At 54.4% G+C, this 70,179-nt stretch overlaps 2 protein-coding genes across 2 annotated transcripts in view; both read right to left on the bottom strand.

The window, feature by feature from the left end:
• Positions 1–27,436: 27,436 nt before the first annotated feature.
• On the bottom strand, positions 27,437–32,533 carry LOC141478922 (elongin-A-like). The gene is made up of 10 exons (XM_074167861.1): positions 32,366–32,533; positions 31,015–31,118; positions 30,222–30,633; positions 29,845–29,959; positions 29,322–29,471; positions 28,997–29,091; positions 28,539–28,713; positions 28,220–28,331; positions 27,783–27,931; positions 27,437–27,498 (listed from the first exon to the last, which is right to left on the bottom strand). The coding sequence occupies exons 1-10, from the start codon at positions 32,531–32,533 to the stop codon at positions 27,437–27,439; spliced, it is 1,542 nt and encodes a 513-aa protein (XP_074023962.1).
• Positions 32,534–68,868: 36,335 nt separating this feature from the next.
• The window catches only part of LOC141478923 (elongin-A-like), a gene marked incomplete at its 5' end in the record, with an annotated part of 5,116 nt that continues 3,805 nt past the window's right edge, over positions 68,869–70,179 (bottom strand). Inside the window, 4 exons of the mRNA XM_074167862.1 lie at positions 68,869–68,930; positions 69,215–69,363; positions 69,652–69,763; positions 69,971–70,145. Coding sequence (XP_074023963.1) covers positions 68,869–68,930; positions 69,215–69,363; positions 69,652–69,763; positions 69,971–70,145 — 498 coding nt within the window. The remainder of the gene's footprint in view (positions 68,931–69,214; positions 69,364–69,651; positions 69,764–69,970; positions 70,146–70,179) is intronic.

The raw sequence follows: 70,179 nt of genomic DNA on the forward strand, positions 1-70,179 counted from the left end.
AGGGGAAACCTGAGGCTTTTGCACAAGGAGGGGCCGCTCTGAACCTCACGGCTCCAGGGAAGGTCTCCCCGACTCCAAAAAGAATGTTGGGGGTTGAAAGTCAAATAAAACCACCAAGAGGCACCTGGGCAAGGGCAATCCTCCAGCTGCCCTTCCCTTCTGCCCCCGCCCCGCCCCCCACCCCCCCTCCCCAGGGTGCTTTTCTGAACCCAAAGGAGGCATTTGGGGAAGAAAAAGGGAGGGCTGACCTTCCGCGCTCACCTCAGGGCAAGTCCCAGCACAGGGAGGTCCCGGCATCCCCGGAGGAGCCGCAGGCGCTGTGGGGCTGCGGGTGGTGACGCCCCGGCGTGGGCTTGTCTTTGGGGGTCGCACGTGGCCTCTTCTTCTGGGGGCAGACGGCCTGCAAACCAGGGACAAAATAACTTGAAATGGCTCAAAAAGGCAGAAAAATAAGATTTTTTGGCCATGGATTTCACGCGGTTTATCAGCCCAGGTAAAGTCTAAACAGCCAAAAAACCAATGGGAAAACAGGGTGCAAAGCCACAACGGGGTGCAAGAAAAACTGTATTATTTCCACTGTCCCAAGCGGAAAAGCACTTTCCTCCACCAAATCTATCAAAGGGGCTGAAAAGGTGCAATTCCCACGCACTGAAGCCACACAGCCACCCCCTTCCCCCGCCCACCAAAAATTAAAATAATATCTATTTCCGTGAAGCAAAACCCTCTTTCCTGGCAAGGAACGTTTGAGCAGATGGATTCGTCGAGGAAACAAACCCCCCCAGCAGCTTTTTTACCTCGCCTTTGGCTTTTTCCACCTCATCCCGGACTCTCTTGACCCTTTTCTCCAGCAGGCGAGGTCAGGTGCTGCCAAATCGGATCTTTTTCTTCCATGTATAATAGTATTCCACACACTGGGCCACGGTCTTAGTCTGTATCTAAGGGGAGAAATGCAGGGATATTAAATACTCCCTTGTCATTACAAATGAGGGCAAATGATGTCTTGTCCCGATGGGTTTTTAGCAGGAAGAAGGGTCCTAAGGACAGGATTCCAACGGGGGATTGAAAATAGGACTTCCTGGGTTAAAAGCGTCCCCGCTAACGAGCTCCGCCCCCGTCCAACGGCTTTACCTCCTTCTGGATGAGGCGAAAATTCTTCTTGTGAACATAACAGGCCTCTTTAAATAACTGCTGTTCCACTGGGGTCCAAGTGTCCGAGCCTTGGGATAAACAGCCACAGGCAAATTATTACAAGAGGCATTTCCCTGCCTCAAAAAGCCCCACAAATGGATTAAAACTATTATTTTCCCCACCGAAAACCAACATTTTAAAGAATAATTCCAATATAAAAGGGATCTGTTCTCATCCCATTTTCCTGCGTAATGGTAATCAGCCAAGGGGTGGCATTCGGATCTCCGGGGGGGCCCAGAGCACAGCATTTCCAGAGCTTCCTGCCAGATTTAATGGGAAAAAAGGACTCCAGTTCCTCCGGCAGAGGAGGAAAAGGGGCAATTCTCGCTCCTCGTAGAGAGGGGCAGGCACCCAGTGGTGTTCAATCAAAGAAGAGGGAGCAAATCAGAGCCGCTCGGGGCTTCAGCGAGGGCAGATCTGGGGTTTTCTCTCAGAGTCCCTCAGTCACAGGAGAAATCCCATTCTCCCAACTGTCCCAGAATCCAAACAAGCTCCAATGGATGCACCGGGACGGGCTCTGTCACCCCACCAGACCTTAACGCCGCCACGGGCAGCACCCGGCGCCTTGAGCAAAGAGATTCCGGCCCCTGGAAGAGCCAACTCAGAGCAACTCCCAGCTCAAACCAGTCACAAAGCGGGTTCTTCAGGGGGAAGCGCTGCTCCCTACCGCAACGTTGCCCCGAGCCTCGTGCAGGCAATGCAGAGCCAGCTCCGCGTTCAGCCCTGCCCCGGCTCTGCCGCTGGAAGAGGCCATCTTCAGCAGCTTTGAAACTACAAAGGCAAGAAAAAACACCAACGGGTCAGGTTTTCCTCAAAGAAGGAGAAAAGATGCCACAGGAGATGGATGGGAAATGGAGGAAGGGCAGAAAACAGACCGGAAACCAGAAAAGTCCCAGAAAAAAGGCCCATATTCCAACTATTGCCACAGGAAGAGCAGCTTTTGGAGCGGGATCTCCAGAGAGAAACTCCTCCCTGGCTGCAGATGAGCTGGGACCGCCAAAACCCCCCCTTTCTCATGGAAGATGCTCCCGAGAGCACCATCGGCTCTTATCTAGCCACTTTCCTCCCAAAAACGAGCCATCTCCTTCCCTCCAACGCTACGGGGCCAAGACAAGACGGGAGAGAACCCAAACACCCTAGCAAGTAACTCTGAAAAGGGGGAATTTGCCCCTTTCCCACAAGAAAAGCCTGAAGAGAAACCTTTCTCCTGCGGCTCGGGCTTGCTTTCCATGTCACCCCAGGGCTTCCAAACCAGGGAGGCTCCTTCCTCCTCCTCTTCCAAGAGGCATCTGTCCCGCAGGGCAGGCAGCTCCGCCTGCAACTGCTCCCCGACATTGATGCGGCTGAAAGGGGGAGGAAGAGGAGGGGGAGGAAGGCACGTCAGGAATGGATACGGCGCAACAAACGCTAAAAAAGAGGGAAAACGTGGTGAGGTGGGGCAAAACCGGTCCCTATTGCCCAGCAAAACATCACTCAGTCTTCCGCCACCAACTTCCAACGCCCCTTCCCACCCCCAGCGTTACCCTTCGGCCACTGGAGGCTTTTTGGGCCCCATCGGGCAGGACAATTTGGGGGTTTCCCCAAAAAAACAATCCAACTGCTGAATGTCACTCTCCACAGCGGTAGGAAGCTGCCACAGCCACGGCCAGCGAGCGACCGCCGCCTCGGAATGTTGTGTGGAACGCGGGAGGCCGGCAACGGCCTGTGACGTCAGCAAAACCAGTGCTTTACTGGGACAGCAACTGGGCCTTTGGGGGGGTTTCTGGCCCATATGGGGGACCCTCCACCCAAAAACACACTGTGGAGAAGGGGCCGAGCGACACCCACCCCCACCCCCAGTTCCCTCCTCCCGTTTTCCCAGGGGTCGCCCTCATTCCCACGGCTCAACGTGGATTTTTGCCTCATCCTCCATCAAAAGAACCCCAAAATCCTGGAGGTTCTGCCCAAAAAATCTGACAAAACCACGCTGGGGATAAAAATCTTTCCGCCAAGACCCTCCTTTAGCCTTTCTTGCCCTCCTCCTCCTCACACACCACTCCATCCCCCACAAAATTTCCCCCTTCTCAGGGAAATCAGGGCTCTGGAGATGGACCCTCCGGCTACCACTTCACCCCTGCGGCTGCCCCGGGCCAGAAGGCGGGGATTGAGCCATTTGGGCCTTTTCTAGAAGCAAAAGGAGCAAAGCGAAACCCCGGGAGCCCTTTCCATCCCCCAATCCCCTAGTCCATGGGCTGCAGTCATCATGCTCTAGTGCACTTCACTCTCTTATAAAGTTGGAAGCCCACGAGAAGCACAGTTAGGACGCCACATTTTAAGAAAGCAAACTTCCAGCTCTTCAAGGAGTTAGGAAATAGGACCCCGTGGGAAACTGCCCTTAGGGACAAGGGAGCAGAACAAAGGAAAAAGGGATTTGTAAGTCCTTCCTCTAGAAATCCATTAGACCCAGCTTCATAGAAACGACACCGGTCTGGATGCTGGTGGTTAAAGAGGATGGATTTTGGGGGGGGTTAAATTAGGAGAATTAATTGGGCGATCACTTCAAATGAGGTCAAATTAAAACTGGAGGCATTTTGCTGGCTGTGAGGGACTGGAGTGTGCAAGCCTCGGGCCACAAAACTCAATGGAACTTGAGTTTGTCCTGGGCAAAAAGGGGAAACCTGAGGCTTTTGCACAAGGAGGGGCCGCTCTGAACCTCACGGCTCCGGGGAAGGTCTCCCCGACTCCAAAAAGACAGAACGTTGGGGGTTGAAAGTCAAATAAAACCACCAAGAGGCACCTGGGCAAGGGCAATCCTCCAGCTGCCCTTCCCTTCTCCCCCCCACCCCCCCCAGGGTGCTTTTCTGAACCCAAAGGAGGCATTTGGGGAAGAAAAAGGGAGGGCTGACCTTCCGCGCTCACCTCAGGGCAAGTCCCAGCACAGGGAGGTCCCGGCATCCCCGGAGGAGCCGCAGGCGCTGTGGGGCTGCGGGTGGTGACGCCCCGGCGTGGGCTTGTCTTTGGGGGTCGCACGTGGCCTCTTCTTCTGGGGGCAGACGGCCTGCAAACCAGGGACAAAATAACTTGAAATGGCTCAAAAAGGCAGAAAAATAAGATTTTTTGGCCATGGATTTCACGCGGTTTATCAGCCCAGGTAAAGTCTAAACAGCCAAAAAACCAATGGGAAAACAGGGTGCAAAGCCACAACGGGGTGCAAGAAAAACTGTATTATTTCCACTGTCCCAAGCGGAAAAGCACTTTCCTCCACAAAATCTATCAAAGGGGCTGAAAAGGTGCAATTCCCACGCACTGAAGCCACACAGCCACCCCGTTCCCCCGCCCACCAAAAATTCAAATAATATCTATTTCCGTGAAGCAAATCCCTCTTTCCTGGCAAGGAACGTTTGAGCAGATGGATTCGTCCAGGAAACAAACCCCCCCAGCAGCTTTTTTACCTCGCCTTTGGCTTTTTCCACCTCATCCTGGACTCTCTTGACCCTTTTCTCCAGCAGGCGAGGTCAGGTGCTGCCAAATCGGATCTTTTTCTTCCATGTATAATAGTATTCCACACACTGGGCCACGGTCTTAGTCTGTATCTAAGGGGAGAAATGCAGGGATATTAAATACTCCCTTGTCATTACAAATGAGGGCAAATGATGTCTTGTCCCGATGGGTTTTTAGCAGGAAGAAGGGTCCTAAGGACAGGATTCCAACGGGGGATTGAAAATAGGACTTCCTGGGTTAAAAGCGTCCCCGCTAACGAGCTCCGCCCCCGTCCAACGGCTTTACCTCCTTCTGGATGAGGCGAAAATTCTTCTTGTGAACATAACAGGCCTCTTTAAATAACTGCTGTTCCACTGGGGTCCAAGTGTCCGAGCCTTGGGATAAACAGCCACAGGCAAATTATTACAAGAGGCATTTCCCTGCCTCAAAAAGCCCCACAAATGGATTAAAACTATTATTTTCCCCACCGAAAACCAACATTTTAAAGAATAATTCCAATATAAAAGGGATCTGTTCTCATCCCATTTTCCTGCGTAATGGTAATCAGCCAAGGGGTGGCATTCGGATCTCCGGGGGGGCCCAGAGCACAGCATTTCCAGAGCTTCCTGCCAGATTTAATGGGAAAAAAGGACTCCAGTTCCTCCGGCAGAGGAGGAAAAGGGGCAATTCTCGCTCCTCGTAGAGAGGGGCAGGCACCCAGTGGTGTTCAATCAAAGAAGAGGGAGCAAATCAGAGCCGCTCGGGGCTTCAGCGAGGGCAGATCTGGGGTTTTCTCTCAGAGTCCCTCAGTCACAGGAGAAATCCCATTCTCCCAACTGTCCCAGAATCCAAACAAGCTCCAATGGATGCACCGGGACGGGCTCTGTCACCCCACCAGACCTTAACGCCGCCACGGGCAGCACCCGGCGCCTTGAGCAAAGAGATTCCGGCCCCTGGAAGAGCCAACTCAGAGCAACTCCCAGCTCAAACCAGTCACAAAGCGGGTTCTTCAGGGGGAAGCGCTGCTCCCTACCGCAACGTTGCCCCGAGCCTCGTGCAGGCAATGCAGAGCCAGCTCCGCGTTCAGCCCTGCCCCGGCTCTGCCGCTGGAAGAGGCCATCTTCAGCAGCTTTGAAACTACAAAGGCAAGAAAAAACACCAACGAGTCAGGTTTTCCTCAAAGAAGGAGAAAAGATGCCACAGGAGATGGATGGGAAATGGAGGAAGGGCAGAAAACAGACCGGAAACCAGAAAAGTCCCAGAAAAAAGACCCATATTCCAACTATTGCCACAGGAAGAGCAGCTTTTGGAGCGGGATCTCCAGAGAGAAACTCCTCCCTGGCTGCAGATGAGCTGGGACCGCCAAAACCCCCCCTTTCTCATGGAAGATGCTCCCGAGAGCACCATCGGCTCTTATTTAGCCACTTTCCTCCCAAAAACGAGCCATCTCCTTCACTCCAACGCTACGGGGCCAAGACAAGACGGGAGAGAACCCAAACGCCCTAGCAAGTAACTCTGAAAAGGTGGAATTTGCCCCTTTCCCACAAGAAAAGCCTGAAGAGAAACCTTTCTCCTGCGGCTCGGGCTTGCTTTCCACGTCACCCCAGGGCTTCCAAACCAGGGAGGCTCCTTCCTCCTCCTCTTCCAAGAGGGATCTGTCCCGCAGGGCAGGCAGCTCTGCCTGGAACTGCTCCCCGACACTGATGCGGCTGAAAGGGGGAGGAAGAGGAGGGGGAGGAAGGCACGTCGGGAATGGATACGGCGCAACAAACGCTAAAAAAGAGGGAAAACGTGGTGAGGTGGGGCAAAACCGGTCCCTATTGCCCAGCAAAACATCACTCAGTCTTCTGCCACCAACTTCCACCGCCCCTTCCCACCCCCAGCGTTACCCTTCGGCCACTGGAGGCTTTTTGGGCCCCATCGGGCAGGACAATTTGGGGGTTTCCCCAAAAAAACAATCCAACTGCTGAATGTCACTCTCCACAGCGGTAGGAAGCTGCCACAGCCACGGCCAGCGAGCGACCGCCGCCTCGGAATGTTGTGTGGAACGCGGGAGGCCGGCAACGGCCTGTGACGTCAGCAAAACCAGTGCTTTACTGGGACAGCACTGGGCGTTTGGGGGGGTTTCTGGCCCATATGGGGGACCCTCCACCCAAAAACACGCTGTGGAGAAGGGGCCGAGCGACACCCACCCCCACCCCCAGTTCCCTCCTCCCGTTTTCCCAGGGGTCGCCCTCATTCCCACGGCTCAACGTGGATTTTTGCCTCATCCTCCATCAAAAGAACCCCAAAATCCTGGATGTTCTGCCCAAAAATTCTATGACATCACAATCTCCGATGATGTCACAACCCCCTCTATGACGTCACAATCCCACTCTATGACGTCACAACCCGACTCTGTGACATCACAAACCCCACTATGACGTCACAACCGCACTCTATGATGTCACAACCCCCTCTATGATATAACCCCCATCTATGACATCACAATCCCCGATGAGGTCACAACTCCCATGACATCACAACCCCACCCTATGACATCACAACCCTACCTCTATGACATCATAGCCCCCTATGACATCACAACCCCATTCTATGACATCACAACCGCACTCTATGACGTCACAACCCCCTCTATGACGTCACAACCCCACTGTATGACATGATAACCTCCTCTATGACATCACAACCCCACTCTATGACATCAGAAACCACTCTGTGACATCACAAACCCCACTATGACGTCACAACCCAACTCTGTGAAATCACAACGCCCCTCTATGAAGTCACAACCCTACCTCTATGATGTCACAACCCTACCTCTATGACATCACAACCCCTCTATGACATCACAATCCCACTCTATGATGTCACAACCCGACTCTGTGACATCACAAACCCCACTATGATGTCACAACTGCACTCTATGACATCACAACCCCACTCTATGATGTCACAACCCTACTCTATGATGTCACAACCCCACTATGATGTCACAACCCAACTCTGTGAAATCACAACGCCCTTCTAAGACGTCACAACCCTACCTCTATGACATCACAACCCTCCCTCTATGGCATCACAATCCCCCACTATGACATCACAACGCGGTTCTGTGACATCACAAACCCCACTGTGACATCACAACCCGACTCTGTGACATCACAACCGCACTCTATGACGTTACAACCCCACTCTATGAAATCACAACCCGACTCTGTGACATCACAAACACACTCTATGAAATCACAAACCCCACTATGGCATCACAACCCCACTCTATGACATAATAACCCCTCTATGACGTCACAACCCCACTCTATGACGTCACAACGCTACTTCTATGACGTCACAACCCCACTCTGTGACATCAGAAACCACTTAGTGACATCACAAACCCCACTATGACGTCACAACCCAACTCTGTGAAATCACAATGCCCCTCTATGACGTCACAACCCTACCTCTATGACATCACAACCCGACTCTATGACATCATAACCCCTCTATGATGTCACAACCCCACTCTATGACATCACAAACCACTCTGTGACATCACAAACCCCACTATCACGTCACAATCCCAATCTATGACATAATAACCTGACTCTGTGACATCACAACCACACTCTATGACGTCACAACCACACTCTATGACATCACAAACACACTCTATGACATCACAAACCCCACTATGATGTCACAACCCAACTCTGTGAAATCACAACGCCCTTCTATGACGTCACAACCCTACCTCTATGACATCACAACCCCACTCTATGACATCAGAAACCCCTCTATGATGCCACAACTGCACTCTATGACATCCCAATCCCCGATGACGTCACAACCCTCCCTCTATGAAATCACAACCCCCCTCTATGACATCACAAACCCCACTATGACGTCACAACCACACTCTGTGTAATCACAACGCCCTTCTAAGACGTCACAACCCTACCTCTATGACATCACAACCCTCTGTCTATGACATCACAACCCGACTCTGTGACATCACAACCCCACTCTATGACATCACAACCATACTCTATGACATCACAACCACACTCTATGACATCACAAACCACTCTGTGACATCACAAACCACTCTGTGACATCACAACCCAACTCTGTGAAATCACAACCCCTTCTATGACGTCATAACCCCACTCTATGAAATCATAACGCCCTCTATGACATTGTAACCCCACTCTATGACTTCTCTATGAAGAGCTTTTGGAGCGGGATCTCCAGAGAGAAACTCCTCCCTGGCTGCAGATGAGCTGGGACCGCCAAAACCCCCCCCTTTCTCATGGAAGATGCTCCCCAGAGCACCATCGGCTCTTATCTAGCCACTTTCCTCCCAAAAACGAGCCATCTCCTTCCCTGCAACGCTACGGGGCCAAGACAAGACGGGAGAGAACCCAAACGCCCTATCAAGTAACTCTGAAAAGGTGGAATTTGCCCCTTTCCCACAAGAAAAGCCTGAAGAGAAACCTTGCTCCTGCGGCTCGGGCTTGCTTTCCACGTCACCCCAGGGCTTCCAAACCAGGGAGGCTCCTTCGTCCTCCTCTTCCAAGAGGGATCTGTCCCGCAGGGCAGGCAGCTCCGCCTGCAACTGCTCCCCGACATTGATGCGGCTGAAAGGGGGAGGAAGAGGAGGGGGAGGAAGGCACGTCGGGAATGGATACGGCGCAACAAACACTAAAAAAGAGGGAAAACGTGGTGAGGTGGGGCAAAACCGGTCCCTATTGCCCAGCAAAACATCACTCAGTCTTCCGCCACCAACTTCCAACGCCCCTTCCCACCCCCAGCGTTACCCTTCAGCCACTGGAGGCTTTTTGGGCCCCATCGGGAAGGAAAATTTGGAGTTTTCCCCCAAAAGACAGTCCAACTGGTGAGTATCACTCTCCACAGCGGTAGGAAGCTGCCAGAGCCACGGCCAGCGAGTGACCACCGCGTCGGAATGTTGTGTGGAACGCGGGAGGCCGGCAATGGCCTGTGACGTCAGCAAAACCAGTGCTTTACTGGGACAGCACTGGGCGTTTGGGGGCGTTTCTGGCCAATATGGGGGACCCTCCACCCAAAAACACGCTGTGGAGAAGGGGCCGAGCGACACCCACCCCCAACCCGGGTTCCCTCCTCCTGTTTTCCCAGCGTTTGCCCTCATTCCCACGGCTCAACGTGGATTTTTGCCTCATCCTCCATCAAAAAAATCCAAAATCCTGGATGTTCTGCCCAAAAAATATAACAAAACCACACTGGGGATAAAACTCATTCTACAGACCGTCCTTTAACCTTCCTTGCCCTCCTCCTCCTCACACACCACTCCATCCCCCACAAAATTTCCCTCTTCTCAGGGAAATCATGGCTCTGGAGATGGACCCTCCGGCTACCACTTCACCCCTGCGGCTGCCCCGGGGCAGAAGGCGGGGATTGAGCCATTTGGGGCTTTTCTAGAAGCAAAAGGAGCAAAGCGAAACCCTGAGGGCCGTTTCCATCCCTCCTCCCCCAATCCCCAGGGAAAAATCCCCTCCTTTTTACTCTTTCCAGCTTTTTTGGGAGGCAAAAGCAAAGCCGGGGCCTGTGGGCTCAATTCCTCGGCTCCAGGTGTCAAAACCAGTAAGCAGAAGCCGAGCCCAGTAGGGAAACTGGGATGAGTGGGCGGCTGCGCCCCGGACACGCCGGTTTGGGTCCAACCACCACCTCTTTTTAATGATTGGATTCAGTTTTGAACCTCAAACTCGTACCATAAAAACCAGGCGGTGGCTTTAGGAGGAGCTCCAACTGCTCCGTGTCAACACCCGGGTTTCCACCGCAGTCATTGATCCCCCAGGAAGGGGGAGAATGTTTGAATTTAGGAATTCTCTGGCAGAAAATGGCTCCAAATGGGTGGAGTTGCTGGATTTAATGACAGCTGGTTGGATTCCTTTCCAGTTCTCCTGAGAACAAGAGCTGGGGAGAAGAAACCCCCCCGCCAGCTTTTGTGTGGCCAGAGACAGAGCTCAAAGGAATAAAAGTCATTTCCCAAATCGTCTTGAAATCCTTCAAATCTCCTCCTCAAAGCCCAACGATTTCCCCAGCTTTCCCATCCCCCTTGACACTTCCCACCTCCCCTTTTCTTTTCCTGCAGCTCCAGGTGATTAACGGGGGACGTATTTCCAATCAATTCCTCCCACGGACCCTGCAACCTTTGCCAAAGTCTCACCAAAACAAAGGCCTTTTGCCTAAATACACTCAAAGCACAAAAAATTGCCACCCACCTGCTTCCCGGCTGCTGTCGTCACCGGGACCAAGACGGGACCCACCTTCATCTCCTCCCAAAAGCATCTCAGGCTTTTGAGGGACAATTTCCATCTCCTGCTGCCTCCAGCCACAGTTTCTGGGCACAAACAAGGGCAGGGGGGGGGTTTCTGCCATCAGCCAAGTCAAAGACATCCAAACTTTGCTGGTCCATGGGGGCTGCCCAGCCAAGGAGATGTCCCTTAATTATATCGACTGGCAACTTCTATTATCATCAGAAGGTTGATCAGACTCGGTCCATAGACCCCAGCTCCAGCGTCACCACCCCAACGGGCTCCAGTCTGTGAGACTCGCACAGGCTCAGCTGAGAAAATGATGGCTCCAAAGGAAATGTAGCTCCAGGAGACAGAGCTCCACGGCCTGAGCGCAGCACTAACCAGAAGCTTTACTGACTCAACCGCTGCTTTTCTACCCAAACGCTGCTCATCTCCAGGGAGAGAAAGCTGCTTTAGCCACTTCTCCTCCAAAGCCCTCACAGGGCTAAAGCCACACAGTCAGGAGCACCCCTCTGCACAGAGACACAGCCAGCAGAAAGGCAATCCTTTGGGAAATCCATCAGGACACCCATTCCAGCAGAAAAGAGAATCCTTACCAGGCTGGTGGCAAAACTCCCCACGTCTCTGGGCCAGGGGGACGTCACCAACGCGTCCACACCTCTGAGGTTTGGGGTCCACCACGAGGCTGGTTTCCATTCTGTCCTCACATTCACATCTGTCATTCACATCCTCGGAGCTAAAACTGTCGGCAGGAGCTGCCTCATCCGGGGACTCGGAACCACCCGGGCACCTGACCTGCAGAACACAAGTACCTCTCAAGAGACCTTGATGTCCTGCATTAACACACCAGCCCGCTCTTGAGATCACACAACCACACAATGGTCACAGTTGGAAGGCACCTTAAAGCCACTCCAGTGCCACCCCCTGCCCTGGGCAGGGACACCTCCCACCACACCAGGCTGCTCCAAGACCCCTCCAACCCGGCCTGGAACCCCTCCAGGGATGGGGCAGCCACAGCTTCTCGGGGCAACCTGGGCCAGGCTCTCACCACCCCCCCAGCAAACCATTTCCTCCCCACATCTCATCTCAATCTCCTCTCTTCCAGTGGCAAATCCTTCCCCCTCCTCCCACGGCTCCCCTCCCTCATCCAGAGTCCCTCCCCAGCTTTCCTGGAGCCCCTTTAGGGACTGGAATGGGCTCCAAGGTCTCCCCGGAGCCTTCCCTTCTCCAGGCTGAACCCCCAACTCTCTTAGCCTTTCCTCACAGCAGAGGGGCTCCAGCCCTCCCAGCATCTCCATGGCCTCCTCTGGCCCACACTCCACATTGTTGGCTCCTGTGGAGCTTCTCACCCACCAACACCCCCACGTCCTTCTCCTCAGGGCTGCTCTCCAGCCATTCTCCACCCAGCCTGGATTTGTACCTTGCACCTTGCACTTGGCCTGGTGGAACTTCAGGAGGGTCACAGGAGCCACCTCCATCCTGCCCATGTCCCTCTGGCTCTGGGCAGAGGGTGGAGAAGCAGGACAACTGGCGGACTCATCACACAGGACTGCGGGAGAGCTGATCCCACCTCGCTGAGGAGCTGCTGGGACCGTCCCAGAGGCAAAAGGGGCTGAGTCTCTCCTGCATCTTCAGGGATAACGTTCCTCAAAGCCCAGGAAGAAACAGGGCCTGACCAGCGCGGGGGAAAGGAGACCCCACGGGGCAGGGGACGGGGGGACAACGACAGGACAAACACAGTCATTCCTCGGAACAGAGCGCCTTCCTCGGCACTCTTGCTCAGAAACGTGGTTTCTGGAGGAACTGGGTGTTTCACGGAAGGTTTTTACCCTCTTCCACCACCAGCACCTCCCGGCGGGACTCTCTCGGTGACAGGAGGTCGAGGTGACAGGGACAGTCCAGCGCAGGGAGCGCTTTGGGGCCCTGAGCTCTGTGCAAAACCCCAAAACTCGCTTTTTGAAGGTTGTTGGCCCTGCTGTGAGGGAAAGTTTGAAAATATTTTTTAAAAATGAAGCCACAAGAAATAGAACGAAAGACGTCGAGTGAAGGAAACGTCTCCTGGCGACATTAAGCTGCAAACAGCGTTGGTGGTTTCATCCTCCTGGCTTGGTTTCCTCTTGGCAACTTCATCCTCAAAACCACCTTTTCTTCCTCAAAACCACCTTTCTCCCTCTCCCCAGGGCCAGGCTCAAAAGGAGCACCCAAGGGCCGCAGTACCCAAGGGCCGGAGATTGCTCCCACACCCAAGGGGACAGGTTTTCACAGCACAGGGGGGGTGGCACTGCTTTGGGGGTGCTCACAGCAAAGGGGGGGGTGGCACTGCTTTGGGGGTGCTCACAGCAAAGGGGGCGGGGGGGCATCGATGACCCCCTTTTTCCCCCCATCCAGGTTCTCTGCGTGGAATCCATCTGCGTCGACCCCGCCAGCATCGAAGGGAACATCAAGGTGAGACCCTGGGGGGGCAGAAGCGACACCGAGGTGAGAACCTTGAGGTGGGGCGTCCCCCAAAATTCGTGCCCACCCCCCCAAAAAAACCCGTGCAGACACCCTCCCCCCAGCAAGTGAAGCTCAACCCGCATCGAGGGGGACACGGGGGTCTCCCCTCGGGGACAGCGGGGGGGGCAGGACATGTCTGTGAGCTGGGACCAAGCAGGGACAGGCTGGGGGGGGGGAAAGGGAGGGGAGTGGGAGGAGTGCGGCCAGGGGTGGGGCTGAGGCCACACCCAGCTGGCAGGTCAGGAAGGGGTGGGGCTAAAGAAAGGGGTGGGGCTAAGAAAGGAGGCCACACCCACCAGAGGCACCCCAGGGAAGGGCAGGGCTAGGGGGAAGGGAGTGGGGCTCTGGCAGGCCACGCCCACAGACTCAGGGAGGAGGTGGAGCTAAAGGACAAGGCCACGCCCACCAGTGGGAGTTACCCCTAGAAGGGTGAGGGTGGGAAAAGTGGGTGGGGCCAAGGGAGGCCACACCTACCACTCATACAAGGGAGTGGCTGGGCTATGGGCAGGGGCGGAGCCACAGGGAAGGGGTGGGGCCAAGGGAGGTCACACCCACAGGGAACACCCTGGGGGGCGGTGCTAAGGGAACAAGCCACACCCCCAAGGGCTACTACAGGCAGGGACAGAGGGGCGTGGCTAAGGGAGAAGGGGTGGAGCTGAAGGGAAGGGGCGTGGCTAAGGGAGGAAGCCACACCCCCAGGTGAGACAGGGACACAAAGGGGTGGAGCCAGGGAAAACAAGCCACGCCCACAGGGCCTCCTGCAAGAGGCAGGGCTAAGGCAGTGAACCCCACCCACAAGAGCTGGAAGGCCACACCCACAAAGGGGTGGGGCTAAATGAGAAGACCACACCCACAAAGGGGTGGGGCTAACTGGGCCAAGCCACAGCCCCAGCAGCCCCCATCATTCCAAGGGAGGGCGTGGCCAGGGGTTGCCCCACCCCATGGCAGTGCCCACCCTGTCTGCCCCCAAAAAAGGGGACAACCTCCCCAAAAAGGGGACTGTCCCCTCCCCGGGTGTGCCCCCCAAAACAGGGACAACACCCCCAAAAAGGGGGCTGCCCCCCCCCAAACGCTGTTGTCTCCCGAGGAACCAGGGTACGAGGGGGAGGCAGTGAACACCCACCGCGAGCGGCCACAGGTAAGGGAGGAGCCCCCCAAAAAACCCCCAAAAGAGGGGACAGATCTCATTAAACACCCCTGAAATTGGGGGGGTGGTAGATTTTGGGGAACCTCCCCCAGAACCCCATTTTGCCCCGTAGAATGTTGACATCAGCCGCCCCCCTCGCCAAAGCCCTGGTCACTGTCCCCAAGCATTATTGGGGGTGGGGGGCATTAATTTTGGGGGCTTCCAGGGGGGTCCATCAGGGTGATGGGGGTGATCTCCAGGTACCTACGAGGGGGATGAGGAGGGTGTGTGTGTGAGGTGGTGACCCGCTACCCTCCAGCACCTTTTGGGGGGTACCTGCACCCCCTGGGCCCATGACAGACCCCTCCATTCACTTGGTTTGGGTGTGTGGGGGTGGGGGTGTGAGTGTGTGTGTGTGTGTGTGGGGGGGAGGTGTGTTTGTCAGTGGTTTTCAGGTGTTTTTTCTCTGCAGTGCAGTATAAACGGCCCGGAGGGGGCGGGTGCTGCTCTGTGTGCACCGGGAATGGGAAGGGGGGGGGGGCACCACAAAAACACCCATTTTCCCAACCCCCTCACCCCAAAAACCACTAATTCTCTCACCCCCCACCCCAAAACACACTTCCTCACCCAAAAAGACCCCTCTCCCAACTCCTCCATCCCCCAAAAAACCCTCTCCCACCCCAAACTCCCCTCTCTCCCAACCCAGACAGCCCAAAACCCCCCACATTCTCCCAACCCCACCAAAAAAATCTCTCCCAAACCCCCCCACCCCCAAAGAACACCCCTCCTCCCAAACCTGCACCCCCAAAACCCCTCCCATCCCAAACTCCCCTTACCAGCTCAAAAAACCCAACCCCAAACCCCCACTCTCCCAAACCCCCCCAAACCCACCCTCAACACCCCCCATCCCAAAAGACCCTCTCCCACCCCAAACCCCAGCTCACTTCTGCCTCACAAGCTCTTCCCTCGTTCATCACCAGCTTCTTGATAGCCCCAAAAACCTCCTGTCACTCCCTGGAAGGGAAGGGCTCTGGTGGTGCCTTGCGAGGGGCGGGGTCAGCACAGGTGCTTTAAATCTCTTCTTTTGGTAAAACTGGCTATTTGGGGGAGTTTTTATCTTGTTTCTAATGGTTCAAGCCAAGCGGTGCGGCCCTTTTGTGGCCCTGAGGGGAAAGGGGGCAGGGGCGCCTTTCCCGCCTTTTTCACCACCTGAGGGGAGCCCTCGCAGGAGAGAGGGGGCGGGGCGAGTGCAGCCACTGGCCCAATGGCGGCTTGAAGAGGAGGCGGTGGGCGGGATGAGAGCGTTGGGCGGGCCAATGGGCAGCGGTGTTTTCCAGGGTGGGCGGTGCCGCCACGAGCGCATGGGCAGAAGGGGAGGGCGCACAGGCGGCTCCCTAAGGGCAGCTGGTGTGGGCGGTGCTGCCGGGGGGTTTTAAGGGGTCCCGGGGGGGTTTGTGGCCTCTGTAGAAGAGGGGAAAAGGGAGGAAGGGATGTGGGAGAGGGCAATGGGGATGATCTCGTCGTGGTTTGAGCTCGCCGGGTGCTTCTTTTTCCTCAGAAGGGCTGTGAGAAATGTCCCCGAGGAAGCGCTGCAGAGTGTCAGGTGTCTCTCAGGTGAGGGGCTGTCCCCCCTCTGTATCCTCTCTCCCCTTTCTCACCCTTTTCATTCTGCATTTTCCCCATAGGAGCCACCACTTCCCCCCTTCCCCAAGCTTATTGCCCCGATATCCAGGCAATTCCCTCCCCTTTTTCCCCATAGATATCTTGAAGGAAGTCATTTGGGAATACAGAGATGCCTACTGGGAGATGGTCAGGCGGGTGGGCAGGACCCTGCAGCAGGTGAGGGGGGAGGCAAAGAGGGGCGTGTGGGGGGTATTTTCTGGGGTTTAAGGCCCCCTGTTAGATTAACCCTTTGTGCCTTACAGGTCTTTTGGCTGCAGCTGGTGGAGATGGACACCAAACACCACATTGACATCCTCACCAGTGACCTGTCCCCCACCAAAGGGGTGATCCTGTGCTAGTGTGGGTCTTTTTTCCCTGGGAGGGGGTGGAATTTTGGGAGGCAAGCAGACCCCGTTAGAGCTTCCCCTTCCCTGTTCAGGGGGACTCCTCTGCTGTTCCCCCTCAAGCCCCAGGGACACCCAGACGGCCAAGCTGGGGCTCCTCATGGTCATCCTCAGCTTCATCTTCATGAAGGGCAACTTGCCCGAAGATGGTGAGGCCTCCCCCCAAATCCCCCCAGCCATATCCTGCTTCCCACTGGTGCCCCTCCCCCCTCTTGACACCACCTTTTTTCCAGGGGCTGTCTGGAAATTTCTTTGCTGGCTCTGGCTGCAGACAGGATAGAACATAATGGGGGATGGGGCTCGTTAGTGCTGCTCCTCGTTAATCCTGTTGTTCCCAGGGAGTGACAGGAGGTTTTTGGGGATATCAAGAAGCTGGTGATGAACGAGGGAAGAGCTTGTGCAGCAGAAGTGAGTTGGGGTTTGGGGTGGGAGAGGGTCTTTTGGGATGGGGGGTGTTGAGGGTGGTTTTGGGGAGGTTAGCGAGGGGGGTTTGGGAGAGGGGGGCTTTGGGGTTGGGTTTTTTAGACCTGGTAAGGGGAGTTTGTGATGGGAGGGGATTTGGGGGTGCAGGGTTGGGAGGAGGGATGTTCTTTGGGGGTGGGAGGTTTGGGAGAGGGTTTTTTGGGGGCAGGGGTGCGAGAATGGGTGGTTTTGGAAGGGGTGGGAGAAGGGATGAATTTAGGGTGGGAGAGGGTGTGTTTTTTGGGGTCCCCCCCCTTTCCAGCCCATGGTCTGCACAGAGTAGCACCAGCCCCAACCGGGCTGTTTATACTGCACTGAAGAGAAAAAATACCTAAAAAACACTGCCACCCCCTCCCCCCACCCCGGTGACTGTCACGGGGTCAGGGAGCGCAGGCACCCCCCAAAATGTGCTGGGGGGAGGGGGTCAGGGCTGCTGGAGCCCCTCTGCTGTGAGGACAGGCTGAGAGAGTTGGGGGGGTTGAGCCCAGAGAAAGGAAGGCTCCGGGGAGACCATTCTGCCCCTTCCAGTCCCTAAAGGGTGGGGCTCCAGGAAAGCTGGGGGGGGACTCTGGATGAGGGAGGGGAGCCGTGGGAGGAGGGGAAAGGGTTTGCCACTGGAAGAGGGGAGATTGAGATGAGATGTGGGGAGGAAATGGTTTGCTGGGGGGGTGGTGAGAGCCTGGCCCAGGTTGCCCCGAGAAGCTGTGGCTGCCCCATCCCTGGAGGGGTTCCAGGCCGGGTTGGAGGGGTCTTGGAGCAGCCTGGTGTGGTGGGAGGTGTCCCTGCCCAGGGCAGGGGGTGGCACTGGAGGGGCTTTAAGGTGCCTTCCAACTGTGACCATTGTGTGGTTGTGTGATCTCAAGAGCGTGCTGGTGTGTTAATGCAGGACATCAAGGTCTCTTGAGAGGTACTTGTGTTCTGCAGGTCAGGTGCCCGGGTGGTTCCGAGTCCCCGGATGAGGCAGCTCCTGCCGACAGTTTTAGCTCCGAGGATGTGACAGAACGGAAACCAGCCTTGTGGTGGACCCCAACCCTCAGAGGTGTGGACGCGTTGGTGACGTCCCCCTGGCCCAGAGAGGCGGGGAGTTTTGCCACCAGCCTGGTAAGGATTCTCTTTTCTGCTGGAATGGGTGTCCCGATGGATTTCCCAAAGGGTTGCCTTTCTGCTGGCTGTGTCTCTGTGCAGAGGGGTGCTCCTGACTGTGTGGCTTTAGCCCTGTGAGGGCTTTGGAGGAGAAGTGGCTCTCCTCAAGGAGAAGGGACATCTCCTTGTCTGGGCAGCCCCCATGGACCAGAAAAGTTTGGATGTCTTTGACTTGGCTGATTCCAGAAAACCCCCCCCTGCCCTTGTTTGTGCCCAGAAACTGTGGCTGGGGGCAGCAGGAGATGGAAATTGTCCCTCAAAAGCCCGAGATGCTTTTGGGGGGAGGTGAGGGTGGGTCCCGTCTTGGTCCCGGTGACGACAGCAGCCGGGAAGCAGGTGGGTGGCAATTTTTTGTGCTTTGAGTGTATTTAGGCAAAAGGCCTTTGTTTTGGTGAGACTTTGGCAAAGGTTGCAGGGGCCGTGGGAGGAATTGATTGGAAATACATCCCCCGTTAATCACCTGGAGCTGCAGGAAAAGAAAAGGGGAGGTGGGAAGTGTCAAGGGGGATGGGAAAGCTGGGGAAATCCTTGGGTTTTGAGGAGGAGATTTGAAGGATTTCAAGACGATTTGGGAAATGACTTTTATTCCTTTGAGCTCTCTCTCTGGCCACACAAAAGCTGGCGGGGGGGTTTCTTCTCCCCAGCTCTTGTTCTCAGGAGAACTGGAAAGGAATCCAGCCGGCTGCCATTAAATGGAGCAACTCCACCCATTTGGAGCCATTTTCTGCCAGAGAATTCCTAAATTCAAACATTGTCCCCCTTCCTGGGGGATCAGTGACCGCGGTGGAAACCCGGGTGTTGACAGGGAGCAGTTGGAGCTCCTCCTAAAGCCACTGCCTGGTTTTTATGGTACGAGTTTGGGGTTCAAAACTGAATCCAATCATTAACAAGAGGTGGTGGTTGGACCCAAACCATGGGCATGTCTGGGACGCAGCCGCCCACTCATCCCAGTTTCCCTACTGGGCTCAGCTTCTGCTGACTGGTTTTACCACCTGGAGTTCCTGGGAGCCGAGGATTTGAGCCCCCAGGCCCCGGCTCTCCTTTTGCCTCCTAAAAAAGCTGAAAACAGATGAAGGAGGGGATTTTTCCCTGGGGATTGGGGGAGGAGGGATGGAAACGGCCCCCGGGGTTTCGCTTTGCTCCTTTTGCTTCTAGAAAAGCCCCAAATGGCTCAATCCCCGCCTTCTGCCCTGGGGCAGCCGCAGGGGTGAAGTCGTACCCGGAGGGTCCATCTCCAGAGCCATGATTTCCCTGAGAAGGGGGAAATTTTGTGGGGGATGGAGTGGTGTGTGTGGAGGAGGAGGGCAAGGAAGGTTAAAGGACGGTCTGTAGAATGAGTTTTATGCCCAGTGTGGTTTTGTTAGATTTTTTGGGCAGAACATCCAGGATTTTTGGTTTTTTTGATGGAGGATGAGGCAAAAATCCACGTTCAGCCATTGGAATGAGGACTAATGTTGGGAAAACGGGAGGAGGGAACCGGGGTTGCGGATGGGTGTCACTTGGCCCCTTCTCCACAGCGTGTTTTTGGGTGGAGGGTCCCCCATATTGGCCAGAAACGCCCCAAAATGCCAAGTGCTGTCCCAGTAAAGCACTGGTTTTGCTGACATCACAGCCCGTTGCCGGCCTCCAGCGTTCCACACAACATTCCGACGCGGTGGTCGCTCGCTGGCCGTGGCTGTGGCAGCTTCCTACCGCTGTGGACAGAGATACTCACCAGTTGGACTGTTTTTTTGGGGAAAAACCCAAATTTTCCTTCCCGATGGGGCCGAAAAAGCCTCCAGTGGCCGAAGGGTAACGCTGGGGGTGGGAAGGGGCGGTGGAAGTTGGTGGCGGAAGACTGAGTGATGTTTTGCTGGGAAACAGGGACTGGTTTTGCCCCAACTCACCACGTTTTCCCTCTTTTGAAGCGTTTGTTGCGCCGTATCCATTCCCGACGTGCCTTCCTCACCCTCCTCTTCCTCCCCCTTTCAGCCGCATCAATGTTGGGGACCAGTTTCAGGCAGAGCTCCCTGCCCTGCAGGACAGATCCTGCTTGGGACAGGAGGAAGAAGAGCGAGCCTCCCTTGTCTGGAAGCCGTGGGGTGACATTGAATCCAACCCCGAGACTCAGGAGAAAGGTTTGTCTTAAACCTTTTCTTTGGGGAATCGGGAAAATTCCACCTTCTCAGAGTTACTTGATAGGGCGTTTGGGTTCTCTCCCGTCTTGTCTTGACCCCGTAGCGATCGAGGGAAGGAGATGGCTAATTTTTGGGAGGAAAGTGGCTAAATAAGAGCCGATGGTGCTCTCGGGAGCATCTTCCATGAGAAAGGGGGGGTTTTGGCGGTCCCAGCTCATCTGCAGCCAGGGAGGAGTTTCTCTCTGGAGATCCTGCTCCAAAAGCTGCTCTTCCTGTGGCAATAGTTGGAATATGGGCCTTTTTTCTGGGCCTTTTCTGGTTTCCGGTCTGTTTTCTGCCCTTCCTCCATTTCCCATCCATCTCCTGTGGCATTTTTTCTCCTTTTTGGAGGAAAACCGGACTCGTTGGTGTTTTTTCTTGCCTTTGTAGTTTCAAAGCTGCTGAAGATGGCCTCTTCCAGCGGCAGAGCCGGGGCAGGGCTGAACGCGGAGCTGGCTCTGCATTGCCTGCACGAGGCTCGGGGCAACGTTGCGGTAGGGAGCAGCGCTTCCCCCTGAAGAACCCGCTTTGTGACTGGTTTGAGCTGGGAGTTGCTCTGAGTTGGCTCTTCCAGGGGCCGGAATCTCTTTGCTCAAGGCGCCGGGTGCTGCCTGTGGCAGCGTTAAGGTCTGGTGGGGTGACAGAGCCCGTCCCGGTGCATCCATTGGAACTTGTTTGGATTCTGGGACAGTTGCGAGAATGGAATTTCCCTTTTTCCTTTTTTTGCCCTTTTTCCTCCTCTGCCAAAGGAACTGATGTCTTTTTTTCCCCATTAAATCTGGCAGGAAGCTCTGGAAATGCTGCGCTCTGGGCCCCCCCGGAGACCCGAATGCCACCCCTTGGCTGATTACCATTACGCAGGTAAATGGGAGGAGAACAGATCCCTTGGCTTTGGGATTTATCCTTTAAAATGTCAGTTTTGGGTGGGGAAAACAGTAGTTTTAATCTATTTGTGGGGCTTTTTGAGGCAGGGAAATGCCTCTTCTAATAATTTACCCGTGGCTGTTTATCCCAAGGCTCAGACACTTGGACCCGGCGGGAACAGCAGCTCTTTAAAGAGGCTTTTTACATACATAAGAAGAATTTTCGCCTCATCCAGAAGGAGGTAAAGCCGTTGGAGCGGGCCGGAGCTCGTTAGCAGGGAGGCTTTTAACCCAGAAAGCCCTATTTTCAATCCCCCGTTGGAATCCTGTCCTTAGGACCCTTCTTCCTGCTAAAAACCCAGCGGGAGAAGACATCATTGCCCTCATTTGTAATGCAAGGGAGTCTTTAATATCCCTGGATTTCTCCCCATAGATCCAGACAAAAACCGTGGCCCAGTGTGTTGAATATTACTACAGCCACAAGAAGAAGATCCGTTTTGGCTGCACCCGACCTCGCCTCATGCAGAAAAGGGTCAAGAGAGTCCAGGATGAGGAGGAAAAAGCCAAAGGCGAGGTAAAAAAACTGCTGGGGGGGGTTTGTTTCCTCGACAAATCCATCTGCTCAAACGTTCCTTGACAGGAAACAGGGATTTCGTTCGCAGAAATAGATATTATTTTAATTTTTTGTGGGTGGGGAAGCAAGGTTGCTGTGTGGCTTCAGTGCGTCAGAATTGCACCTTTTCAGCCCCATTGATAGATTTTGTGGAGGAAAGTGCTTCTCCGCTTGGGACAGTGGAAATAATACAGTTTTTCTTCCAAGTTGTGGCTTTGCACCCCGTTTTCCCGTTGGTTTTTTGAGTGTTTAGTGCTCAGACTTTACGTGGGCTGATAAGCCGCGTGAAATCCATGGCAAAAAAATCTTATTTATTTGCCTTTTTGAGACATTTCAAGTTAGTTTTTGCCCATTTTGCAGGCCATTTGCCACCAGAAGAAGAGGCCGCGTTTTATGACCAAAGACAAGCCCATGCCGGGGCATCACCAACTTCATCCCCACAGCGCCTGCGGCTCCTCTGGGGATCCCGGGACCTCCGTGTGCTGGGACTTGCCCTGAGGTGAGTGCGGAAGGTCAGCCCTCCCTTTTTCGTCCCCAAATGCCTCCTTTGAGCTCAAAAAACAACCCAGTGTGGGGGGCAGAGGGGGAGGGCAGCTGGAGGATTGCCCTTGCTGGATTGCCCTTGCCCCAGGGCTCCTTGGTGGTTTCATTTGATTTTCAACCCAAACGAATCTGTATTTTTGGAGTCAGGGAGACCTTCCCCAGAGCCGTGAGGTTCAGAGCGGCCCCTCCTTGTGCAAAAGCCTCAGGTTTCCCCTTTTTGCCCAGGACAAACTCAAGTTCCATTGAGTTTTGTGGCCCGAGGCTTGCCCACTCCAGTCCCTCACAGCCAGCAAAATGCCTCCAGTTTTAATTTGACCTCATTTGAAGTGATCGACCAATTAATTCTCCTATTTTAACCCCCAAAAATCCATCTTCTTTAACCACCGACGTCCAGAACGGTATCATTTCGTGGCCAAACAGACCAGGAATTCACACAAGTAGGAAATAACAAAGCTGGATCTAAAGGATTTCTAAAAAAAGGATTTAAATATGCCTTTCTTCTTCATTTCCAGATTGTTTGAGAAGATCCTCATGAGAAACACCCCCATGAGGACAAGTCCCACCAGACCACCAGAAAGTCCCACCTGAGGCTCCATCCCCCCCGGGCTGTTTGAAAGGCCCCGGGCACCGACACCGACCCACCGGCGGGGCCATTTTTCCCTGCATGGCGGGCCTGTGCTGGTGACTGGGAGCGCTCCCTGCCCTCCCTGCCAACAACAGCCCATCCCAGCAGGGAGAGCTCCATGTGCCCCTTGTCCCCCCCAGACCTCCAAGGCCCCCGGCCCTCCCTCCCATCGTTGCCACCCCTCAGCACTGGCAGCTCCCTGTCGTCCCTGCACCCCCCAGAAAGCCAGCCCCCCCAGCCCCAGAGCCACCAACTGTCCCGTGATGACAGCCTGTCTCTCCTGTCCCTTCGGGAGCCCCTGGACTCCTGGCCCCCCCTGCCCCCCCTGAGCCATGGCCAGGGCCAGGCGTGCTCTCCCAAGGAAGACAGAGCAGAGGTGCCAGGCTGGATGGGAGGGAGAGGAGCCGGCAGGGACAGGGACAAGGCTGCGGAGGGACATGGCCTGCTTTGGGCCGGGGACACGGATGCTTCTCCTGGAGGGAGGGCAAGAAGAGAGACAAAGGAGAGCGACTGGGAGATGGAGATGAGCTCCTGCACCCTCCTCGCACACCTGCCAAAAATAAAGGCTTTTCCCTCTCTTCATTTATTGCATTTTGTTGGTGATGTCACCATCCCAGCCCCAGGATCCTGAGGCGCGGAACAGACTCTACAACTCGCAGAGAGTTATAAATCAGACATGTTTATTGCGGCGCCGGGTGCAAGGGGGATCGCTCCTCTAAACTTGCACACTGGCTCGTAAAACAAGCATCTATTTATGACAAAAAGCATACATATTCATTAGTGTGGGTGGGGTTATCATAATTAATTCTAAGAAAAGGCGTTACTATTCTATTTATTTCTAGGAACTCATTATCATAAGTCTCCTCCCCTTGCCCCATGCCTACTGTCGCCCGGTGGTCGTGGGCTGGGGTCTTCTGGAGGAAGGCTCATAGTCTTCTTCACCGTGTACTTTTACCTTTGGCTTAGAATGCTGGGCTGGCTGGACCTCAAACCGCGGGACTGGTCCCGACCAGATGGACACTGCACCCAGACAGTTGGGTTCCTCCTTAGGGTGCAGGCTGTTCCTGCTATCCTATACACAAGGCCAGCTCCTTATCTTGGAATGCTGGGCTCCTGGGCTCCGAGGTGTGCTCTTTGCCAAGCTGTACTAAATCTACACTAACGACCTTGTCATCTTGTCATCTCGTACAGAATCCTAGTGCAATAAATATAATTACTGCGACGAAGAGCTGCTTAAGCCATATAAAATTAGGTAACCATGATGTAAGCTTTTCCCAGAGCTTAGTAAAACCTAGGGAAGCACCACCTCGGGCCACTTGGTGTCAGACCTTTGCGTGTTCTCAAATTTTCTGGATATCGGTTTCCATCTTACCTGACTCATCGACATAAGTGCAGCAGCTTGTGTGGGTCAGAGCACAGACTCCTCCTACATCAGCTGTTATTATATCTAGGGCCATTCTGCTTTGTATGACCGTGCCCTTCAGGGATTCTAGTTCCTTGCCCAAACGGGAAAGGGCATCAGCAGTTGAGTTTGCTATTATTTCCATTTCCGCCGAAATATTTACTATGGCCCGTTCCGGTTGGTACACACCTAGTGAAGGAAGCAGAACTCTGACAAAACTGTAAAATCCGGTGTTACATCTAAGTAAAGGGTTGGAGATTGTTCGTCGATTGAATTGTCTCCAAACGCCCCGTACAATACCTCTCGTACCATCTCTGTGGAACATTTGCAATGGAGGAGCTAGATAACCCATAGTGCAGTCTCCTGTCCGATGTCGTGGCAGCTGTTTCCAGCCTTTAAATCTCCGCAGAGCCACCAATACCCCTCCGGTAGGTTACAGGTAGCATTTATAGCCGGGGAAGTATCGGCAGCGCTTCTGCCGTACAAGTATTGTGCCCGCTTCTGTTCTCCTTCTCCCGGAGAAGCTTTTGTAGAGTTTATTGGCTTGTCAACACTAGTTATGTTCCCTTTGACCAAAGCTGTTGTGGGCCAGTTGCCGAGGTCCGTACGGCTAAATTGCCCTGGTGATGCTCCCGCAGGGTTGTAACTTATGTACGGCACAGAGCGGTTTGCTAATGCTAAAGTGTAGGTTACTTGCTCTAATGAAGAGCTTTCCGTCCGACAGGAGTGTGAGGATTTAAGCATTTCATACGGATTTATGTCTGTCCAGTTGCTTACAGGGACTCCAAAAAGTGGGGAATCAAAGTCATCAGCTTGCTCACGTATCCAACAGTCACTAACATTGGTATATTTTACAACACTCTTTACAAGGGATGCGTAAGCATTCGCGTTAATGGATGCAGCCACAGCACAGTAAGGCTACAAGAGTCCAGATTTCTGTCTTTGGAGATGAAGTTTTAAAGGTCCGGTAGGCGTCGACTCCTGTCGTGGTTTAGGTTTAGGGGCTTTCTCCACTCTGGTATGATGTGTCCATGAGGCTTGTTCTTCAATCTTGGCTGCCGTGTGAGAAGTCAGCAGCACCTGGAACGGACCTTCCTATTTCGGCTTTAAAGGTGAATCTGAAAGAGATCTAACATACACATAGTAGATGATTCATAGATTGGTCCAGGCCGGAAGGGACCTCCAAAGGTCATCTAGTCCGACCTCCCCGCAGTCAGCAGGGACACCCCCAACTAGACCAGGTTGCCCAGGGCCCTGTCGAGCCTCACCTTGAATGTCTCCAGGGAAGGGGCCTCAACCACCTCCCTGGGCAACCTGTTCCAGTGCTCCACCACCCTCATGGTAGAGAACTTTTTCCTGATATCCAATCTAAATCTCCCCTTCTCCAACTTAAAACCATTGCCCCTCATCCTGTCACTGCCGGCCTTTGTAAACAGACCCTCCCCAGCCTTCCTGTAGCCCCCCCTCAGGTACTACATGTACCCAGCATTGCTCTGACCCAGGGGCAGCACCTTGCGATTCTGACACCGTTGGGTGTCCCAGCACCCAGCGAGGGGGCGCAGCGTGGGAGAAACCAGCGTCACTCTGCAGCTCCTCCGTCCTTCCAGGGTGCCAGGAGGAAAAAGAAACCGTAACTGGTACAGGGCTGAGCGTAGCTACGTGCTGCCTCTTCTCGAGAGAAACGGGGCGCTGGTTTCAAAGAGAAGGTGCCGTTTGATTGAGACGCTGGCTCTGCTGCCTGGAATCCAGCCTGCAGCGGGGTTAGCAGGCTGCAGAAGGATCCTTACTTCCCCCCAACCCCGGTCAAGTGGCTTCAGATTCAAAGACTCAAACCCTTCCTTCTTCCAAAGAGGGGGCAGAGGAAAACGTACAGGGAAGAGACACGATTTAAGCACCAGCTTCCAAACTGGAAAGAAATCCTTCCCGGTTCCACACGGAAAACAAGAGAAAAGGGTTCCTTCTTTCCACCTAAAGAGGCAAACCGATGCCTTCGTTGATATCGTAGAGTGCCAGATACCAGGTTGGAAGGGACCTCAAGGGTCACTGGCCCAACCTTTGGATGCGAGGTCTGTCACCCCGTGGCGATCGCCAGGGTTGATTCGGCTGGTCTGGCTGGCGAGGGGGGTGTCCCCTCTCCACTCCATGGGCGTCCCTCCCAAAAATGCACGCTGGGTCAAAGGGGACGACCTTCCCCGATAGAGACGCACCATTCATCAGTCAAGGGTACAGGGAAGCTTTGCTCCCCCGCGAGAACCTCCAAACCATTGATACTTAAAAAGTGCTTTGAACAACAGAGGCAGACAAAGTCCCCTCTCCAAAAAAGTCAAAATCTGACTTGCTGCACAGTAAGATTTCTCCCAAAACCCCTTGGAGTTTTCTTCCGGTAGCCAGCAGAAGACAACAGGAGCAGAGAACAAGTCCCCACTGGCTCTTGCCATCCCTGCACAGCAACGTAAGCATCTGTACGAGATCTACGGTAACAGCAGAGAGAAGGGCGAGAGACGAGATTTCATGAACGTACACGAGGAGAGAGCAAAGCCTCGGGACGTGATGCACTTGCCAAAGGATCGATGAGCAGACGGGCCACCGGTCTGACCTGTCCCAGAGAGTCCAGGTACCAGCTCACGAGGAAAGAGTCCCGCGAGACCCAGTGTCCACTCAGACACAGGGATTCCTGCCAGCTCCAGGCACAGAGAGGCCGGCCCTCGTACTGCATTGCGAGGGGGGAGACTACGGGAGGAGATATGGGGCAAAATATCAAGTAAAACCATCTTATAATTTATTAAGAGGTTAAAAAGTCAATATTCTCAGGATCTTCCACTCTCCGCTGGTGCGAAGACTTGACATGTTCTCAGGAGATGCTGTACACCCTTCTTTTGACAGATGACAAAGCTGCAGCCTCCCGAGAGTCCAAAGAAAAGGGCTTTTGGGGGACCTTCTCCTCCATCAGTGCCACGCGTCCCCAAGAGGGAAAGTCCCGGGTCTGGGCTGCAGCTTATCTCTGAGAGCACCTCTTTTTGAAGTCTTTGACAGACTGTGCCATCAAGGGTGCAATTTCTGCAACAGAGAAAGAAAAAAGAAAACACAAATCAATCCCAAAGCCCCTCCCATGAAAGCAGCAGCCACAGAGGAGGGGAGCAGAGAGCAGTTCCAAGCTGCAGCCCTGGCAAAGCAGACCCAAGGCAGGCGTGAGCGTTGGAACAGCCTTTATCCTCTCCTTGGGGAGAGGAGAGAGGCCACCAACATCCCCCCTCCTGCAGAGCCGGCAGAAGCAGCAGATTCCTGCGTTTGTGAAGGAGGAGCTCAGGGAGACTCAGGGACGTTCCGGGGTTTGTACTTACTCTTCGCTGGTGGTTTCCTGGGGTCCCAGGAGGAGAAGGTGCTGGCTGAGGATGGGACAGAGCGGGCACTGCTGGTGCTGGGCCCGTCACAGGACTTCTCACTCACACGAGGGTGGCATTCAGTGGATGCGCACAGGACTGGTTTTGTTCTGAAAAAGAGACGGGACAGGCGTTTCAGGAAAGGATTCGCTGTGGTTTGATGCAATTCTTCAGGTACAAGCCACGTGTGTTAACAGCAGCATGGCTGAGACCACACGGCACCAGCAGGGACCAGGACCTCCAGGCTTCCCAGCAAGACAGAGGCCATTACAGTTACAGGTTTCCCTGGAAAAGGGCCTCCCGAGGACACGGTGTCCCTTCCTGCCAGGACACGGCGCCTGCAGGAATGCCGAGGAGAAGAGGCCCTGAACAGCAAGCGCTCCTTGAGAAACACTCACTTGCTCTTCTCTGGCACAAGAGCTCCTCCAGTCCCAAACATCTCCTGTCTCCGTCGTACGTCCCGAGGGGCCTTTGGCGGGGAGGCCAGAAGCATGGTTTTGGCTGCTTGACCTGTAGGAGGCCAAAAGGAAACATTGCTGAGATGCAGCTGATGATAAATGGGGCTCCTCAGTTCCTGTCTTAGTAGAGAACAGAGAGTTAAGCAGCTCCTAAATTGGACCGGAGTTAAACCAGCCACTCGGGAAGACTTTCCCCACACAAAGACGTCCCCTCGGCAGCATTCCCAGAGCCCTCTCCCATCGTTCAGCCCTTCCTTACCTTTGGTGGCCTGAGCTGAGCCGATCTTCTGGGCTAACTTGAGCAGCCGCTGCTCCCGTGCCTCCTGGAGGCGGAGGTACATCTCCCGCCAGGACTCGGACTCTTGGGGCTCCTCGTTCTTAAAGTCTCGGAGACATCGGTTGCGCCAGAGCCGTTCTGTATCTTCAACGAGGACCTGAAACAAACCCACCCGTGAGCTGGGATCCCCCCGGACACCTTCACTCCCCTCTCCCTCGGCACGGGCTGGCGCCAGCGGCACTGGAACAGCAGCGAGGGCAAGGCAGCTTTGGGAGCAACGTGCAGCAAGAGAGGGGCAGATGCCGACTCCAGGAACTCCGGACTAGCAAAAGCCACCTCTGGCTGCAAAGAGCGCTGTGCTTGACTATTCATCTATCGCAGATGAGGACAGAAGGTCCCTCCCGCGTGTCACCAGCCCTTCCCCAGGCCCAGGCACTCACATGGTGACATTCCTCGGCGCCACAAAGCTGCTCTCGGACAGTGCATCTGTCCAACGCTGGCTCCAGCCCAGGGACACCACCCGCTTCACAGATCGCTAGAGAGAAGCAAGATGCAGAGCATTTATCCTGCCCCTTCCTCACCAAGGAAAAAGGCTCGACTCCTTGAATGCAGTGGAAACCGCTGCAGCCGCTGCACAAGAGGAGGGGAAGGAGAAAGGAACCGTGGGTGCCGTAGCTCTGGTGGGTCATCAGGCACCAGTGTCTCCAAGTGCCTGCGCAGGGCTCCATTTACCACTATTTCCAGTGCTTGAGGAACGGTACTTACAGTCAATGCTGTTGGTGACGACTGGGACGCACAGCTGAGAAGGAGTCCTTGGGACTCGGGCAGTTTTAAGGCCTGAAAACACGGGCGTCTTTGAATACAGCCGGCGGCCTGTGAAGCCCCCTTCGATCTCTTCAGCTGCTGAGTAAACCGCTGTGAAGTGGAAGACTCGGGGTAAGAAGGGAACAGAGCAAAGAAGAGCCCAGCCTGAGGAATGGCACAGGAGACACAAATCAGAGTCCCCCAGAAGCAACGCCAAGGGCTGAGGCTTCTCTCTGAGACCCACAACCCGGTTCAGGAAGGGCAAGGCCAAAGCCCGAGCCTCCAGAAGGGTCAGCAAAGGCTCTTCCTCGTTTCTGCCAGAGCACGTGGGAGAGAAGCCGCCGCTTGGCTGAAACCCGGGCTCTGGGCACCAAGAGGCGGGAGAGCGGACGCCAACGGGAAGATTTGAACGCAGCCACCATCCACTCCCTCTCACAAAGAGTGGCTGCAGCCCATTTCAGCCCAATTTGCCTGCCCAACATACCTCTCCTTTTCTTCTGGGAGCAGGGAATGGACTCAGCAGCAGGAAGAGGGCTGCAGCTGGCCTGGAGCGGCGGCAGGGGGATCTCCGGGAGCTTTATGTCCACATCGAGAAGTATCTGGAAAGAGACGATGGTCATGCAAGTTACATACCCGTAACATGGATATGAGGCACCTTTTCAGCATCGTAAAAGGCTGCTAAGATTATAAAAACGCTTTCTGAAGGGGAAAGCGTTTCAAAGTTGAGCAACAAGACTCGGCAGGCAAGGTTTTACAGAGCCAGCACCTCTAAGGGGAAAACAAAGAAGCCCCAGAGGGCAGAGGACCGAGAGCAGCTGGTCCCACATCCTTGGTTCACTTGCAGACCCTTCAGAACCTTACCCTCTTTGGTTTAGGAGCCTCTGGTGGCTCCTGCTCTGCCCTTTTCTCATTGCTGCGCTTGCGGCTGGGGCTTTGGCGACTGGAGCAGGAGCTGTCGACGCTGGGGTGGCACAGCAAATGGGCGCTGTGCCGTTGCTCTTCCTCCCCAGCCGACACAGAGGCTTTGACCGCTCGCTTCTTTTTCTTTTTCTGGGGCTGGTCATAGGTGAGGTACTCCTCAAAGGACATGGTGGGGGGTTTAAAGTCCTCTTCCTCTTCATCCTCCCCCAGAATGGAGGAAAAGCCCGTCGATGTTTTGGACGTGTCGGTGTATTTGCGCTTCCTCTGTGACGTCTCCAGGCTCAGCTTGGTCTTTTCCACTTTGCCTCGTTCGGAGTCCCGACTTTTTTCCTTCTCAGCTTGTTTGTTTTCTCTGAAGGGATAAAAACCCCAAAATCGTTAGATTAAAACATGGGCAGCAAGCAGATTGCATCTCTTGCTTTATTAAAGGCCCTTTGCTGGCCTTGAAAGGCCTTTGAAAGCTGTTAATCGCTTCATCAAAACGCAGATTCTTGGCAGTCGGTCCCTACGTTCACCCAAAACTGCGGCCACCAGCAGCCCAACGCTCCGTGGCCAGCAGAGGCAGGAATTTCTGCCAAAGCGAGGCACAAACCCCATCCAGAGTCAGCACGCTTGTCTCACGAGCCTTCCCAGAGCCTCCCCTTTTATTACCTCCGGTCAGAGAAGTTTCTCCTCCCCACGGCAAAACCAGAACAAAGCTTCTCCATCAAGATCACCAACCAGCTTCACTCACCTCAGTGCCTCTTGGCACAGCCGCTCCAGCTTCTGCCACGCAGCCTGGAAATTCGCCTCAAAGTCTGCGTCCGGCTCCGTCACAGCGTTCCCAAGAGGCGTCTCCTTCAGGAGAGAGCCCGGACGTCAGTTCATCTTGGCAAGACACGCGGCATCCTCACCTCTGCTCAACTTCCCACAGGGTGAATAAAGTTAACCCCCTGCCCGTCCCCGCCAGGTAGAAATAAACCCCCTCGATCTAACGGCAAAGATACCCCAAATCATAAATTATGTTTTCAGCAGCCATTGTAGCGTTTACTAGCGTTCTGTAAATCAAAGATGAGTTAACTCTGCCTTAGACAAACATTAATTGTTTGTAGCCATAACCCAAGTTAGTATTTACCATGACCGCGGGTAAGTTCGATGACAGAAGACTTCACTAATAATCGTCAGGATTATTACTTCTGATAACTAATAAACTATCAAGCTAGTAAACTAATAATCTAATAAGATATTAAACTAGTAATCTAAACTAATATTAGTTCTAATAATAATTCTAATAATGTAATGCCGATTCCGTTAGCGTCAGGAATGGCTCCGACTCTCAGGTCTCGGTCAAGGGTGAAGCTTGGTGAGGAGCTGAGGACGAGCGAGTGTCCTCCGAGGCTTCCCCCTGACACGCTCCTTGGCGCTGCCTTTTATCTCTAGAACCGCATCACAATCGTGCCTGTGAGACGGGGCTGGAGCAGGTGGCCGAGGGAACAGGCCCCATTCCCGGGGAGGCAGCTTTGCCGGGGCAAAGACTTATCCCGGGACTTGAGAGACACCCGGGAAGCGGCAGAGATTTCACAGCTCTTACCCCAAGAACGTCCAGCGCGACGGGCACCTCAGGCAGCCTCTCCAGAGCTTCTGTTCACCAGAAACCACTGCCCCATCGCCATTATATTTAGGAGTTCGTTGCCATGACCAAAGTCCTTCTGGTTTGCTTTGGAAGAGCGAAACACTGATCCCAACAGTAACAGTGTGTTTTATGAACCGGAGCTGTGTGTCCAGGCTGCCACCCCGCTGCCTTGCCCCCTCCTCCCAGCGCAAATGGCCCAGGGAGCAGGAGGAGCAGCTTCCCTCACTCCTGTGGCCAGCGACGAGCTGTCACTGGGGCCAGGAGCAGGGGATTCAACATTCCGCACCCCAAAAAGCTCTGGGCTGCAGGCACAGGAACCCCCGCGGCTCCGGGGAGATGGGTGTCAGAGCAGAGCTCTCACCCGACAAGGGCAGGAGGGAGACGGGGAGGCAAATCCTGCTCTGGGGCACCTTTGAGATGCCAGGGAAGGAACTGCCCTCTGCTAACGATTTCCTAACAGCGGGCACCTCGCCAGCAGCTGGATGGAGTGCGGCGCCTGCGCTCGGGAGGAGCAGCCCCCTACACCCCCCCAGGCCCGTGGGTCGGCATCGTACTTGGTGGGGTACTCCAGCTCCCCCGTCGGACCCCGGTTCAGGCTGAACGTCTGCTCCGGTTCCCTGGCCGTGTCATCAAAGGACATGTGAGGAATGTTCCTGAACCTGGGAAGAGAGGGAGGAAGCCCAGGAAGGGGTTATTAACACACAGGGCAGCTCGTTGGTTCCCTCCCAGCCATTCCCACTACCCCCATTGCTCTCAACAATGAGAAACGGGATTTGCTCTGTCTTCTACGGGTGAAAATACCAACCGGTGCTGCCCCAAACGCTCCCCACAACAAGGGGAAGAGCCGCTGAAGAGCCAGTGCCTGGGGGCGCCCGGCTCCTCGCTCTCGGCTGCAGCCTCAGCACAGGGACCTGGAATCACCCCATTCCCACAGCACTCGGGCTCCCAACCTCCCCAGGGGAGCTGGGCTTCAGGGCGCCTCCTCACACTTCCAACAACCCCAGCCACCGGGCCACATCCCACACCCTTTCCTTCCAGAGCTCCAGGTCCTCAGACACCAAGCACAGCACAGCCTTTTGACCTCTTCCCGTGTCGTACATTAACTCCTGTTAAAAACATTCCCTTATTCCCTTCCCAGCAGACCTCATCCTGCCCTCACCACCGAACCACAGCCCCAGGGAGGCCCCATCCACCTCTGCTGCCCCACCACATTCCTTCTTGTCTCCGGCTTTGGCTGCTGCTGACACTTCCAAGTGCTGAGAGAGCTGGCAGATGTTATCGCTGGGCCACTCTCTATCATCTTTGAAAGGTCATGGAGAACAGGAGAGGTGCCTGAAGACTGGAGGAAGGCCAACATCACTCCAGTCTTCAAAAAGGGCAAGAAGGAGGACACCGGGAACTACAGACCACTTAGTCTCACCTCCATCCCTGGGAAGGTAATGGAGAGACTCATTCTAGATGTCTTCTCCAAACAAGTTGAAGAGTGGGGGGTTATTGGAAGTGGGCAACATGGGTTTACCAAGGGTAAATCACGTTTGACCAATCTGATAGCTTTCTACGATGCTATAACTGGTTGGCTGGATGAGGGGAGGGCAGCAGATGTCATCTACCTTGACTTCAGCAAGGCTTTTGACACTGTCTCCCGTAACATCCTCGTTGGGAAACTAAGGAAGCGTGGGCTGGATGAGGGGACAGTGAGGTGGATTGAGAACTGGCTGTGTGACAGGACCCAAAGGGTAATGATTAATGGAGCAGGTTCAAGCTGGAGGCCTCTAACCAGTGGTGTCCCCCAGGGGTCAATACTTAGTCCAGTCCTGTTCAACATATTCATCAGTGACAAGGGGCTGAGCCCCCCCCCCGGACGAGGGGACGGAGCGTATCCTCAGCAAGTTTGCTGATGATACCAAACTGGGAGGGGTGGCTGACACGCCGGAGGGCCGTGCTGCCATCCAGCGAGACCTGGACAGGCTGGAGAGCTGGGCAAGGAAGAACCTCATGAGGTTCAACAGGGAAAAGTGTAGGGTCCTGCACCTGGGGAAGAAGAATGTCAGACACCAATACAGGTTGGGTGTGGACCTGCTGGAGACAAGTTCCAAAGAGAAAGATCTGGGGGTCCTGGTAGCCAGCAAAATGACAATGAGCAAGCAGTGTGCTCTTGTGGCCAGGAAGGCCAACGGAATCCTGGGCTGCATAGGGAAGAGTGTGGCCAGTAGGTGGAGGGAAGTCATTCTCCCCCTCTACTCTGCACTGGTGAGGCCACAACTGGAATACTGCATCCAGTTCTGGGCTCCCCAATTCAAGAGGGACAGGGAACTACTGGAAAGAGTCCAGCGAAGGGCAACGAGGATGATTCAAGGATTGGAGCATCTCCCTTGTGATGAAAGGCTCATTCACCAGGACCACCCCACAGGCCCAAAAATGGGTCATGGAGTTAACAAATTGGTAAGTCTCCGTGACACCCAGTGGGATCCTGGGGCTGGGATGGTGACATCACCAACAAAATGCAATAAATGAAGAGAGGGAAAAGCCTTTATTTTTGGCAGGTGTGCGAGGAGGGTGCAGGAGCTCGTCTCCCTCTCCCAGTCGCTCTCCTTTGTCTCTCTTCTTGCCCTCCCTCCAGGAGAAGCATCTGTGTCCCCGGCCCAAAGCAGGCCATGTCCCTCCGCAGCCTTGTCCCTGTCCCTGCCGGCTCCTCTCCCTCCCATCCAGCCTGGCACCTCTGCTCTGTCTTCCTTGGGAGAGCACGCCTGGCCCTGGCCATGGCTCAGGGGGGGCAGGGGGGGCCAGGAGTCCAGGGGCTCCCGAAGGGACAGGAGAGACAGGCTGTCATCACGGGACAGTTGGTGGCTCTGGGGCTGGGGGGGCTGGCTTTCTGGGGGGTGCAGGGACGACAGGGAGCTGCCAGTGCTGAGGGGTGGCAACGACGGGAGGGAGGGCCGGGGGCCTTGGAGGTCTGGGGGGGACAAGGGGCACATGGAGCTCTCCCTGCTGGGATGGGCTGTTGTTGGCAGGGAGGGCAGGGAGCGCTCCCAGTCACCAGCACAGGCCCGCCATGCAGGGAAAAATGGCCCCGCCGGTGGGTCGGTGTCGGTGCCCGGGGCCTTTCAAACAGCCCGGGGGGGATGGAGCCTCAGGTGGGACTTTCTGGTGGTCTGGTGGGACTTGTCCTCATGGGGGTGTTTCTCATGAGGATCTTCTCAAACAATCTGGAAATGAAGAAGAAAGGCATATTTAAATCCTTTTTTTAGAAATCCTTTAGATCCAGCTTTGTTATTTCCTACTTGTGTGAATTCCTGGTCTGTTTGGCCACGAAATGATACCGTTCTGGACGTCGGTGGTTAAAGAAGATGGATTTTTTGGCATTTAAAATAGGAGAATTAATTGGTCGATCACTTCAAATGAGGTGAAATTAAAACTGGAGGCATTTTGCTGGCTGTGAGGGACTGGAGTGTGCAAGCCTCGGGCCACAAAACTCAATGGAACTTGAGTTTGTCCTGGGCAAAAAGGGGAAACCTGAGGCTTTTGCACAAGGAGGGGCCGCTCTGAACCTCACGGCTCCGGGGAAGGTCTCCCTGACTCCAAAAATACAGATTCGTTTGGGTTGAAAATCAAATGAAACCACCAAGGAGCCCTGGGGCAAGGGCAATCCAGCAAGGGCAATCCTCCAGCTGCCCTCCCCCTCTGCCCCCCACACTGGGTTGTTTTTTGAGCTCAAATGAGGCATTTGGGGACGAAAAAGGGAGGGCTGACCTTCCGCACTCACCTCAGGGCAAGTCCCAGCACACGGAGGTCCCGGGATCCCCAGAGGAGCCGCAGGCGCTGTGGGGATGAAGTTGGTGATGCCCCGGCGTGGGCTTGTCTTTGGTCATAAAACGCGGCCTCTTCTTCTGGTGGCAAATGGCCTGCAAAATGGGCAAAAACTAACTTGAAATGTCTCAAAAAGGCAAATAAATAAGATTTTTTTGCCATGGATTTCACGCGGCTTATCAGCCCACGTAAAGTCTGAGCACTAAACACTCAAAAAACCAATGGGAAAACGGGGTGCAAAGCCACAACTTGCAAGAAAAAATGTATTATTTCTACTGTCCCAAGTGGAAAAGCACTTTCCTCCACAAAATCTATCAATGGGGCTGAAAAGGTGCAATTCCGACGCACTGAAGCCACACAGCAACCTTGCTACCCCACCCACAAAAAATTAAAATAATATCTATTTCTGCGAACGAAATCCCTGTTTCCTGGCAAGGAACGTTTGAGCAGATGGATTCGTCGAGGAAACAAACCCCCCCAGCAGTTTTTTTACCTCGCCTTTGGCTTTTTCCTCCTCATCCCGGACTCTCTTGACCCTTTTCTGCATGAGGCGAGGTCGGGTGCAGCCAAAACGGATCTTCTTCTTGTGGCTGTAGTAATATTCAACGCACTGGGCCATGGTTTTTGTCTGGATCTATGGGGAGAAATCCAGGGATATTAAAGACTCCCTTGTCATTACAAAGGAGGGCAATGATGTCTTCTCCCGCTGGGTTTTTAGCAGGAAGAAGGGTCCTAAGGACAGGATTCCAACGGGGGATTGAAAATAGGGCTTTCTGGGTTAAAAGCCTCCCCGCTAACCAGCTCCGGCCCGGTCCAATGGCTTTACCTCCTTCTGGATGAGGCGAAAATTCTTCTTATGTATGTAAAAAGCCTCTTTAAAGAGCTGCTGTTCCCGCCGGGTCCAAGTGTCTGAGCCTTGGGATAAACAGCCACAGGCAAATTATTAGAAGACGCATTTCCCTGCCTCAAAAAGCCCCACAAATGGATTAAAACTATTATTTTCCCCACCGAAAACCAACATTTTAAAGAATAATTCCAATATAAAAGGGATCTGTTCTCATCCCATTTTCCTGCGTAATGGTAATCAGCCAAGGGGTGGCATTCGGATCTCCGGGGGGGCCCAGAGCACAGCATTTCCAGAGCTTCCTGCCAGATTTAATGGGAAAAAAGGACTCCAGTTCCTCCGGCAGAGGAGGAAAAGGGGCAATTCTCGCTCCTCGTAGAGAGGGGCAGGCACCCAGTGGTGTTCAATCAAAGAAGAGGGAGCAAATCAGAGCCGCTCGGGGCTTCAGCGAGGGCAGATCTGGGGTTTTCTCTCAGAGTCCCTCAGTCACAGGAGAAATCCCATTCTCCCAACTGTCCCAGAATCCAAACAAGCTCCAATGGATGCACCGGGACGGGCTCTGTCACCCCACCAGACCTTAACGCCGCCACGGGCAGCACCCGGCGCCTTGAGCAAAGAGATTCCGGCCCCTGGAAGAGCCAACTCAGAGCAACTCCCAGCTCAAACCAGTCACAAAGCGGGTTCTTTAGGGGGAAGCGCTGCTCCCTACCGCAACGTTGCCCCGAGCCTCGTGCAGGCAATGCAGAGCCAGCTCCGCGTTCAGCCCTGCCCCGGCTCTGCCGCTGGAAGAGGCCATCTTCAGCAGCTTTGAAACTACAAAGGCAAGAAAAAACACCAACGGGTCAGGTTTTCCTCAAAGAAGGAGAAAAGATGCCACAGGAGATGGATGGGAAATGGAGGAAGGGCAGAAAACAGACCGGAAACCAGAAAAGTCCCAGAAAAAAGGCCCATATTCCAACTATTGCCACAGGAAGAGCAGCTTTTGGAGCGGGATCTCCAGAGAGAAACTCCTCCCTGGCTGCAGATGAGCTGGGACCGCCAAAACCCCCCCTTTCTCATGGAAGATGCTCCCCAGAGCACCATCGGCTCTTATCTAGCCACTTTCCTCCCAAAAACGAGCCATCTCCTTCCCTCCAACGCTACGGGGCCAAGACAAGACGGGAGAGAACCCAAACGCCCTATCAAGTAACTCTGAAAAGGTGGAATTTGCCCCTTTCCCACAAGAAAAGCCTGAAGAGAAACCTTTCTCCTGCGACTCGGGCTTGCTTTCCACGTCACCCCAGGGCTTCCAAACCAGGGAGGCTCCTTCGTCCTCCTCTTCCAAGAGGGATCTGTCCCGCAGGGCAGGCAGCTCCGCCTGCAACTGCTCCCCAACATTGATGCGGCTAAAAGGGGGAGGAAGAGGAGGGGGAGGAAGGCACGTCAGGAATGGATACGGCGCAACAAACGCTAAAAAAGAGGGAAAACGTGGTGAGGTGGGGCAAAACCGGTCCCTATTTCCCAGCAAAACATCACTCAGTCTTCCGCCACCAACTTCCACCGCCCCTTCCCACCCCCAGCGTTACCCTTCGGCCACTGGAGGCTTTTTGGGCCCCATCGGGCAGGACAATTTGGGGGTTTCCCCAAAAAAACAATCCAACTGCTGAATGTCACTCTCCACAGCGGTAGGAAGCTGCCACAGCCACGGCCAGTGAGCGACCGCCGCCCCGGAATGTTGTGTGGAACGCGGGAGGCCGGCAACGGCCTGTGACGTCAGCAAAACCAGTGCTTTACTGGGACAGCACTGGGCCTTTGGGGGGGTTTCTGGCCCATATGGGGGACCCTCCACCCAAAAACACGCTGTGGAGAAGGGGCCGAGCGACAACCACCCCCACCCCCAGTTCCCTCCTCCCGTTTTCCCAGGGGTCGCCCTCATTCCCACGGCTGAACGTGGATTTTTGCCTCATCCTCCATCAAAAGAACCCCAAAATCCTGGAGGTTCTGCCCAAAAAATCTGACAAAACCACGCTGGGGATAAAAATATTTCCGCCAAGACCCTCCTTTAGCCTTCCTTGCCCTCCTCCTCCTCCTCACACACCACTCCATCCCCCACAAAATTTCCCCCTTCTCAGGGAAATCATGGCTCTGGAGATGGACCCTCCGGCTACCACTTCACCCCTGCGGCTGCCCCGGGCCAGAAGGCGGGGATTGAGCCATTTGGGGATTTTCTAGAAGCAAAAGGAGCAAAGCGAAACCCCGGGGGCCCTTTCCATCCCCCAATCCCCTAGTCCATGGGCTGCAGTCATCATGCTCTAGTGCAGTTCACTCTCTTCACAAGTTGGAAGCCCACGAGAAGCACAGTTAGGACGCCACATTTTAAGAAAGCAAACTTCCAGCTCTTCAAGGAGTTAGGAAATAGGACCCCGTGGGAAACTGCCCTTAGGGACAAGGGAGCAGAACAAAGGAAAAAGGGATTTGTAAGTCCTTCCTCTAGAAATCCATTAGACCCAGCTTCATAGAAACGACACCGGTCTGGATGCTGGTGGTTAAAGAGGATGGATTTTGGGGGGGGTTAAATTAGGAGAATTAATTGGGCGATCACTTCAAATGAGGTCAAATTAAAACTGGAGGCATTTTGCTGGCTGTGAGGGACTGGAGTGGGCAAGCCTCGGGCCACAAAACTCAATGGAACTTGAGTTTGTCCTGGGCAAAAAGGGGAAACCTGAGGCTTTTGCACAAGGAGGGGCCGCTCTGAACCTCACGGCTCCAGGGAAGGTCTCCCCGACTCCAAAAAGAATGTTGGGGGTTGAAAGTCAAATAAAACCACCAAGAGGCACCTGGGCAAGGGCAATCCTCCAGCTGCCCTTCCCTTCTGCCCCCGCCCCGCCCCCCACCCCCCCTCCCCAGGGTGCTTTTCTGAACCCAAAGGAGGCATTTGGGGAAGAAAAAGGGAGGGCTGACCTTCCGCGCTCACCTCAGGGCAAGTCCCAGCACAGGGAGGTCCCGGCATCCCCGGAGGAGCCGCAGGCGCTGTGGGGCTGCGGGTGGTGACGCCCCGGCGTGGGCTTGTCTTTGGGGGTCGCACGTGGCCTCTTCTTCTGGGGGCAGACGGCCTGCAAACCAGGGACAAAATAACTTGAAATGGCTCAAAAAGGCAGAAAAATAAGATTTTTTGGCCATGGATTTCACGCGGTTTATCAGCCCAGGTAAAGTCTAAACAGCCAAAAAACCAATGGGAAAACAGGGTGCAAAGCCACAACGGGGTGCAAGAAAAACTGTATTATTTCCACTGTCCCAAGCGGAAAAGCACTTTCCTCCACAAAATCTATCAAAGGGGCTGAAAAGGTGCAATTCCCACGCACTGAAGCCACACAGCCACCCCCTTCCCCCGCCCACCAAAAATTAAAATAATATCTATTTCCGTGAAGCAAAACCCTCTTTCCTGGCAAGGAACGTTTGAGCAGATGGATTCGTCGAGGAAACAAACCCCCCCAGCAGCTTTTTTACCTCGCCTTTGGCTTTTTCCACCTCATCCCGGACTCTCTTGACCCTTTTCTCCAGCAGGCGAGGTCAGGTGCTGCCAAATCGGATCTTTTTCTTCCATGTATAATAGTATTCCACACACTGGGCCACGGTCTTAGTCTGTATCTAAGGGGAGAAATGCAGGGATATTAAATACTCCCTTGTCATTACAAATGAGGGCAAATGATGTCTTGTCCCGATGGGTTTTTAGCAGGAAGAAGGGTCCTAAGGACAGGATTCCAACGGGGGATTGAAAATAGGACTTCCTGGGTTAAAAGCGTCCCCGCTAACGAGCTCCGCCCCCGTCCAACGGCTTTACCTCCTTCTGGATGAGGCGAAAATTCTTCTTGTGAACATAACAGGCCTCTTTAAATAACTGCTGTTCCACTGGGGTCCAAGTGTCCGAGCCTTGGGATAAACAGCCACAGGCAAATTATTACAAGAGGCATTTCCCTGCCTCAAAAAGCCCCACAAATGGATTAAAACTATTATTTTCCCCACCGAAAACCAACATTTTAAAGAATAATTCCAATATAAAAGGGATCTGTTCTCATCCCATTTTCCTGCGTAATGGTAATCAGCCAAGGGGTGGCATTCGGATCTCCGGGGGGGCCCAGAGCACAGCATTTCCAGAGCTTCCTGCCAGATTTAATGGGAAAAAAGGACTCCAGTTCCTCCGGCAGAGGAGGAAAAGGGGCAATTCTCGCTCCTCGTAGAGAGGGGCAGGCACCCAGTGGTGTTCAATCAAAGAAGAGGGAGCAAATCAGAGCCGCTCGGGGCTTCAGCGAGGGCAGATCTGGGGTTTTCTCTCAGAGTCCCTCAGTCACAGGAGAAATCCCATTCTCCCAACTGTCCCAGAATCCAAACAAGCTCCAATGGATGCACCGGGACGGGCTCTGTCACCCCACCAGACCTTAACGCCGCCACGGGCAGCACCCGGCGCCTTGAGCAAAGAGATTCCGGCCCCTGGAAGAGCCAACTCAGAGCAACTCCCAGCTCAAACCAGTCACAAAGCGGGTTCTTTAGGGGGAAGCGCTGCTCCCTACCGCAACGTTGCCCCGAGCCTCGTGCAGGCAATGCAGAGCCAGCTCCGCGTTCAGCCCTGCCCCGGCTCTGCCGCTGGAAGAGGCCATCTTCAGCAGCTTTGAAACTACAAAGGCAAGAAAAAACACCAACGGGTCAGGTTTTCCTCAAAGAAGGAGAAAAGATGCCACAGGAGATGGATGGGAAATGGAGGAAGGGCAGAAAACAGACCGGAAACCAGAAAAGTCCCAGAAAAAAGGCCCATATTCCAACTATTGCCACAGGAAGAGCAGCTTTTGGAGCGGGATCTCCAGAGAGAAACTCCTCCCTGGCTGCAGATGAGCTGGGACCGCCAAAACCCCCCCTTTCTCATGGAAGATGCTCCCGAGAGCACCATCGGCTCTTATCTAGCCACTTTCCTCCCAAAAACGAGCCATCTCCTTCCCTCCAACGCTACGGGGCCAAGACAAGACGGGAGAGAACCCAAACACCCTAGCAAGTAACTCTGAAAAGGGGGAATTTGCCCCTTTCCCACAAGAAAAGCCTGAAGAGAAACCTTTCTCCTGCGGCTCGGGCTTGCTTTCCATGTCACCCCAGGGCTTCCAAACCAGGGAGGCTCCTTCCTCCTCCTCTTCCAAGAGGCATCTGTCCCGCAGGGCAGGCAGCTCCGCCTGCAACTGCTCCCCGACATTGATGCGGCTGAAAGGGGGAGGAAGAGGAGGGGGAGGAAGGCACGTCAGGAATGGATACGGCGCAACAAACGCTAAAAAAGAGGGAAAACGTGGTGAGGTGGGGCAAAACCGGTCCCTATTTCCCAGCAAAACATCACTCAGTCTTCCGCCACCAACTTCCAACGCCCCTTCCCACCCCCAGCGTTACCCTTCGGCCACTGGAGGCTTTTTGGGCCCCATCGGGCAGGACAATTTGGGGGTTTCCCCAAAAAAACAATCCAACTGCTGAATGTCACTCTCCACAGCGGTAGGAAGCTGCCACAGCCACGGCCAGCGAGCGACCGCCGCCTCGGAATGTTGTGTGGAACGCGGGAGGCCGGCAACGGCCTGTGACGTCAGCAAAACCAGTGCTTTACTGGGACAGCAACTGGGCCTTTGGGGGGGTTTCTGGCCCATATGGGGGACCCTCCACCCAAAAACACACTGTGGAGAAGGGGCCGAGCGACACCCACCCCCACCCCCAGTTCCCTCCTCCCGTTTTCCCAGGGGTCGCCCTCATTCCCACGGCTCAACGTGGATTTTTGCCTCATCCTCCATCAAAAGAACCCCAAAATCCTGGAGGTTCTGCCCAAAAAATCTGACAAAACCACGCTGGGGATAAAAATCTTTCCACCAAGACCCTCCTTTAGCCTTTCTTGCCCTCCTCCTCCTCCTCACACACCACTCCATCCCCCACAAAATTTCCCCCTTCTCAGGGAAATCAGGGCTCTGGAGATGGACCCTCCGGCTACCACTTCACCCCTGCGGCTGCCCCGGGCCAGAAGGCGGGGATTGAGCCATTTGGGCCTTTTCTAGAAGCAAAAGGAGCAAAGCGAAACCCCGGGAGCCCTTTCCATCCCCCAATCCCCTAGTCCATGGGCTGCAGTCATCATGCTCTAGTGCACTTCACTCTCTTATAAAGTTGGAAGCCCACGAGAAGCACAGTTAGGACGCCACATTTTAAGAAAGCAAACTTCCAGCTCTTCAAGGAGTTAGGAAATAGGACCCCGTGGGAAACTGCCCTTAGGGACAAGGGAGCAGAACAAAGGAAAAAGGGATTTGTAAGTCCTTCCTCTAGAAATCCATTAGACCCAGCTTCATAGAAACGACACCGGTCTGGATGCTGGTGGTTAAAGAGGATGGATTTTGGGGGGGGTTAAATTAGGAGAATTAATTGGGCGATCACTTCAAATGAGGTCAAATTAAAACTGGAGGCATTTTGCTGGCTGTGAGGGACTGGAGTGTGCAAGCCTCGGGCCACAAAACTCAATGGAACTTGAGTTTGTCCTGGGCAAAAAGGGGAAACCTGAGGCTTTTGCACAAGGAGGGGCCGCTCTGAACCTCACGGCTCCGGGGAAGGTCTCCCCGACTCCAAAAAGACAGAACGTTGGGGGTTGAAAGTCAAATAAAACCACCAAGAGGCACCTGGGCAAGGGCAATCCTCCAGCTGCCCTTCCCTTCTGCCCCCCACCCCCCCCAGGGTGCTTTTCTGAACCCAAAGGAGGCATTTGGGGAAGAAAAAGGGAGGGCTGACCTTCCGCACTCACCTCAGGGCAAGTCCCAGCACAGGGAGGTCCCGGCATCCCCGGAGGAGCCGCAGGCGCTGTGGGGCTGCGGGTGGTGACGCCCCGGCGTGGGCTTGTCTTTGGGGGTCGCACGTGGCCTCTTCTTCTGGGGGCAGACGGCCTGCAAACCAGGGACAAAATAACTTGAAATGGCTCAAAAAGGCAGAAAAATAAGATTTTTTGGCCATGGATTTCACGCGGTTTATCAGCCCAGGTAAAGTCTAAACAGCCAAAAAAACCAATGGGAAAACAGGGTGCAAAGCCACAACGGGGTGCAAGAAAAACTGTATTATTTCCACTGTCCCAAGCGGAAAAGCACTTTCCTCCACAAAATCTATCAAAGGGGCTGAAAAGGTGCAATTCCCACGCACTGAAGCCACACAGCCACCCCGTTCCCCCGCCCACCAAAAATTAAAATAATATCTATTTCCGTGAAGCAAATCCCTCTTTCCTGGCAAGGAACGTTTGAGCAGATGGATTCGTCCAGGAAACAAACCCCCCCAGCAGCTTTTTTACCTCGCCTTTGGCTTTTTCCACCTCATCCTGGACTCTCTTGACCCTTTTCTCCAGCAGGCGAGGTCAGGTGCTGCCAAATCGGATCTTTTTCTTCCATGTATAATAGTATTCCACACACTGGGCCACGGTCTTAGTCTGTATCTAAGGGGAGAAATGCAGGGATATTAAATACTCCCTTGTCATTACAAATGAGGGCAAATGATGTCTTGTCCCGATGGGATTTTAGCAGGAAGAAGGGTCCTAAGGACAGGATTCCAACGGGGGATTGAAAATAGGACTTCCTGGGTTAAAAGCGTCCCCGCTAACGAGCTCCGCCCCCGTCCAACGGCTTTACCTCCTTCTGGATGAGGCGAAAATTCTTCTTGTGAACATAACAGGCCTCTTTAAATAACTGCTGTTCCACTGGGGTCCAAGTGTCCGAGCCTTGGGATAAACAGCCACAGGCAAATTATTACAAGAGGCATTTCCCTGCCTCAAAAAGCCCCACAAATGGATTAAAACTATTATTTTCCCCACCGAAAACCAACATTTTAAAGAATAATTCCAATATAAAAGGGATCTGTTCTCATCCCATTTTCCTGCGTAATGGTAATCAGCCAAGGGGTGGCATTCGGATCTCCGGGGGGGCCCAGAGCACAGCATTTCCAGAGCTTCCTGCCAGATTTAATGGGAAAAAAGGACTCCAGTTCCTCCGGCAGAGGAGGAAAAGGGGCAATTCTCGCTCCTCGTAGAGAGGGGCAGGCACCCAGTGGTGTTCAATCAAAGAAGAGGGAGCAAATCAGAGCCGCTCGGGGCTTCAGCGAGGGCAGATCTGGGGTTTTCTCTCAGAGTCCCTCAGTCACAGGAGAAATCCCATTCTCCCAACTGTCCCAGAATCCAAACAAGCTCCAATGGATGCACCGGGACGGGCTCTGTCACCCCACCAGACCTTAACGCCGCCACGGGCAGCACCCGGCGCCTTGAGCAAAGAGATTCCGGCCCCTGGAAGAGCCAACTCAGAGCAACTCCCAGCTCAAACCAGTCACAAAGCGGGTTCTTCAGGGGGAAGCGCTGCTCCCTACCGCAACGTTGCCCCGAGCCTCGTGCAGGCAATGCAGAGCCAGCTCCGCGTTCAGCCCTGCCCCGGCTCTGCCGCTGGAAGAGGCCATCTTCAGCAGCTTTGAAACTACAAAGGCAAGAAAAAACACCAACGAGTCAGGTTTTCCTCAAAGAAGGAGAAAAGATGCCACAGGAGATGGATGGGAAATGGAGGAAGGGCAGAAAACAGACCGGAAACCAGAAAAGTCCCAGAAAAAAGACCCATATTCCAACTATTGCCACAGGAAGAGCAGCTTTTGGAGCGGGATCTCCAGAGAGAAACTCCTCCCTGGCTGCAGATGAGCTGGGACCGCCAAAACCCCCCCTTTCTCATGGAAGATGCTCCCGAGAGCACCATCGGCTCTTATTTAGCCACTTTCCTCCCAAAAACGAGCCATCTCCTTCACTCCAACGCTACGGGGCCAAGACAAGACGGGAGAGAACCCAAACGCCCTAGCAAGTAACTCTGAAAAGGTGGAATTTGCCCCTTTCCCACAAGAAAAGCCTGAAGAGAAACCTTTCTCCTGCGGCTCGGGCTTGCTTTCCACGTCACCCCAGGGCTTCCAAACCAGGGAGGCTCCTTCCTCCTCCTCTTCCAAGAGGGATCTGTCCCGCAGGGCAGGCAGCTCTGCCTGGAACTGCTCCCCGACACTGATGCGGCTGAAAGGGGGAGGAAGAGGAGGGGGAGGAAGGCACGTCGGGAATGGATACGGCGCAACAAACGCTAAAAAAGAGGGAAAACGTGGTGAGGTGGGGCAAAACCGGTCCCTATTGCCCAGCAAAACATCACTCAGTCTTCTGCCACCAACTTCCAACGCCCCTTCCCACCCCCAGCGTTACCCTTCGGCCACTGGAGGCTTTTTGGGCCCCATCGGGCAGGACAATTTGGGGGTTTCCCCAAAAAAACAATCCAACTGCTGAATGTCACTCTCCACAGCGGTAGGAAGCTGCCACAGCCACGGCCAGCGAGCGACCGCCGCCTCGGAATGTTGTGTGGAACGCGGGAGGCCGGCAACGGCCTGTGACGTCAGCAAAACCAGTGCTTTACTGGGACAGCACTGGGCGTTTGGGGGGGTTTCTGGCCCATATGGGGGACCCTCCACCCAAAAACACGCTGTGGAGAAGGGGCCGAGCGACACCCACCCCCACCCCCACTTCCCTCCTCCCGTTTTCCCAGGGGTCGCCCTCATTCCCACGGCTCAACGTGGATTTTTGCCTCATCCTCCATCAAAAGAACCCCAAAATCCTGGATGTTCTGCCCAAAAATTCTATGACATCACAATCTCCGATGATGTCACAACCCCCTCTATGACGTCACAATCCCACTCTATGACGTCACAACCCGACTCTGTGACATCACAAACCCCACTATGACGTCACAACCGCACTCTATGATGTCACAACCCCCTCTATGATATAACCCCCATCTATGACATCACAATCCCCGATGAGGTCACAACTCCCATGACATCACAACCCCACCCTATGACATCACAACCCTACCTCTATGACATCATAGCCCCCTATGACATCACAACCCCATTCTATGACATCACAACCGCACTCTATGACGTCACAACCCCCTCTATGACGTCACAACCCCACTGTATGACATGATAACCTCCTCTATGACATCACAACCCCACTCTATGACATCAGAAACCACTCTGTGACATCACAAACCCCACTATGACGTCACAACCCTACCTCTATGACATCATAACCCCCATGACATCACAACCCCACTCTATGAGATCACAAACCCAACTATGATGTCACTACCCAACTCTATGACATCATAACCCCTCTATGACATCACAATCCCCCTCTATGACATCACAACGCGGTTCTGTGACATCACAAACCCCACTATGACATCACAACCCGACTCTGTGACGTCACAAGCGCACTCTATGACATCACAACTCCACTCTATGACATCACAAACACACTCTATGAAATCACAACCCCACTCTATGACATAATAACCCCTCTATGACGTCACAACCCCACTCTATGACGTCACAACGCTACTTCTATAACGTCACAACCCCACTCTGTGACATCAGAAACCACTTAGTGACATAACAAACCCCACTATGACGTCACAACCCAACTCTGTGAAATCACAATGCCCCTCTATGACGTCACAACCCTACCTCTATGACATCACAACCCGACTCTGTGACATCACAACCCGACTCTGTGACATCACAAGCCCCTCTATGACGTCACAACCCCACTCTATGACGTCACAACCACACTCTATGACGTCACAAACCACTCTGTGACATCACAAACCCCACTATGACATCACAACCCAACTCTGTGAAATCACAACCCCTTCTATGATGTCATAACCCCACTCTATGAAATCATAACGCCCTCTATAACATTGTAACCCCACTCTATGACATCTCTATGAAGAGCTTTTGGAGCGGGATCTCCAGAGAGAAACTCCTCCCTGGCTGCAGATGAGCTGGGACCGCCAAAACCCCCCCTTTCTCATGGAAGATGCTCCCCAGAGCACCATCGGCTCTTATCTAGCCACTTTCCTCCCAAAAACGAGCCATCTCCTTCACTCCAACGCTACGGGGCCAAGACAAGACGGGAGAGAACCCAAACGCCCTAGCAAGTAACTCTGAAAAGGGGGAATTTGCCCCTTTCCCACAAGAAAAGCCTGAAGAGAAACCTTTCTCCTGCGGCTCGGGCTTGCTTTCCACGTCACCCCAGGGCTTCCAAACCAGGGAGGCTCCTTCCTCCTCCTCTTCCAAGAGGGATCTGTCCCGCAGGGCAGGCAGCTCCGCCTGCAACTGCTCCCCGGCATTGATGCGGCTGAAAGGGGGAGGAGGAGGAGGGGGAGGAAGGCACGTCGGGAATGGATACGGCGCAACAAACGCTAAAAAAGAGGGAAAACGTGGTGAGGTGGGGCAAAACCGGTCCCTATTGCCCAGCAAAACATCACTCAGCCTTCCGCCACCAACTTCCACCGCCCCTTCCCACCCCCAGCGTTACCCTTCGGCCACTGGAGGCTTTTTGGGCCCCATCGGGCAGGACAATTTGGGGGTTTCCCCAAAAAAACAATCCAACTGCTGAATGTCACTCTCCACAGCGGTAGGAAGCTGCCACAGCCACGGCCAGCGAGCGACCGCCGCCTCGGAATGTTGTGTGGAACGCGGGAGGCCGGCAACGGCCTGTGACCTCAGCAAAACCAGTGCTTTACTGGGACAGCACTGGGCCTTTGGGGGGGTTTCTGGCCCATATGGGGGACCCTCCACCCAAAAACACGCTGTAGAGAAGGGGCCGAGCGACACCCACCCCCACCCCCAGTTCCCTCCTCCCGTTTTCCCAGGGGTCGCCCTCATTCCCACAACTGAACGTGGATTTTTGCCTCATCCTCCATCAAAAGAACCCCAAAATCCTGGAGGTTCTGCCCAAAAATTCTATGACATCACAATCCTCGATGATGTCACAACCCTACCTCTATGACATCACAATCTCCGATGAGGTCACAACCCCCTCTATGACGTCACAATCCCACTCTATGACGTCGTCACAACCCGACTCTGTGACATCACAAACCCCACTATGACGTCACAACCGCACTCTATGATGTCACAACCCCCTCTATGATATAACCCCCATCTATGACATCACAATCCCCGATGAGGTCACAACTCCCATGACGTCACAACCCCACCCTATGACATCACAACCCTACCTCTATGACATCATAGCCCCCTATGACATCACAACCCCATTCTATGACATCACAATAGCACTCTATGACGTCACAAGCCCCTCTATGACGTCACAACCCCCTCTATGACGTGATAACCTCGTCTATGACATCACAACCCCACTCTATGACATCAGAAACCACTCTGTGACATCACAAACCCCACTATGACGTCACAACCCAACTCTGTGAAATCACAACGCCCCTCTATGAAGTCACAACCCTACCTCTATGATGTCACAACCCTACCTCTATGACATCACAACCCCACTCTATGACATCACAACCCCTCTATGACATCACAATCCCACTCTATGATGTCACAACCCGACTCTGTGACATCACAAACCCCACTATGATGTCACAACTGCACTCTATGACATCACAACCCCACTCTATGATGTCACAACCCTACTCTATGATGTCACAACCCCACTATGATGTCACAACCCAACTCTGTGAAATCACAACGCCCTTCTAAGACGTCACAACCCTACCTCTATGACATCACAACCCTCCCTCTATGGCATCACAATCCCCCACTATGACATCACAACGCGGTTCTGTGACATCACAAACCCCACTGTGACATCACAACCCGACTCTGTGACATCACAACCGCACTCTATGACGTTACAACCCCACTCTATGACATCACAACCCGACTCTGTGACATCACAAACACACTCTATGAAATCACAAACCCCACTATGGCATCACAACCCCACTCTATGACATAATAACCCCTCTATGACGTCACAACCCCACTCTATGACGTCACAACGCTACTTCTATGACGTCACAACCCCACTCTGTGACATCAGAAACCACTTAGTGACATCACAAACCCCACTATGACGTCACAACCCAACTCTGTGAAATCACAATGCCCCTCTATGACGTCACAACCCTACCTCTATGACATCACAACCCGACTCTATGACATCATAACCCCTCTATGATGTCACAACCCCACTCTATGACATCACAAACCACTCTGTGACATCACAAACCCCACTATCACGTCACAATCCCAATCTATGACATAATAACCTGACTCTGTGACATCACAACCACACTCTATGACGTCACAACCACACTCTATGACATCACAAACACACTCTATGACATCACAAACCCCACTATGATGTCACAACCCAACTCTGTGAAATCACAACGCCCTTCTATGACGTCACAACCCTACCTCTATGACATCACAACCCCACTCTATGACATCAGAAACCCCTCTATGATGCCACAACTGCACTCTATGACATCCCAATCCCCGATGACGTCACAACCCTCCCTCTATGAAATCACAACCCCCCTCTATGACATCACAAACCCCACTATGACGTCACAACCACACTCTGTGTAATCACAACGCCCTTCTAAGACGTCACAACCCTACCTCTATGACATCACAACCCTCTGTCTATGACATCACAACCCGACTCTGTGACATCACAACCCCACTCTATGACATCACAACCATACTCTATGACATCACAACCACACTCTATGACATCACAAACCACTCTGTGACATCACAAACCACTCTGTGACATCACAACCCAACTCTGTGAAATCACAACCCCTTCTATGACGTCATAACCCCACTCTATGAAATCATAACGCCCTCTATGACATTGTAACCCCACTCTATGACTTCTCTATGAAGAGCTTTTGGAGCGGGATCTCCAGAGAGAAACTCCTCCCTGGCTGCAGATGAGCTGGGACCGCCAAAACCCCCCCCTTTCTCATGGAAGATGCTCCCCAGAGCACCATCGGCTCTTATCTAGCCACTTTCCTCCCAAAAACGAGCCATCTCCTTCCCTGCAACGCTACGGGGCCAAGACAAGACGGGAGAGAACCCAAACGCCCTATCAAGTAACTCTGAAAAGGTGGAATTTGCCCCTTTCCCACAAGAAAAGCCTGAAGAGAAACCTTGCTCCTGCGGCTCGGGCTTGCTTTCCACGTCACCCCAGGGCTTCCAAACCAGGGAGGCTCCTTCGTCCTCCTCTTCCAAGAGGGATCTGTCCCGCAGGGCAGGCAGCTCCGCCTGCAACTGCTCCCCGACATTGATGCGGCTGAAAGGGGGAGGAAGAGGAGGGGGAGGAAGGCACGTCGGGAATGGATATGGCGCAACAAACACTAAAAAAGAGGGAAAACGTGGTGAGGTGGGGCAAAACCGGTCCCTATTGCCCAGCAAAACATCACTCAGTCTTCCGCCACCAACTTCCAACGCCCCTTCCCACCCCCAGCGTTACCCTTCAGCCACTGGAGGCTTTTTGGGCCCCATCGGGAAGGAAAATTTGGAGTTTTCCCCCAAAAGACAGTCCAACTGGTGAGTATCACTCTCCACAGCGGTAGGAAGCTGCCAGAGCCACGGCCAGCGAGTGACCACCGCGTCGGAATGTTGTGTGGAACGCGGGAGGCCGGCAATGGCCTGTGACGTCAGCAAAACCAGTGCTTTACTGGGACAGCACTGGGCGTTTGGGGGCGTTTCTGGCCAATATGGGGGACCCTCCACCCAAAAACACGCTGTGGAGAAGGGGCCGAGCGACACCCACCCCCAACCCCGGTTCCCTCCTCCTGTTTTCCCAGCGTTTGCCCTCATTCCCACGGCTCAACGTGGATTTTTGCCTCATCCTCCATCAAAAAAATCCAAAATCCTGGATGTTCTGCCCAAAAAATATAACAAAACCACACTGGGGATAAAACTCATTCTACAGACCGTCCTTTAACCTTCCTTGCCCTCCTCCTCCTCACACACCACTCCATCCCCCACAAAATTTCCCTCTTCTCAGGGAAATCATGGCTCTGGAGATGGACCCTCCGGCTACCACTTCACCCCTGCGGCTGCCCCGGGGCAGAAGGCGGGGATTGAGCCATTTGGGGCTTTTCTAGAAGCAAAAGGAGCAAAGCGAAACCCTGAGGGCCGTTTCCATCCCTCCTCCCCCAATCCCCAGGGAAAAATCCCCTCCTTTTTACTCTTTCCAGCTTTTTTGGGAGGCAAAAGCAAAGCCGGGGCCTGTGGGCTCAACTCCTCGGCTCCAGGTGTCAAAACCAGTAAGCAGAAGCCGAGCCCAGTAGGGAAACTGGGATGAGTGGGCGGCTGCGCCCCGGACACGCCGGTTTGGGTCCAACCACCACCTCTTTTTAATGATTGGATTCAGTTTTGAACCTCAAACTCGTACCATAAAAACCAGGCGGTGGCTTTAGGAGGAGCTCCAACTGCTCCGTGTCAACACCCGGGTTTCCACCGCAGTCATTGATCCCCCAGGAAGGGGGAGAATGTTTGAATTTAGGAATTCTCTGGCAGAAAATGGCTCCAAATGGGTGGAGTTGCTGGATTTAATGACAGCTGGTTGGATTCCTTTCCAGTTCTCCTGAGAACAAGAGCTGGGGAGAAGAAACCCCCCCGCCAGCTTTTGTGTGGCCAGAGACAGAGCTCAAAGGAATAAAAGTCATTTCCCAAATCGTCTTGAAATCCTTCAAATCTCCTCCTCAAAGCCCAACGATTTCCCCAGCTTTCCCATCCCCCTTGACACTTCCCACCTCCCCTTTTCTTTTCCTGCAGCTCCAGGTGATTAACGGGGGACGTATTTCCAATCAATTCCTCCCACGGACCCTGCAACCTTTGCCAAAGTCTCACCAAAACAAAGGCCTTTTGCCTAAATACACTCAAAGCACAAAAAATTGCCACCCACCTGCTTCCCGGCTGCTGTCGTCACCGGGACCAAGACGGGACCCACCTTCATCTCCTCCCAAAAGCATCTCAGGCTTTTGAGGGACAATTTCCATCTCCTGCTGCCTCCAGCCACAGTTTCTGGGCACAAACAAGGGCAGGGGGGGGGTTTCTGCCATCAGCCAAGTCAAAGACATCCAAACTTTGCTGGTCCATGGGGGCTGCCCAGCCAAGGAGATGTCCCTTAATTATATCGACTGGCAACTTCTATTATCATCAGAAGGTTGATCAGACTCGGTCCATAGACCCCAGCTCCAGCGTCACCACCCCAACGGGCTCCAGTCTGTGAGACTCGCACAGGCTCAGCTGAGAAAATGATGGCTCCAAAGGAAATGTAGCTCCAGGAGACAGAGCTCCACGGCCTGAGCGCAGCACTAACCAGAAGCTTTACTGACTCAACCGCTGCTTTTCTACCCAAACGCTGCTCATCTCCAGGGAGAGAAAGCTGCTTTAGCCACTTCTCCTCCAAAGCCCTCACAGGGCTAAAGCCACACAGTCAGGAGCACCCCTCTGCACAGAGACACAGCCAGCAGAAAGGCAATCCTTTGGGAAATCCATCAGGACACCCATTCCAGCAGAAAAGAGAATCCTTACCAGGCTGGTGGCAAAACTCCCCACGTCTCTGGGCCAGGGGGACGTCACCAACGCGTCCGCACCTCTGAGGTTTGGGGTCCACCACGAGGCTGGTTTCCGTTCTGTCACATCCTCGGAGCTAAAACTGTCGGCAGGAGCTGCCTCATCCGGGGACTCGGAACCACCCGGGCACCTGACCTGCAGAACACAAGTACCTCTCAAGAGACCTTGATGTCCTGCATTAACACACCAGCCCGCTCTTGAGATCACACAACCACACAATGGTCACAGTTGGAAGGCACCTTAAAGCCACTCCAGTGCCACCCCCTGCCCTGGGCAGGGACACCTCCCACCACACCAGGCTGCTCCAAGACCCCTCCAACCCGGCCTGGAACCCCTCCAGGGATGGGGCAGCCACAGCTTCTCGGGGCTACCTGGGCCAGGCTCTCACCACCCCCCCAGCAAACCATTTCCTCCCCACATCTCATCTCAATCTCCTCTCTTCCAGTGGCAAATCCTTCCCCCTCCTCCCACGGCTCCCCTCCCTCATCCAGAGTCCCTCCCCAGCTTTCCTGGAGCCCCTTTAGGGACTGGAATGGGCTCCAAGGTCTCCCCGGAGCCTTCCCTTCTCCAGGCTGAACCCCCAACTCTCTTAGCCTTTCCTCACAGCAGAGGGGCTCCAGCCCTCCCAGCATCTCCATGGCCTCCTCTGGCCCACACTCCACATTGTTGGCTCCTGTGGAGCTTCTCACCCACCAACACCCCCACGTCCTTCTCCTCAGGGCTGCTCTCCAGCCATTCTCCACCCAGCCTGGATTTGTACCTTGCACCTTGCACTTGGCCTGGTGGAACTTCAGGAGGGTCACAGGAGCCACCTCCATCCTGCCCATGTCCCTCTGGCTCTGGGCAGAGGGTGGAGAAGCAGGACAACTGGCGGACTCATCACACAGGACTGCGGGAGAGCTGATCCCACCTCGCTGAGGAGCTGCTGGGACCGTCCCAGAGGCAAAAGGGGCTGAGTCTCTCCTGCATCTTCAGGGATAACGTTCCTCAAAGCCCAGGAAGAAACAGGGCCTGACCAGCGCGGGGGAAAGGAGACCCCACGGGGCAGGGGACGGGGGGACAACGACAGGACAAACACAGTCATTCCTCGGAACAGAGCGCCTTCCTCGGCACTCTTGCTCAGAAACGTGGTTTCTGGAGGAACTGGGTGTTTCACGGAAGGTTTTTACCCTCTTCCACCACCAGCACCTCCCGGCGGGACTCTCTCGGTGACAGGAGGTCGAGGTGACAGGGACAGTCCAGCGCAGGGAGCGCTTTGGGGCCCTGAGCTCTGTGCAAAACCCCAAAACTCGCTTTTTGAAGGTTGTTGGCCCTGCTGTGAGGGAAAGTTTGAAAATATTTTTTAAAAATGAAGCCACAAGAAATAGAACGAAAGACGTCGAGTGAAGGAAACGTCTCCTGGCGACATTAAGCTGCAAACAGCGTTGGTGGTTTCATCCTCCTGGCTTGGTTTCCTCTTGGCAACTTCATCCTCAAAACCACCTTTTCTTCCTCAAAACCACCTTTCTCCCTCTCCCCAGGGCCAGGCTCAAAAGGAGCACCCAAGGGCCGCAGTACCCAAGGGCCGGAGATTGCTCCCACACCCAAGGGGACAGGTTTTCACAGCACAGGGGGGGTGGCACTGCTTTGGGGGTGCTCACAGCAAAGGGGGGGGTGGCACTGCTTTGGGGGTGCTCACAGCAAAGGGGGCGGGGGGGCATCGATGACCCCCTTTTTCCCCCCATCCAGGTTCTCTGCGTGGAATCCATCTGCGTCGACCCCGCCAGCATCGAAGGGAACATCAAGGTGAGACCCTGGGGGGGCAGAAGCGACACCGAGGTGAGAACCTTGAGGTGGGGCGTCCCCCAAAATTCGTGCCCACCCCCCCAAAAAAACCCGTGCAGACACCCTCCCCCCAGCAAGTGAAGCTCAACCCGCATCGAGGGGGACACGGGGGTCTCCCCTCGGGGACAGCGGGGGGGGCAGGACATGTCTGTGAGCTGGGACCAAGCAGGGACAGGCTGGGGGGGGGGAAAGGGAGGGGAGTGGGAGGAGTGCGGCCAGGGGTGGGGCTGAGGCCACACCCAGCTGGCAGGTCAGGAAGGGGTGGGGCTAAAGAAAGGGGTGGGGCTAAGAAAGGAGGCCACACCCACCAGAGGCACCCCAGGGAAGGGCAGGGCTAGGGGGAAGGGAGTGGGGCTCTGGCAGGCCACGCCCACAGACTCAGGGAGGAGGTGGAGCTAAAGGACAAGGCCACGCCCACCAGTGGGAGTTACCCCTAGAAGGGTGAGGGTGGGAAAAGTGGGTGGGGCCAAGGGAGGCCACACCTACCACTCATACAAGGGAGTGGCTGGGCTATGGGCAGGGGCGGAGCCACAGGGAAGGGGTGGGGCCAAGGGAATTCACACCCACAGGGAACACCCTGGGGGGCGGTGCTAAGGGAACAAGCCACACCCCCAAGGGCTACTACAGGCAGGGACAGAGGGGCGTGGCTAAGGGAGAAGGGGTGGAGCTGAAGGGAAGGGGTGTGGCTAAGGGAGGAAGCCACACCCCCAGGTGAGACAGGGACACAAAGGGGTGGAGCCAGGGAAAACAAGCCACGCCCACAGGGCCTCCTGCAAGAGGCAGGGCTAAGGCAGTGAACCCCACCCACAAGAGCTGGAAGGCCACACCCACAAAGGGGTGGGGCTAAATGAGAAGACCACACCCACAAAGGGGTGGGGCTAACTGGGCCAAGCCACAGCCCCAGCAGCCCCCATCATTCCAAGGGAGGGCGTGGCCAGGGGTTGCCCCACCCCATGGCAGTGCCCACCCTGTCTGCCCCCAAAAAAGGGGACAACCTCCCCAAAAAGGGGACTGTCCCCTCCCCGGGTGTGCCCCCCAAAACAGGGACAACACCCCCAAAAAGGGGGCTGCCCCCCCCCAAACGCTGTTGTCTCCCGAGGAACCAGGGTACGAGGGGGAGGCAGTGAACACCCACCGCGAGCGGCCACAGGTAAGGGAGGAGCCCCCCAAAAAACCCCCAAAAGAGGGGACAGATCTCATTAAACACCCCTGAAATTGGGGGGGTGGTAGATTTTGGGGAACCTCCCCCAGAACCCCATTTTGCCCCGTAGAATGTTGACATCAGCCGCCCCCCTCGCCAAAGCCCTGGTCACTGTCCCCAAGCATTATTGGGGGTGGGGGGCATTAATTTTGGGGGCTTCCAGGGGGGTCCATCAGGGTGATGGGGGTGATCTCCAGGTACCTACGAGGGGGATGAGGAGGGTGTGTGTGTGAGGTGGTGACCCGCTACCCTCCAGCACCTTTTGGGGGGTACCTGCACCCCCTGGGCCCATGACAGACCCCTCCATTCACTTGGTTTGGGTGTGTGGGGGTGGGGGTGTGAGTGTGTGTGTGTGTGTGGGGGGGGGAGGTGTGTTTGTCAGTGGTTTTCAGGTGTTTTTTCTCTGCAGTGCAGTATAAACGGCCCGGAGGGGGCGGGTGCTGCTCTGTGTGCACCGGGAATGGGAAGGGGGGGGGGGGCACCACAAAAACACCCATTTTCCCAACCCCCTCACCCCAAAAACCACTAATTCTCTCACCCCCCACCCCAAAACACACTTCCTCACCCAAAAAGACCCCTCTCCCAACTCCTCCATCCCCCAAAAAACCCTCTCCCACCCCAAACTCCCCTCTCTCCCAACCCAGACAGCCCAAAACCCCCCACATTCTCCCAACCCCACCAAAAAAATCTCTCCCAAACCCCCCCACCCCCAAAGAACACCCCTCCTCCCAAACCTGCACCCCCAAAACCCCTCCCATCCCAAACTCCCCTTACCAGCTCAAAAAACCCAACCCCAAACCCCCACTCTCCCAAACCCCCCCAAACCCACCCTCAACACCCCCCATCCCAAAAGACCCTCTCCCACCCCAAACCCCAGCTCACTTCTGCCTCACAAGCTCTTCCCTCGTTCATCACCAGCTTCTTGATAGCCCCAAAAACCTCCTGTCACTCCCTGGAAGGGAAGGGCTCTGGTGGTGCCTTGCGAGGGGCGGGGTCAGCACAGGTGCTTTAAATCTCTTCTTTTGGTAAAACTGGCTATTTGGGGGAGTTTTTATCTTGTTTCTAATGGTTCAAGCCAAGCGGTGCGGCCCTTTTGTGGCCCTGAGGGGAAAGGGGGCAGGGGCGCCTTTCCCGCCTTTTTCACCACCTGAGGGGAGCCCTCGCAGGAGAGAGGGGGCGGGGCGAGTGCAGCCACTGGCCCAATGGCGGCTTGAAGAGGAGGCGGTGGGCGGGATGAGAGCGTTGGGCGGGCCAATGGGCAGCGGTGTTTTCCAGGGTGGGCGGTGCCGCCACGAGCGCATGGGCAGAAGGGGAGGGCGCACAGGCGGCTCCCTACGGGGGGGTTTTAAGGGGTCCCGGGGGGGTTTGTGGCCTCTGTAGAAGAGGGGAAAAGGGAGGAAGGGATGTGGGAGAGGGCAATGGGGATGATCTCGTCGTGGTTTGAGCTCGCCGGGTGCTTCTTTTTCCTCAGAAGGGCTGTGAGAAATGTCCCCGAGGAAGCGCTGCAGAGTGTCAGGTGTCTCTCAGGTGAGGGGCTGTCCCCCCTCTGTATCCTCTCTCCCCTTTCTCACCCTTTTCATTCTGCATTTTCCCCATAGGAGCCACCACTTCCCCCCTTCCCCAAGCTTATTGCCCCGATATCCAGGCAATTCCCTCCCCTTTTTCCCCATAGATATCTTGAAGGAAGTCATTTGGGAATACAGAGATGCCTACTGGGAGATGGTCAGCCGGGTGGGCAGGACCCTGCAGCAGGTGAGGGGGGAGGCAAAGAGGGGCGTGTGGGGGGTATTTTCTGGGGTTTAAGGCCCCCTGTTAGATTAACCCTTTGTGCCTTACAGGTCTTTTGGCTGCAGCTGGTGGAGATGGACACCAAACACCACATTGACATCCTCACCAGTGACCTGTCCCCCACCAAAGGGGTGATCCTGTGCTAGTGTGGGTCTTTTTTCCCTGGGAGGGGGTGGAATTTTGGGAGGCAAGCAGACCCCGTTAGAGCTTCCCCTTCCCTGTTCAGGGGGACTCCTCTGCTGTTCCCCCTCAAGCCCCAGGGACACCCAGACGGCCAAGCTGGGGCTCCTCATGGTCATCCTCAGCTTCATCTTCATGAAGGGCAACTTGCCCGAAGATGGTGAGGCCTCCCCCCAAATCCCCCCAGCCATATCCTGCTTCCCACTGGTGCCCCTCCCCCCTCTTGACACCACCTTTTTTCCAGGGGCTGTCTGGAAATTTCTTTGCTGGCTCTGGCTGCAGACAGGATAGAACATAATGGGGGATGGGGCTCGTTAGTGCTGCTCCTCGTTAATCCTGTTGTTCCCAGGGAGTGACAGGAGGTTTTTGGGGATATCAAGAAGCTGGTGATGAACGAGGGAAGAGCTTGTGCAGCAGAAGTGAGTTGGGGTTTGGGGTGGGAGAGGGTCTTTTGGGATGGGGGGTGTTGAGGGTGGTTTTGGGGAGGTTAGCGAGGGGGGTTTGGGAGAGGGGGGCTTTGGGGTTGGGTTTTTTAGACCTGGTAAGGGGAGTTTGTGATGGGAGGGGATTTGGGGGTGCAGGGTTGGGAGGAGGGATGTTCTTTGGGGGTGGGAGGTTTGGGAGAGGGTTTTTTGGGGGCAGGGGTGCGAGAATGGGTGGTTTTGGAAGGGGTGGGAGAAGGGATGAATTTAGGGTGGGAGAGGGTGTGTTTTTTGGGGTCCCCCCCCTTTCCAGCCCATGGTCTGCACAGAGTAGCACCAGCCCCAACCGGGCTGTTTATACTGCACTGAAGAGAAAAAATACCTAAAAAACACTGCCACCCCCTCCCCCCACCCCGGTGACTGTCACGGGGTCAGGGAGCGCAGGCACCCCCCAAAATGTGCTGGGGGGAGGGGGTCAGGGCTGCTGGAGCCCCTCTGCTGTGAGGACAGGCTGAGAGAGTTGGGGGGGTTGAGCCCAGAGAAAGGAAGGCTCCGGGGAGACCATTCTGCCCCTTCCAGTCCCTAAAGGGTGGGGCTCCAGGAAAGCTGGGGGGGGACTCTGGATGAGGGAGGGGAGCCGTGGGAGGAGGGGAAAGGGTTTGCCACTGGAAGAGGGGAGATTGAGATGAGATGTGGGGAGGAAATGGTTTGCTGGGGGGGTGGTGAGAGCCTGGCCCAGGTTGCCCCGAGAAGCTGTGGCTGCCCCATCCCTGGAGGGGTTCCAGGCCGGGTTGGAGGGGTCTTGGAGCAGCCTGCTGTGGTGGGAGGTGTCCCTGCCCAGGGCAGGGGGTGGCACTGGAGGGGCTTTAAGGTGCCTTCCAACTGTGACCATTGTGTGGTTGTGTGATCTCAAGAGCGTGCTGGTGTGTTAATGCAGGACATCAAGGTCTCTTGAGAGGTACTTGTGTTCTGCAGGTCAGGTGCCCGGGTGGTTCCGAGTCCCCGGATGAGGCAGCTCCTGCCGACAGTTTTAGCTCCGAGGATGTGACAGAACGGAAACCAGCCTTGTGGTGGACCCCAACCCTCAGAGGTGTGGACGCGTTGGTGACGTCCCCCTGGCCCAGAGAGGCGGGGAGTTTTGCCACCAGCCTGGTAAGGATTCTCTTTTCTGCTGGAATGGGTGTCCCGATGGATTTCCCAAAGGGTTGCCTTTCTGCTGGCTGTGTCTCTGTGCAGAGGGGTGCTCCTGACTGTGTGGCTTTAGCCCTGTGAGGGCTTTGGAGGAGAAGTGGCTCTCCTCAAGGAGAAGGGACATCTCCTTGTCTGGGCAGCCCCCATGGACCAGAAAAGTTTGGATGTCTTTGACTTGGCTGATTCCAGAAAACCCCCCCCTGCCCTTGTTTGTGCCCAGAAACTGTGGCTGGGGGCAGCAGGAGATGGAAATTGTCCCTCAAAAGCCCGAGATGCTTTTGGGGGGAGGTGAGGGTGGGTCCCGTCTTGGTCCCGGTGACGACAGCAGCCGGGAAGCAGGTGGGTGGCAATTTTTTGTGCTTTGAGTGTATTTAGGCAAAAGGCCTTTGTTTTGGTGAGACTTTGGCAAAGGTTGCAGGGTCCGTGGGAGGAATTGATTGGAAATACATCCCCCGTTAATCACCTGGAGCTGCAGGAAAAGAAAAGGGGAGGTGGGAAGTGTCAAGGGGGATGGGAAAGCTGGGGAAATCCTTGGGTTTTGAGGAGGAGATTTGAAGGATTTCAAGACGATTTGGGAAATGACTTTTATTCCTTTGAGCTCTCTCTCTGGCCACACAAAAGCTGGCGGGGGGGTTTCTTCTCCCCAGCTCTTGTTCTCAGGAGAACTGGAAAGGAATCCAGCCGGCTGCCATTAAATGGAGCAACTCCACCCATTTGGAGCCATTTTCTGCCAGAGAATTCCTAAATTCAAACATTGTCCCCCTTCCTGGGGGATCAGTGACCGCGGTGGAAACCCGGGTGTTGACAGGGAGCAGTTGGAGCTCCTCCTAAAGCCACTGCCTGGTTTTTATGGTACGAGTTTGGGGTTCAAAACTGAATCCAATCATTAACAAGAGGTGGTGGTTGGACCCAAACCATGGGCATGTCTGGGACGCAGCCGCCCACTCATCCCAGTTTCCCTACTGGGCTCAGCTTCTGCTGACTGGTTTTACCACCTGGAGTTCCTGGGAGCCGAGGATTTGAGCCCCCAGGCCCCGGCTCTCCTTTTGCCTCCTAAAAAAGCTGAAAACAGATGAAGGAGGGGATTTTTCCCTGGGGATTGGGGGAGGAGGGATGGAAACGGCCCCCGGGGTTTCGCTTTGCTCCTTTTGCTTCTAGAAAAGCCCCAAATGGCTCAATCCCCGCCTTCTGCCCTGGGGCAGCCGCAGGGGTGAAGTCGTACCCGGAGGGTCCATCTCCAGAGCCATGATTTCCCTGAGAAGGGGGAAATTTTGTGGGGGATGGAGTGGTGTGTGTGGAGGAGGAGGGCAAGGAAGGTTAAAGGACGGTCTGTAGAATGAGTTTTATGCCCAGTGTGGTTTTGTTAGATTTTTTGGGCAGAACATCCAGGATTTTTGGTTTTTTTGATGGAGGATGAGGCAAAAATCCACGTTCAGCCATTGGAATGAGGACTAATGTTGGGAAAACGGGAGGAGGGAACCGGGGTTGCGGATGGGTGTCACTTGGCCCCTTCTCCACAGCGTGTTTTTGGGTGGAGGGTCCCCCATATTGGCCAGAAACGCCCCAAAATGCCAAGTGCTGTCCCAGTAAAGCACTGGTTTTGCTGACATCACAGCCCGTTGCCGGCCTCCAGCGTTCCACACAACATTCCGACGCGGTGGTCGCTCGCTGGCCGTGGCTGTGGCAGCTTCCTACCGCTGTGGACAGAGATACTCACCAGTTGGACTGTTTTTTTGGGGAAAAACCCAAATTTTCCTTCCCGATGGGGCCGAAAAAGCCTCCAGTGGCCGAAGGGTAACGCTGGGGGTGGGAAGGGGCGGTGGAAGTTGGTGGCGGAAGACTGAGTGATGTTTTGCTGGGAAATAGGGACTGGTTTTGCCCCAACTCACCACGTTTTCCCTCTTTTGAAGCGTTTGTTGCGCCGTATCCATTCCCGACGTGCCTTCCTCACCCTCCTCTTCCTCCCCCTTTCAGCCGCATCAATGTTGGGGACCAGTTTCAGGCAGAGCTCCCTGCCCTGCAGGACAGATCCTGCTTGGGACAGGAGGAAGAAGAGCGAGCCTCCCTTGTCTGGAAGCCGTGGGGTGACATTGAATCCAACCCCGAGACTCAGGAGAAAGGTTTGTCTTAAACCTTTTCTTTGGGGAATCGGGAAAATTCCACCTTCTCAGAGTTACTTGATAGGGCGTTTGGGTTCTCTCCCGTCTTGTCTTGACCCCGTAGCGATCGAGGGAAGGAGATGGCTAATTTTTGGGAGGAAAGTGGCTAAATAAGAGCCGATGGTGCTCTCGGGAGCATCTTCCATGAGAAAGGGGGGGTTTTGGCGGTCCCAGCTCATCTGCAGCCAGGGAGGAGTTTCTCTCTGGAGATCCTGCTCCAAAAGCTGCTCTTCCTGTGGCAATAGTTGGAATATGGGCCTTTTTTCTGGGCCTTTTCTGGTTTCCGGTCTGTTTTCTGCCCTTCCTCCATTTCCCATCCATCTCCTGTGGCATTTTTTCTCCTTTTTGGAGGAAAACCGGACTCGTTGGTGTTTTTTCTTGCCTTTGTAGTTTCAAAGCTGCTGAAGATGGCCTCTTCCAGCGGCAGAGCCGGGGCAGGGCTGAACGCGGAGCTGGCTCTGCATTGCCTGCACGAGGCTCGGGGCAACGTTGCGGTAGGGAGCAGCGCTTCCCCCTGAAGAACCCGCTTTGTGACTGGTTTGAGCTGGGAGTTGCTCTGAGTTGGCTCTTCCAGGGGCCGGAATCTCTTTGCTCAAGGCGCCGGGTGCTGCCTGTGGCAGCGTTAAGGTCTGGTGGGGTGACAGAGCCCGTCCCGGTGCATCCATTGGAACTTGTTTGGATTCTGGGACAGTTGCGAGAATGGAATTTCCCTTTTTCCTTTTTTTGCCCTTTTTCCTCCTCTGCCAAAGGAACTGATGTCTTTTTTTCCCCATTAAATCTGGCAGGAAGCTCTGGAAATGCTGCGCTCTGGGCCCCCCCGGAGACCCGAATGCCACCCCTTGGCTGATTACCATTACGCAGGTAAATGGGAGGAGAACAGATCCCTTGGCTTTGGGATTTATCCTTTAAAATGTCAGTTTTGGGTGGGGAAAATAGTAGTTTTAATCTATTTGTGGGGCTTTTTGAGGCAGGGAAATGCCTCTTCTAATAATTTACCCGTGGCTGTTTATCCCAAGGCTCAGACACTTGGACCCGGCGGGAACAGCAGCTCTTTAAAGAGGCTTTTTACATACATAAGAAGAATTTTCGCCTCATCCAGAAGGAGGTAAAGCCGTTGGAGCGGGCCGGAGCTCGTTAGCAGGGAGGCTTTTAACCCAGAAAGCCCTATTTTCAATCCCCCGTTGGAATCCTGTCCTTAGGACCCTTCTTCCTGCTAAAAACCCAGCGGGAGAAGACATCATTGCCCTCATTTGTAATGCAAGGGAGTCTTTAATATCCCTGGATTTCTCCCCATAGATCCAGACAAAAACCGTGGCCCAGTGCGTTGAATATTACTACAGCCACAAGAAGAAGATCCGTTTTGGCTGCACCCGACCTCGCCTCATGCAGAAAAGGGTCAAGAGAGTCCAGGATGAGGAGGAAAAAGCCAAAGGCGAGGTAAAAAATCTGCTGGGGGGGGTTTGTTTCCTCGACAAATCCATCTGCTCAAACGTTCCTTGACAGGAAACAGGGATTTCGTTCGCAGAAATAGATATTATTTTAATTTTTTGTGGGTGGGGAAGCAAGGTTGCTGTGTGGCTTCAGTGCGTCAGAATTGCACCTTTTCAGCCCCATTGATAGATTTTGTGGAGGAAAGTGCTTTTCCGCTTGGGACAGTGGAAATAATACATTTTTTCTTCCAAGTTGTGGCTTTGCACCCCGTTTTCCCGTTGGTTTTTTGAGTGTTTAGTGCTCAGACTTTACGTGGGCTGATAAGCCGCGTGAAATCCATGGCAAAAAAATCTTATTTATTTGCCTTTTTGAGACATTTCAAGTTAGTTTTTGCCCATTTTGCAGGCCATTTGCCACCAGAAGAAGAGGCCGCGTTTTATGACCAAAGACAAGCCCATGCCGGGGCATCACCAACTTCATCCCCACAGCGCCTGCGGCTCCTCTGGGGATCCCGGGACCTCCCTGTGCTGGGACTTGCCCTGAGGTGAGTGCGGAAGGTCAGCCCTCCCTTTTTCGTCCCCAAATGCCTCCTTTGAGCTCAAAAAACAACCCAGTGTGGGGGGCAGAGGGGGAGGTCAGCTGGAGGATTGCCCTTGCTGGATTGCCCTTGCCCCAGGGCTCCTTGGTGGTTTCATTTGATTTTCAACCCAAACGAATCTGTATTTTTGGAGTCAGGGAGACCTTCCCCAGAGCCGTGAGGTTCAGAGCGGCCCCTCCTTGTGCAAAAGCCTCAGGTTTCCCCTTTTTGCCCAGGACAAACTCAAGTTCCATTGAGTTTTGTGGCCCGAGGCTTGCCCACTCCAGTCCCTCACAGCCAGCAAAATGCCTCCAGTTTTAATTTGACCTCATTTGAAGTGATCGACCAATTAATTCTCCTATTTTAACCCCCAAAAATCCATCTTCTTTAACCACCGACGTCCAGAACGGTATCATTTCGTGGCCAAACAGACCAGGAATTCACACAAGTAGGAAATAACAAAGCTGGATCTAAAGGATTTCTAAAAAAAGGATTTAAATATGCCTTTCTTCTTCATTTCCAGATTGTTTGAGAAGATCCTCATGAGAAACACCCCCATGAGGACAAGTCCCACCAGACCACCAGAAAGTCCCACCTGAGGCTCCATCCCCCCCGGGCTGTTTGAAAGGCCCCGGGCACCGACACCGACCCACCGGCGGGGCCATTTTTCCCTGCATGGCGGGCCTGTGCTGGTGACTGGGAGCGCTCCCTGCCCTCCCTGCCAACAACAGCCCATCCCAGCAGGGAGAGCTCCATGTGCCCCTTGTCCCCCCCAGACCTCCAAGGCCCCCGGCCCTCCCTCCCATCGTTGCCACCCCTCAGCACTGGCAGCTCCCTGTCGTCCCTGCACCCCCCAGAAAGCCAGCCCCCCCAGCCCCAGAGCCACCAACTGTCCCGTGATGACAGCCTGTCTCTCCTGTCCCTTCGGGAGCCCCTGGACTCCTGGCCCCCCCTGCCCCCCCTGAGCCATGGCCAGGGCCAGGCGTGCTCTCCCAAGGAAGACAGAGCAGAGGTGCCAGGCTGGATGGGAGGGAGAGGAGCCGGCAGGGACAGGGACAAGGCTGCGGAGGGACATGGCCTGCTTTGGGCCGGGGACACGGATGCTTCTCCTGGAGGGAGGGCAAGAAGAGAGACAAAGGAGAGCGACTGGGAGATGGAGATGAGCTCCTGCACCCTCCTCGCACACCTGCCAAAAATAAAGGCTTTTCCCTCTCTTCATTTATTGCATTTTGTTGGTGATGTCACCATCCCAGCCCCAGGATCCTGAGGCGCGGAACAGACTCTACAACTCGCAGAGAGTTATAAATCAGACATGTTTATTGCGGCGCCGGGTGCAAGGGGGATCGCTCCTCTAAACTTGCACACTGGCTCGTAAAACAAGCATCTATTTATGACAAAAAGCATACATATTCATTAGTGTGGGTGGGGTTATCATAATTAATTCTAAGAAAAGGCGTTACTATTCTATTTATTTCTAGGAACTCATTATCATAAGTCTCCTCCCCTTGCCCCATGCCTACTGTCGCCCGGTGGTCGTGGGCTGGGGTCTTCTGGAGGAAGGCTCATAGTCTTCTTCACCGTGTACTTTTACCTTTGGCTTAGAATGCTGGGCTGGCTGGACCTCAAACCGCGGGACTGGTCCCGACCAGATGGACACTGCACCCAGACAGTTGGGTTCCTCCTTAGGGTGCAGGCTGTTCCTGCTATCCTATACACAAGGCCAGCTCCTTATCTTGGAATGCTGGGCTCCTGGGCTCCGAGGTGTGCTCTTTGCCAAGCTGTACTAAATCTACACTAACGACCTTGTCATCTTGTCATCTCGTACAGAATCCTAGTGCAATAAATATAATTACTGCGACGAAGAGCTGCTTAAGCCATATAAAATTAGGTAACCATGATGTAAGCTTTTCCCAGAGCTTAGTAAAACCTAGGGAAGCACCACCTCGGGCCACTTGGTGTCAGACCTTTGCGTGTTCTCAAATTTTCTGGATATCGGTTTCCATCTTACCTGACTCATCGACATAAGTGCAGCAGCTTGTGTGGGTCAGAGCACAGACTCCTCCTACATCAGCTGTTATTATATCTAGGGCCATTCTGCTTTGTATGACCGTGCCCTTCAGGGATTCTAGTTCCTTGCCCAAACGGGAAAGGGCATCAGCAGTTGAGTTTGCTGTTATTTCCATTTCCGCCGAAATATTTACTATGGCCCGTTCCGGTTGGTACACACCTAGTGAAGGAAGCAGAACTCTGACAAAACTGTAAAATCCGGTGTTACATCTAAGTAAAGGGTTGGAGATTGTTCGTCGATTGAATTGTCTCCAAACGCCCCGTACAATACCTCTCGTACCATCTCTGTGGAACATTTGCAATGGAGGAGCTAGATAACCCATAGTGCAGTCTCCTGTCCGATGTCGTGGCAGCTGTTTCCAGCCTTTAAATCTCCGCAGAGCCACCAATACCCCTCCGGTAGGTTACAGGTAGCATTTATAGCCGGGGAAGTATCGGCAGCGCTTCTGCCGTACAAGTATTGTGCACGCTTCTGTTCTCCTTCTCCCGGAGAAGCTTTTGTAGAGTTTATTGGCTTGTCAACACTAGTTATGTTCCCTTTGACCAAAGCTGTTGTGGGCCAGTTGCCGAGGTCCGTACGGCTAAATTGCCCTGGTGATGCTCCCGCAGGGTTGTAACTTATGTACGGCACAGAGCGGTTTGCTAATGCTAAAGTGTAGGTTACTTGCTCTAATGAAGAGCTTTCCGTCCGACAGGAGTGTGAGGATTTAAGCATTTCATACGGATTTATGTCTGTCCAGTTGCTTACAGGGACTCCAAAAAGTGGGGAATCAAAGTCATCAGCTTGCTCACGTATCCAACAGTCACTAACATTGGTATATTTTACAACACTCTTTACAAGGGATGCGTAAGCATTCGCGTTAATGGATGCAGCCACAGCACAGTAAGGCTACAAGAGTCCAGATTTCTGTCTTTGGAGATGAAGTTTTAAAGGTCCGGTAGGCGTCGACTCCTGTCGTGGTTTAGGTTTAGGGGCTTTCTCCACTCTGGTATGATGTGTCCATGAGGCTTGTTCTTCAATCTTGGCTGCCGTGTGAGAAGTCAGCAGCACCTGGAACGGACCTTCCTATTTCGGCTTTAAAGGTGAATCTGAAAGAGATCTAACATACACATAGTAGATGATTCATAGATTGGTCCAGGCCGGAAGGGACCTCCAAAGGTCATCTAGTCCGACCTCCCCGCAGTCAGCAGGGACACCCCCAACTAGACCAGGTTGCCCAGGGCCCTGTCGAGCCTCACCTTGAATGTCTCCAGGGAAGGGGCCTCAACCACCTCCCTGGGCAACCTGTTCCAGTGCTCCACCACCCTCATGGTAGAGAACTTTTTCCTGATATCCAATCTAAATCTCCCCTTCTCCAACTTAAAACCATTGCCCCTCATCCTGTCACTGCCGGCCTTTGTAAACAGACCCTCCCCAGCCTTCCTGTAGCCCCCCCTCAGGTACTACATGTACCCGGCATTGCTCTGACCCAGGGGCAGCACCTTGCGATTCTGACACCGTTGGGTGTCCCAGCACCCAGCGAGGGGGCGCAGCGTGGGAGAAACCAGCGTCACTCTGCAGCTCCTCCGTCCTTCCAGGGTGCCAGGAGGAAAAAGAAACCGTAACTGGTACAGGGCTGAGCGTAGCTACGTGCTGCCTCTTCTCGAGAGAAACGGGGCGCTGGTTTCAAAGAGAAGGTGCCGTTTGATTGAGACGCTGGCTCTGCTGCCTGGAATCCAGCCTGCAGCGGGGTTAGCAGGCTGCAGAAGGATCCTTACTTCCCCCCAACTCCGGTCAAGTGGCTTCAGATTCAAAGACTCAAACCCTTCCTTCTTCCAAAGAGGGGGCAGAGGAAAACGTACAGGGAAGAGACACGATTTAAGCACCAGCTTCCAAACTGGAAAGAAATCCTTCCCGGTTCCACACGGAAAACAAGAGAAAAGGGTTCCTTCTTTCCACCTAAAGAGGCAAACCGATGCCTTCGTTGATATCGTAGAGTGCCAGATACCAGGTTGGAAGGGACCTCAAGGGTCACTGGCCCAACCTTTGGATGCGAGGTCTGTCACCCCGTGGCGATCGCCAGGGTTGATTCGGCTGGTCTGGCTGGCGAGGGGGGTGTCCCCTCTCCACTCCATGGGCGTCCCTCCCAAAAATGCACGCTGGGTCAAAGGGGACGACCTTCCCCGATAGAGACGCACCATTCATCAGTCAAGGGTACAGGGAAGCTTTGCTCCCCCGCGAGAACCTCCAAACCATTGATACTTAAAAAGTGCTTTGAACAACAGAGGCAGACAAAGTCCCCTCTCCAAAAAAGTCAAAATCTGACTTGCTGCACAGTAAGATTTCTCCCAAAACCCCTTGGAGTTTTCTTCCGGTAGCCAGCAGAAGACAACAGGAGCAGAGAACAAGTCCCCACTGGCTCTTGCCATCCCTGCACAGCAACGTAAGCATCTGTACGAGATCTACGGTAACAGCAGAGAGAAGGGCGAGAGACGAGATTTCATGAACGTACACGAGGAGAGAGCAAAGCCTCGGGACGTGATGCACTTGCCAAAGGATCGATGAGCAGACGGGCCACCGGTCTGACCTGTCCCAGAGAGTCCAGGTACCAGCTCACGAGGAAAGAGTCCCGCGAGACCCAGTGTCCACTCAGACACAGGGATTCCTGCCAGCTCCAGGCACAGAGAGGCCGGCCCTCGTACTGCATTGCGAGGGGGGAGACTACGGGAGGAGATATGGGGCAAAATATCAAGTAAAACCATCTTATAATTTATTAAGAGGTTAAAAAGTCAATATTCTCAGGATCTTCCACTCTCCGCTGGTGCGAAGACTTGACATGTTCTCAGGAGATGCTGTACACCCTTCTTTTGACAGATGACAAAGCTGCAGCCTCCCGAGAGTCCAAAGAAAAGGGCTTTTGGGGGACCTTCTCCTCCATCAGTGCCACGCGTCCCCAAGAGGGAAAGTCCCGGGTCTGGGCTGCAGCTTATCTCTGAGAGCACCTCTTTTTGAAGTCTTTGACAGACTGTGCCATCAAGGGTGCAATTTCTGCAACAGAGAAAGAAAAAAGAAAACACAAATCAATCCCAAAGCCCCTCCCATGAAAGCAGCAGCCACAGAGGAGGGGAGCAGAGAGCAGTTCCAAGCTGCAGCCCTGGCAAAGCAGACCCAAGGCAGGCGTGAGCGTTGGAACAGCCTTTATCCTCTCCTTGGGGAGAGGAGAGAGGCCACCAACATCCCCCCTCCTGCAGAGCCGGCAGAAGCAGCAGATTCCTGCGTTTGTGAAGGAGGAGCTCAGGGAGACTCAGGGACGTTCCGGGGTTTGTACTTACTCTTCGCTGGTGGTTTCCTGGGGTCCCAGGAGGAGAAGGTGCTGGCTGAGGATGGGACAGAGCGGGCACTGCTGGTGCTGGGCCCGTCACAGGACTTCTCACTCACACGAGGGTGGCATTCAGTGGATGCGCACAGGACTGGTTTTGTTCTGAAAAAGAGACGGGACAGGCGTTTCAGGAAAGGATTCGCTGTGGTTTGATGCAATTCTTCAGGTACAAGCCACGTGTGTTAACAGCAGCATGGCTGAGACCACACGGCACCAGCAGGGACCAGGACCTCCAGGCTTCCCAGCAAGACAGAGGCCATTACAGTTACAGGTTTCCCTGGAAAAGGGCCTCCCGAGGACACGGTGTCCCTTCCTGCCAGGACACGGCGCCTGCAGGAATGCCGAGGAGAAGAGGCCCTGAACAGCAAGCGCTCCTTGAGAAACACTCACTTGCTCTTCTCTGGCACAAGAGCTCCTCCAGTCCCAAACATCTCCTGTCTCCGTCGTACGTCCCGAGGGGCCTTTGGCGGGGAGGCCAGAAGCATGGTTTTGGCTGCTTGACCTGTAGGAGGCCAAAAGGAAACATTGCTGAGATGCAGCTGATGATAAATGGGGCTCCTCAGTTCCTGTCTTAGTAGAGAACAGAGAGTTAAGCAGCTCCTAAATTGGACCGGAGTTAAACCAGCCACTCGGGAAGACTTTCCCCACACAAAGACGTCCCCTCGGCAGCATTCCCAGAGCCCTCTCCCATCGTTCAGCCCTTCCTTACCTTTGGTGGCCTGAGCTGAGCCGATCTTCTGGGCTAACTTGAGCAGCCGCTGCTCCCGTGCCTCCTGGAGGCGGAGGTACATCTCCCGCCAGGACTCGGACTCTTGGGGCTCCTCGTTCTTAAAGTCTCGGAGACATCGGTTGCGCCAGAGCCGTTCTGTATCTTCAACGAGGACCTGAAACAAACCCACCCGTGAGCTGGGATCCCCC

This window comes from Numenius arquata, unplaced genomic scaffold (genome assembly GCF_964106895.1).
Source record: "Numenius arquata unplaced genomic scaffold, bNumArq3.hap1.1 HAP1_SCAFFOLD_166, whole genome shotgun sequence".
Classification (NCBI taxonomy): Eukaryota; Metazoa; Chordata; class Aves; order Charadriiformes; family Scolopacidae; genus Numenius; species Numenius arquata.

Bases quoted from the DNA above. Each gene is read 5' to 3' on its own strand.
- LOC141478922 (XM_074167861.1), bottom strand. From the start codon at position 32,533: ATGTCCTTTGATGACACGGCCAGGGAACCGGAGCAGACGTTCAGCCTG. The intron at 29,472-29,844 runs GTATGTTGGGCA...TCCACTTCACAG, and splicing joins CTCCCAGAAGAAAAGGAGAG to CGGTTTACTCAGCAGCTGAA. The intron at 28,714-28,996 runs GTGAGTGCCTGG...GGTTTGTTTCAG, and splicing joins GCGCCGAGGAATGTCACCAT to GTCCTCGTTGAAGATACAGA.